Source organism: Myodes glareolus, chromosome 14 (genome assembly GCF_982192425.1).
Source record: "Myodes glareolus chromosome 14, mMyoGla1.1, whole genome shotgun sequence".
Taxonomy (NCBI): Eukaryota; Metazoa; Chordata; class Mammalia; order Rodentia; family Cricetidae; genus Myodes; species Myodes glareolus.
The window spans coordinates 48658662-48730309 of NC_142039.1; the positions used below are offsets into that span (position 1 = coordinate 48658662).

Sequence of the window (71648 nt, forward strand, 5' to 3'; positions counted from 1 at the left end):
TCGGAAGATATGCTCAGTGTTCTCTTGACTGGAAAAAGACAGGTTTGGATCCCAGACGTAAAAGGAAGGCAGCAAGCTGTTTTCTGAGCCTTCCCTGGCAGCCTGGAGCCTTTCTTTTTTCTGTTCTCAAGGGGCATGTAGCCTCGCCTGGGCAGCAGGCCACTGGAGCTAACAGGCAGATCTATAAGATTGCCAAGAGCCAATGTGATCACCTCCAACCAGTCCATGCCTCTCACCAGGAAAAAAATATCTGGGAAACCAAACCTGACGTGCAAATAGCAAAAGCATAAGGAAGGAAGAGTATTCACAGCAGAAATGAAGGACACAGTTCAAGTCCTTGTGGGAGAAGACTCACCAAAGAGTGGCAAGAAACTCTCAATGCTATCAGAGGAAGGGCAAGCCCTTCAACTCCATAAATACTGTCAACTAATCTGAGAAGAAAAAAAGCAAGCAGAAGAAAAAAAGCAAGCAGAAGAAAAATTGTGTCCTTTCTAACTAATAAAGTCTGGTAACAAATTAGTTTTGATGACTAATTTTAAATAAGTAAAAAGCCAGAAATGGACAAGGGCATAGTTTGACTTATAAAAAGCAAACAAACAAACAAACAAAATAGAAACAGTTCGGCAACTAAGCAATAAACATGCGAAACAAGGTTTATTTTGTAATTAAAATGCAAATTTAAATGATAATGACCTGCCATCTGTGCCTATTGGCAAATACTTAAAAGTTAGACAGAACAGAGAGCTGGTGAGGCTTTGAGGAAACAGGCAGTTCACACAATGTTAATGGGGTTGTAAATTGGAGCAACCTTTTCGCAGGGCAATTTGGCAATATCTATTAAAATGTAAAATGCACATAGCCTTTGACCCAACAATTCCACTGCTAGGAATTTACCCTCGGGATATGATCTCTCAACTGGGCACCAGCACGCTTAATACCAAGGTGTGTGCCCTCAGTGTTTGTGATCTCCCCAAATGGAAAAGGATTTAATGCCAGTTTAAGAAGCTGGTTAAATCCCTTTGGGTATAACCACACAGTAGGCTGCCAAGCAGCAATGAAGTGCCTGGGAGAATCTCCAGGCTGCTGTGGAAATGTGTCTAAGAAACATGGTCGTAGCCAGGTGGTGGTGGTGCACGCCTTTAATCCCCGCACTCGGGATGCAGAGGCAGGTGAATCTCTGTGAGTTCAAGGACAGCCTGGATTACAGAGCAAGTTCCAGGGCAGGCTTCAAAGCTACACAGAGAAACACTGTCTCTAAAACCAAAATTAATAATAATAATAATAATAAAGGAAACATTGTCATATGGGAAAAACAAGTGGCAGAATAACATATTAGCATTGAATGGAACAATGAATTACATGAAGATCTTTAACTGTAGACCCACAGATACAGCATGTGTGGGAATGTTTGCACACAAAGGAAAATGTAAGAAACTTCTGAGAAAGGTTTAAGTTGAAGGTGCCTTTGAATAATGGTACGGCTAGAGAGATCTGGGGTGTAGAGGATTGTTTTCACCTTTACCTTCTTATTCTAAGCTTTTTGTTTTTTTAAATTGTTTTTAGCATGAGTACATGGTGATCTATCATTTAAATCAGGAAATTAAAGAAAACCCAAAGGGTAGTAAGAATGAGAGAGAGGGAGTGAAGGCCTAAGAAAGTGAAGGAGGGAGAAAGGGTAGGAGAAATAAAAGGGAAAGAAGTGGCCTTTTAAAACTCCACCATCTTGCCGAGCCTCCCAGACCCTGGCTTGGCTTCTCTCATAAACCAAAACAAGGAAGGGCTCCTTGGTCGGCTGTGTCCATGCTCTTCCTTCATCTCTGCAAGTCACACAGGGATAAAGTCTCCTCCAGCTTAGGCCCAGGCTGACTCCAGGAAGCCAGTGTGTTTCCTCCCCTAATGCACAAATGTGTGTTTGGCCTGATGTTTTTGTCTCTGTGCCCAGATCCCACAGTGATAGGCGCCACTGGAACACCCAGACAGAGGACTGGCCTGCTTCTGAAGAGAGGGGTCAGGCACTCGGGGGGTCAAAAGGCTAACCTTCCAAAGGTCATGGAATGAGACCTGAGCTTGCAGCCCTGGGCCAGGGTAAAGTCAGGCTTTCTCGTGTGTGTGTGTGTGTGTGTGTGTGTGTGTGTGTGTGTGTGTGTGTCTGCCCAGAGGGGATGGTTGAACAAATTACTTTCTTCCCTTAATATTCTAGTAGTTGACCAGAAGCTAAAGGAAACATTTATTTGAGGTAGGTTTTATAAAATGCAGCATTGTCCAGCATTTTTTTTTTAAAGAAGTGATTTTTTTTTTTAAATTGAGAATTTGAGGGCAGAGATACGGCTCTCAACAGCACACTTGCCCAACAAACATGAGGCCCTGGGATCCATCCCTAGTGCCACAGAAAGAAAAAATCATAAAAATTGAAGTCCCCAACCATGAAGGGGACTGGTGATGTTTAATTTCTTTTCTATGGCAAAGTGAGGGAGTTTAGAGCCCCTTCAGGGCCAAGATTTGTAAAAGAACCAAAGACTCCAAGGAAAGTCCACCAGAACGCTGCCCCTTGCCCTCTTCTAACCAGATTGTCCTGGGTCTTAGGCTGGCACTAAGTCCTGGGGCCATTCCTGAAGCTTACAGAATATTCTGCTGCTGCTGCTCGGCGGTTTAAATATTAACAAGCATGTAAAGTAAAGCTACTGGGGGTAAAGCCTGGAGCCTGTAATAAGAAGCAAGCCTCGGCTGGATTCTGTAATTACTTCTTGCGCAACTTGGAGACCCAGTCACGGCTTCTGAGGATTACACACTTCCAACTTCTCTGGCAGGAGGGCGGCAACTCCACCAGGGTTGCATAAGCATTTCATAGCATGATAATTAGTCATTAAGAAGCAGAACAAAGGGCCATTGGACCAAGGTGCCACTCTAACAGGGTCTGTATTTGCTTGTGGCAAAGGAGAATTTTCTTTCTTTCTTTCTTTCTTTTTTTTTTTCTTGCACACTATGCCCTACAGTGCTACAGTGGGCGTTGTTGGAAAGGAAAAGGTGGTGCAGAAAAAATGAGGTGAACTCAAGACGGAAGCGGAATCCAGACCCTAGGAATGGGGACACTGTAACTATCTTTCATCTGGATACAACTGTTTAAATCTGATCAAGCCAGCATGCTCCCCTGATCCCTATTCCTGGGCTGCTGAGTGGGAGGATTCCACTTTGGGACCTCTGTGCTCCTAGGTTCTGGTGTGCAGCAGCCTTCCCTGGTCAGCAAGAGAACTGTCCTGTGTATCCATACAGTTGTCATCCATCGAAGAAAATAGCCAAAAGGCAAGCACTAAACTCCCATTGCCTCAATTCTTTTTACTGAAATCATTACACCCATAGATCAGCCTTTATCACTGAGGCGTCTTTGGGCAGTAGAAGCGGTTAATGCACAGACTCGAAACTGGTCAGTGTGCAGAGAGTAAGAGACGGTGGACATCTTTATCACAGTCCTTCTTCCAAAGGCTCCGCCTGCAGGAGCCAGAGGTGATGGACGACTCTAGTGAAACCGTGCTCTCCAGAGCCAAGAAAGCAGTCACACGCATGAACTGACTGTGTCCGTGACTACATGCACAAGACCGTCACACGATCAAGTCAAACAAAGAGCCCAGCATAAAGTGGGGAGATGGCCAGGAAACTCCACCACTAGCTGAGAAACTTCTGGTAACTGACAGCTGTCGGTAAAGGTAGAGTTAGCTCTCTTCAAGGTGTGGCCATGAAAGGATACCCATGATCCAATAGGTGGCCCTACATGCATACACACATACTAGCAGCACTCAGTGGACTCCTGGGTTTAAGAAAAGCAATATGGAGTTGAGAGGGGTTAGTGGCGAGAAGGCTGGGGGAGGAAGTGGAGTGGAGGGGGGCAAAGGGGGCGGACCTGACCAGAGCACATTGTACGCCTGTAACAACATTCTCTAACAATAAACAAACAAAATGAACTTCAAGAACCTCAAGTTTAGGCGCCCACTCACTCCAAAAAAAAACTGGGGCCCAAGTCACCAGGCGGAGCACTTTCTCACCAAAACACAGGGACCCCCGTAGAGACACTTATCTCTCCTTGCTTCTCAGAGTTGCAGCCTTTCTCTCGGCTTGCAACCTTTGACAGCTTTGGCTGCGTGGATCGTTGCCTACCTGCAGCCTCAACCTGTTCCCACACTTGGAAAAGCCGGCCCTGCCCTGCGAGGCCGGGAGATAACCACGGCAACAGTGCAGCCTGCAGGCCAGTGTGAGGATCACAGGGCACACCTGGAGAGACACCTAGCAGGTAGAGAGAGATTGGCCCTAGGTAGCGTGGTCCTGAGGATGTGATGCCCCGAAGGGAGATAGTTGAGTAGCATTGGGCTGATTCAATGGAGCCAAAAGACAGGTTTGCCATTCAGTCACCCCTGTCCACATTTACCAGGGGAGAGGATGTCAGTAACCAAAGGATGGAGTCTTTTACTTTCTGGACCAAGTCTGTGAGGATGGAAAGTGAGGATGGGCAGATATAGGAACAGGGAAGAAGATACCTACAGTAAGGGATTCATTTTAGGGTTGGCAAGAGACTTGGCTCTAGAGGGGATCCCAGGTGTCCACGGGGATGTTTCCAGCTAGGTCCTTGGACAGCAGAGGAGAGGGTGCCTGAACTGTCCTTGCCCCACTATCACGCTGATGATTATCTCGAATATTACCATAGAATCTTAGTCTGGTGACGGATGGAGATAGAGACAGAGACCTTCATCAGAGCAATGGACTGAGCTCCCAAGGTCCAGTTGAAAGGCAGAAGGAGGGAGAAGATGAGCAAGGAAGTCAGGACCGCAAGGGGTTGGTTCACCAACTGAGGCAGTGTGCCTGTTCTAATGGGAGCTCACCAAATCCAGCTGGACCTGGTCTGAATGAGCATGTGATCAAACTGGACTCTCTAATTGTGGCTGACAATGGGGGCTGACCGAGAAGCCATTGATACAGGCACTGGGACTCGTTTTTACGGCATGTTCTGGCTTTTTGGGACCCTGGTCTATATGGATACACAGCTCCCTAGGTCTGGATGTGGCCGGGGGGGCAGGGAGAGGGCCTTGGACTTCTCACTAGGCAGGATTCCTGACCCTCTCTCAAGCAGGGTGGGAGAGGAAGGAGGGGGTGTGGGGGAGCGGGAGGTAATTGGGAGGAGGGAAGAAAGTGTAAATAATTGAATGGAAAAATAAATATTTAAAAAGAAAAAAAAAGAAAGGGGCCTGGGTCACATCTCTTCCTTTGCACCAAGAAGCCAACACTTCACAGTGTGCCACTCGGTGAGAGCAACCGCAAGCTAAGAAACAGAGAGCATCTTCTCACATTAAATTCACTTCTGAGTGTTTTAGAAGATGATGTCAGGGAGACACCACCAATGCAGACATTTTAATATATCTCAAAATATTCCTAAGAACCTACACAGAGACAGGATAATTAAACAGCAGGGGAATCCGGTGGGTGAATCAACCATGTCCCAGTGAATGGACCAGCATCAACCTATAGGGAGGGCTCTAATAACGAATCAAAGAATCGTTTTCCACCGTGGTTTCCAATGAATTGTACAGAAGCATCTTCAGAAGCGTCTCTGCTCACATCATATCTCAAAACGTTGTTTGGTTTGGTTTGGTTTTTGTCGTTGTTTTTCCCCCCCCTTCTACTCTAAAGTTGCAAAAGTCTCTTTTCACTTCCTGCCCCCCCCCCCCGGCTTGTTTTTCTCCTTGGCACTTGGAACCATCGATGTCACACACGACTTCCTACTTCTGTCTGGTGTCTGAGTCCTCACTTGAAGACTCTAGGAAGACAAGGGTGCCTTTCTGTGTTCATTGCTACATTCTCAGCACTGCGGCCCCTACCTGGCACATCCAAGGGCACCCAGTGAATCTTAGTCCCTGAATAAGCACGTGGATGGAGACAGGGCATTCATCAACTTGAAGACAACATAAACCCAGGAGGCCAGGCGATGCACTAGATGAGAAAGTCAACAACCGAAGCTATCCTGGCGGGTAGTAACAATAGGCTAAAGCTAACGTGATGGAATTTAACAGGCTCTGTAAATCAATCCCACACTGAAGAGTTCAGAAAACAATTGCATAAGAACAAGATAAGGAAGATAATAGGCCTGAATAACAGCCTGGGCAGAAATGACAGGGTCTTGGGTGACGGCCAGCTCAATCTGAGTCCAAAAGAAATCAGCCTCTCATGAAAGTGCAATTCCTGGTGTCATCACTAATGAAAATAACCACAGTCTCGGTGTGCAAGTGTGCTTGGATGCACGCCCTCTCTGGAAGGCACATCTTTGTGTGTAGCAAGGTTGTCCTCTCTGACCTGCTTTGGAGGAGCAAAGATGAGAAATCCTGTAAATGTCCATTAACAAGGAACAGACTGAATTCATACACAAGCTCTGCCATGGGATCTGTTTTCATGGGAGAACAGGAAGACTCCTACTGACTCGCTATTTAGGCTGACCAGGGAAGGAGAGACCTAAGGAGAAGAAAAGAGGTGCCCTTGAGTGGAGGTGGTGGGCTCACTCTTGGGAGGCAGAAGTTGAGGGATCTCTGTGATTGAGGACAGTATGGTCTACAGAGGGAGTTCCAAGACAGTCAGCTACACAGAGAACCCCTGTCTCAAAAAAAAAAATTAACTTAAATTTAGAAAGGCGGAAAAAAGATGCCAACCTATCTTTACACTTTGAATTTTGCTAACGAGGAGACCTCTGTCTATTGGTGTGGACAGTCCTGGAAGTGTGTGGGAAACACAGGGAAGGGTCCTCCACCAGAACCCACAAACCTACTCCATCAGAACTGATTTTGTTCTGAGGTTCTCAAATGATTCCTATGTACATTAAAATCTAAAAATGTACTGTTTTATTTTCCTATTCATAAATATTTCTATGATGATAACTCTACCTAGAATAAGATTTATCACTTTAACACACACACACATAAAATTCTGCTTTCTTCAATAGAGTGCCACTGGGTGTATCAACCACAATCCAGGGCCCCATACCCAGGAGTAATTGCCCAGCACAAAACAGATGTCATTATTTTTTGTGTGTGCTTTTGGTTTTGAATAATTTTTGTCTTCTTGTGGCATTTTGGATGTTTGTTTTGACCTTTGTTTTTATGATTGTTTGAGAGCAATAGAGTGAGAATATTAAGTTTAGTGGGTAGGGAGATGGGAAGAGTTGGAAGAAAAAGAATATAATCAAGATATATTGTATGAAAAAATAATTTTAAAGAAGATTCGCTACTTTAGCCCTTTTTAATGGTACAGTTCAGTGGTGCTTCCTGCCTTCCCAATGCTGTACAGTGCTGCCATTATTCACTTTAGAACATTTGTTAATTATTTAAAACAGTTAATTTACTATTTTATCTCTTTCATTGGGCCTTTACACACAACCCTGATTTTCTAGGTCACACATTCACCTGGTGTAAAGCTAACGAATGTTTATGCTCCTAAAGGTACGGTAGTATTAGGCACAGATAACATGGTGATAACCAGAGACAAGAAGTTCATAGTCAATGAGTTGGCTGGGCATCATTCACTCATCAACTTTTTCCAGATTTATTTAAGTATGCATGGACACGTGTGTGTGTGTGTGTGTGTGTGTGTGTGGTTGTTATGAAAAAAAACATATGGATATTTTTCCACTTACGGGTATATATAAAAGAAGTAAATCAGCAATGTCAAAGAGAGATCTTTGTGCCTGTGTTTACTGAGCCACTATTAACAATCGTCAGATAAGGTAAGAACCTCAAGGCCAATTAACAGATAAGTAAAGAAAACCTGGTAGGGCAATGCAATACTATGCATTCTTTCAAAAGAAGGAAACCCTGCTGTTAGCAACAGGAAGGGTGAGCCTGGAGGACACCATGTTAAGTGAAATAGATCAGACATATACAGATATTTGTGAAGCGTAAAGCCAGTGAGCTGGTCCAGAGACACAGTGGGGTGGACAGGCCCAGCAGAGAGGAGCAGAGAGCGTCTGATCTGAGAAGAGGTGACTGACTGGAAGTGAGACTGTACTGGCAGCCACTGGAGAGGAAGAAGCCAGGTTGGAACTAGACATTAACTACACTTCCTTGGCGTAGAAGAAGGAGAATTCATTTTAAAGACACAGAAAACATTTTTGACAAATTTCTAAAGGAAAAATTCCCAAAAATAAGGGAAAAGATTAATCTCCAATAGAATGGAAGCTCTATGGAAGAAAAGAGTCTTGTCGGGGTGACGTTGTAGAATGTGAATTAATTCAACAAGAAAAATGTTCAATATGGCAAGCTTTGTGCTTCTGTATATTTTACCACGATTAAGTACTTTAAATCAAATTTGTTCATGTACAAATCATTCTCAGAAGAAAACCCAACTGATGATGTGGTGTTTTGTTTTTGTTTTTTGTTGTTTTGTTTTTGCTTTTTTTAAAAGATTTATTTATTTATTTCTTATGTATACAACATTCTGCCTCCATGTATGCCCGCGCTCCAGAAGAGGGCTCCAGATTTCATTACAGATGGTTGTGAGCCACCATGTGGTTGCTGGGAATTGAACTCAGGACCTCTGGAAGAGCAGCCAGTGCTCTTAACCACTGAGCCATCTCTCCAGCCCTGATGTGGTGCTTTGAAATAGAACATTTAAGAGCTATGATGGTTGACTGTGGGATTTGCTACCCCGAGTTATATTTCCCTGCCTCCATTTGAGGTGCTTATCTGCAAAGAATCTTAACTTCCCTCTGCTCCTGGAGTTGGATGAGGAAGTTTGAGTGCACGTGATTATTCCTTGATCCCTGCTGGGGTCAGGTGATAGTCCCTACTGGGGACAGGTGAAGGTGGAGTGCATGTGATCAGTCCTTGACCCCTACTGGGGTCAGGTAAGAGTTCCTCCTTGGGTCAGGTGACAGTCCCTTCGCAGCCCCCTCCCCATTTGGTGCCATGGTATAAAAGCTAGCCCCAGCAGAACAATAAACGAGCTGCTGTTTCACCTCAACCTCGTGCTCTGTGGATTTCATTGAACCTGGACACCCTCTGCCGAGACTCGTGGTTCCAGACCGTGCTGGCGTGGTAGTTGACAATCATTGTACCAGGCTTTTTCCTTTGAACCACCAACCAGCTCCCAAATCATAACAGAGAGAGGAATACTCGGCCTAGCTTAGGCACTCTGGCTAGCTCTTTTAACTTGACCTGTTTTTCTTTATCTACTTTTTGCCTCAAGGCTGGTTTTTTACCTTTCTTACTTCTGTATATCTTACTTTCTGTTGCCTGCCTTCTTTCCCCAGGCACGTCCCTTTGTCCCTTTTTCTCTCCTCTTTCTCTCCTCCTTCTCTCGTTCTTCTCTTCTTCCTTGTGAACCTAGATTGCTCCTCCTATTTATTCTCTCTGCCTGCTAGCCCCACCTATCTTTTCTCTTGCTTGCTATTGGCTGTTGAGATCTTCTTTATTACACCAATTATGTGCTTTAGGCAGGCAAGGTGAAACAGGCAATGTACCTTGACATAGTTAAACATACATCCTTACATCATTAAACAAATGCAGCACAAATAAATGTAACATACATTTACACAGTTAAAGTAATATTCTACAACATAAACAAGTATAACACATCTTTGACTAGTTAAAATATTCCTCTACACCTCATTGTCAACTGAACCAAACCTGGGATCACCTAAGAGACATACCTCTGTCTGGGTACATCTGAGAGGCCATTTCCAGAGAGGTGTAACTGAACAGGAGAGTCTTACCCTGAATAGGGACACACAGTATCATATGACTGAGTAAGAATGGGAAAATGAGAATGTAAACTGAGAACTGGTGTTCCCGCCCCTGTCCCCGCTCCCCTGCACTTTCTCCATGACTGTAGAAACAATATGACCGCCTCCTCATTCTCTGGCTGTCATCATTTCTCCACCATGATGAGCTGCATCTCCCAAACTGTGAACCAAAAGCAAATCCTCCTTTCCTTTGCAACGCTTTTCTTAAGAGGATTTGTCCCAGCAGAAAGCAGAGGAACTAACACAGAGGTCCTGAGGAGCAGGAGGCTGCCGTAAACCCGACCATGTACTTCACAGGGCTTTGGGACTTGTTTTTAGGAGGAATGTAGGAAGAGTTTGCAATTCTAAGCTGATGAAGCCCTAAACTTCTCCAAACAGAGGTGAATGGACTGTCTCGGTGAATGTTTGAGACAACAGAACATCAACAGAAATGAGGATCGCGCAGTCCTAGATCATGAGGTTTCAGAAGAAAGCAGTTCCCATGGAACAGCTAACCAGAGAAGGTCACACAGCACTGGCAACAAAGGTCACAGATCCCACTTCAGACGGCGTCCATCCCTCTGGTGATCCACCAGACTCTCTGGGTGCCCACTCACAGCCCTGATACACCTACAACCTCTAGGTGACTATGGGCTGAGCCACTTCCCGATATACAGGTAACACTTGGCATCTGCTAGTTCTGTCCAGACGGGCTCAACCAAGCGTGGACCAAAAACTCTCAGGAAAAACTGTGGTCTGCACTCGTATCTATAGATCTTACCCTCGCTCTCTAAGCAGTATGCACGACAACCGTTTCCACTGTATTTGCATTCTGTTAGCTACTCTAAGCATCCAGAGATGAGATGTTGTGCATAAATTCTACACACATATCAGCCATTTACACAAGTGAATATCCATGAAATCGTGGTGTTTTAGAGATAAAGAGGAGATTGGGAAGTATATTTGCTCATACTGCCTACTGAACCATAGAAAAGAGAAGCTAGTCAAGGAGGAGACTCTGTCAGACTTTCCAGGAAGCCCATCTGGACCAGGCTCTCAGTACTGTTCCCTCAGGCACACTCTTTGAACTCGGAACACACCCTGTACAAGCTAGAATCAGGTGAGAAGTAACTTGGACTTTCTCCTGCAACAATTTTCCTTTTAGAAATAGTGTTTCTCCTTATTTTTATTGAAAAATTTTTTCATATAATATATTCTGACCATGGTTCCCCACCTCCAACCCCTCCCAAATCCTCCCACCCACTCATCTCCATGCACCTTCTTTCTGTTTCTCTTTAAAAATAGTCAAAAACAACAACAAAAGCAAATTTTTCAAAAGGGAAAAACACAAGAAACACACACGTAAAACAAAAAACCCACAAAATCTGAAACCATAAAATATACATGCAAAAGACAAGAGATGCCTAAACAAAACAATATGAGGCAAAAAAAAATCTACAAAAAAAGCCATTGAGCTCATGTTGTGTTAGCCACATCCTGCTGGAAATGAGTAGGGGTGGGGTTACTAAAGACAAAAAAAAGAATATTTTTACAATGATAAAAGGGTCAATTCACACACACAAAAGATAATGGCAAAGATATAGGCATCTAACACATGTACTGAATAACCAAGACTTCAAAATACAAAAAGCAAAAACTAACAAAATTGAAAGGTGAAATGAACAACTAAGCAGTAACAGGGCACTCGACCTCCTCAATTCAACAACAGATAGGACCCCAAGGCTGAAGGAAACAGAAATACACAACACTGTAAGAAACAAGACCTAACTGAAGACTTTAGAGAATTCCATCAGCAGTCAGTGACACATTTCTTATCTAAAGGATACGGACCAATTTCCTTTATGTACTACTCAAAAAAAAATGCAAAGATATTGAAATATACAAAGATTTTTTTGTGAGCAAAATGTAGATTGATATAAAAAAAATGTCGTTGGACAGATTAGGGCCTGCCGTGATTCCATCACTAGTGAGGCTGTGGCAAGATAATTATGAGTTTGAGGTCAAAACTGAGAGAAGGAAGTTTGAACATTTACAAATACATAGAAAATAAATGATGTATGTCTAACTAACCAACGACTCAATGAAAAAAACCAAGAATCCAAAAGAGAAATCAAAAACTACAGAGAGGTAGAGAAACAAAATATACCAACACTTGATGGCACACAGGGAAAGTAAATTTATACCCATTTGTACATCTATCCCAAAAAGTGAAAAACTTTTCAAATAGATGGACGGGCTCATTTTGGGCCTTGTTTGCATTCCCTCTGAGTTTGAGGGCACACAGCCATCCTGGCCAGGAAGGCACAGCAATGAGAGCAGCAGGCAGGGCACACACTGCATCAGGAAGCAGGGAGCGACGAATGCAGGATGAGGTTCACCCTCACGTTCGCTGTCTTCCCTTTCTCCTCACTCTGAAGTCCCATCCTGCGGGATAATGCCACCTATTTCCAGGGGAGTCTTTCCTCCTCAATTAAGCCTGTGTAGAAACTCTGCCAAAGACACCTCAGAGGTGTGTCTCTTAGTTGATTCCAAATCTAGTCCAGTTGACAATTGACATTAACCAACTAGTGTTTTAAGAAACTAGGAAAGCGCTGGGTGGTGGTGGTGCATACCTTTAGTTCCAGCACTCAGGAGACAGAGGCGGGTGAATCTCTGGGTTCAAGGTCAGACTAGGCTACTGAGAGAGTTCTAGGATAGCCAAGGCTACATATAAGAACCCTGTCTTGAAACAAACAGAGAATCAGAAGGCAGTGGCAGGCAGATCTCTGTGAGTTCGAGGCCAGTCTGGTCTACAGAGTAGAGTTCCAGGACAGCCAGAGATACACAGAGAAACCCTGTCTCACAAAAACAAAAACAAACAAACAAAAGACAGAAACTAGGAAAAGAAGGGCAATTTGAAAAGCAAGCCAAGGTTGTAATGAATTAAAGTGGGATTTAATGAAATAAAACTTAGAAAAAGAATAGAATAAAAAGTGGTTTCTTTGAACAGTCAACAAAATTAATAAAGCTTTAGCCAGACTTATGAAGAAACCAAGGGATGACTCTAATTATTAAAATTAGGAACTTCAGAGGGAACATTCTGGGCTCTCTCCTCACATCAGGACCTGGGAACATTAAGAGTCCATGATCATTGACCTGGATGTCAGAGTTCACACCATAAAATTATAAATGAGTAACAACCCTCACGACATTGAAGATGAAGAATCCCCTCAACGTGGGAAAAGAAAAGCATAAATGGGACTTAATCAGAGAAGAAAAAACTTAACGGTTTTAGAGGACACATCAAAAAAGTGAAAAAAATAAACCACAGCCTGGGAGAAAATATGTGAACTACGTCTCTGATAAATGTGTGAAATGGCAGATGACTATGCAGTGTATAATGAGAGACATACATGAATCCTGTCTTTCATATGGGATTGTAACCAGAAAACATAGCTAAGCTTTACTGCTCGCTAGTAATGTATCTATACCTTAAATGTGCAACGTATTTGGGCAGAAATTTCTCAAAATATATGCAAACAGTGAAGGTATTTAGGAACACCCACTCTCCCTAGCCATTAGGTAAACACACATCAAAGAGACATCTCATACTCCCCAGAAAAGAACTAAAAGTACAGACACAAGGCTAATGAGGGAGTGAAGTGAAGGAGTTAGAGCCTGCATTCACTGCTGATGAGCGTAGAAAATGATGGAGTCGCTATGCAACGTCGTTTGCACAATTCCTTATTATCAACATAAAATGACCATGTCACTGAGCAGTTCTGTGTGCCTGAGCGGTTCCGCTTCCTGGTATGCACCCATGAGAAATGAAAGTGCATGTCTACACAAAAACCTGCACGTGAATGTCCATATTGGCATTGTTCATAACAGCCGGTACATAACAGTAGAAACAACCCAAACAGCCGTCCACTGATGAATTTAAAATGTAGTAACTCCATAAAATGGAATTTTATTTGTCTATAAAAAGAAAGAAAACACTGACACATGCTACAGCACGGAAGAGCCACATGCACCACGCTAACTGAAAGAAGCCAGACATGAAATGTCACACGTTGTTTGCGTCTGTGCCTATGAAGGGTTTCACGTAAGCCAGTCCACGGACACAGGGTAGTGGTCTTCAGAGCCTGGAGGGAGGAGAGAGGAAGAAATGGTGACTAACATGCACTGTTGCCCACTGCTGCTCTTCTTAGGGTGTCTGTGCCCTGGAATTTTAGAGCCAAGACGGTTATACAATTTGGAGAAAATGATAAAACCCGGTGAAACGTGCTTTAAATGTGTTGATTATGAATGTGACTCTCTATAAAAATTAAGAGTTCAGCAGTGAACATCTTTGCACATACATTGTTACACACTGGGGCCCTCTGTCTCAAGGACAGACCCCAAATGTGAGGTTGCTGGATCAAAGGAACATCAGGTTTCCCCCCTAATTTTACACATCGCCAGGTTATGTTCTAAAAGCAGTGCACGGATTCACACTCAACACCACTGCTAAGGTTTCCTCTTCTGAGTTCGATGTGTCTTCATCTTTCTAGTTTTTTTGCCAAGCAAAGGGTAACAAAAGTATCATAATTCTAACTGCGTTCCTTTTCCATTATACTTCTTTTTCATTTATGCTGGAATTCTCTATGAATGACCAAACTGCATTCTCTGTCTGATTTCCTACTATGTTGCTCATCTTTTCTTAACAGTTTATGAAAGCTCTCTACACACGGAATATCTTACCTTTTCTCTTGTACACTAAACATCTAGCTCCCTTTTGCAAATGACCCCTAAACCTCCCAATAGGTGGACACAGGAGAGACGATTTGAAAAGGGAGGGATAACAAGAACTACTGTGTATCATCTCTGTCTTTATAAAACTCTACTTCCTCCCCCCCATCCAGCTCCTTATTTAGCAGCCCTCCAATAAGAAAGTCTTTTTCTTCCCACTCCCCCCCCCCAAAAAAAATTCTGGCCAGCCTGAATCTACAGCCCCTTGAGTCTCCTGCTAATTTTTATTTATTTATTTGTTTGTTTGTTTGTTTATTGGTTTTTTTGAGACAGGGTTTCTCTGTATAGCAGTTCTGGCTCTCCTTGAACTCACTCTGTAGATCAGGTTGACCTTGAACTCACAGTGATCCCCCTGCCTCTGCCTCTTGAGTGCTAGTATTAAAGGCATGAGCCACCATGCTCGACTGTTAAAGGTTTTTGTTTTGTTTTGTTTTGTTTCTGGGATAATCAGCTGGGCACAGCTGCTTCTAGCTGAAGTCGAGCCTCTTGATTTGGGCCATCAGTCCAGTCACTGTGATCAGAAGTGAGAGGTGTCAAAAACACTGGTAGTGCTGACCTCACGGATCTGAATAGAGATTGGACACGGCAGTGATTCACAATTAACCCCATTTCCTGAAACAAAAGGGGACAGGCTGAATCTGTTCTGGTAGCACTGAAGAGCACAACTTTCTCACACTGGAAAAAAAAAATCTCAAACTCTAAAAACTGAGGACCCTAGAGAAGTTTTATGTAGCTAGTTTTTATATGTACTCATTTTTACTGTATTTGAAACTAAACCAAATTTTGTTATTCATTTATTTTAAAAGATCAACAATAAGTGTTTCATATTACTATGAATAAAATACTATATAGAAAATATCGGTTTTCTGAAGTAAAATGCTAGTGAGACAGGTGGCAGTGTCTTACATTTTCACAAACCCCTTCACTCTGACTTGATAGAAGATGGCTCCCTGTGGTGAACCCCTTGACCAGCAAGGAAGAAACGACCACGAGTTGAGGATTCTTCTTAAATCACACTTTATTGGAGCCTCTTGGTTGAAGGGAGAGCAGGAAGAGAGAGAGAGAGAGAGAGAGAGAGAGAGAGAGAGAGAGAGAGAGAGAGAAGGCCAAGCAGCATCTGCTTATATAGGTTGAAGGAACTCGGGCACTGTCCTGATTGGTGAATACCAGTCTGCTGATGCCCAGGGCCTCGGGATTGGCCAGGGAACAAGGCTCAATTGTGCATGTACAAGCAAAGGGCGCTCAGCCCCTCACGGCAATACCAAAGAAGGATTTTGTTTACCTCCAAGCTGCAGGACTGCCAGCGCCATCTTGTAATGACGATATCCGGACGGCCCCTTACAGCTTCCCATCTTCTCTTTCATAACAGTCATGTGTCTAATTTCCTGGAAGATGGTATTTTCCTTGCAGTTCATGAAAATCATCCAGCCTCACACAGCCTGCTGGTACAGGACAGCACTCACCAGACTTCTCAGATAACATTGACTACTTACCTTTGGTGTAAATCAGAACTTGAAAAATAAGTTTCTGGATGGTCAGTTGCAATCTAGTACCTGGGTTGTTTATGTACACTTGCAGTGGAATTTGAAACCACACCAACGAACTTGTTAACACTGTCCATAAGAATCGATGGGTCAGGACTGGACAGATGGCTCAGTGGTTAAGAGCACTGGCTGCTCTTCCAGAAGACCTAGGTTCAACTTGCAGCACCCACATACAGCAGCTCACAACCACCTGTAACTCAAGTTCCAAGAGATCTGACACCATCACACAAACACCAATGCACATAAAGTAAAAAAAGGTGAAGAAGAAATATGGAAATATTGGTTCACCGCAGCATGTAGATTTTTTCCATATCTGCTACATTTCAGGGCACAATTTTTAAAAAATAACATTTGGTAATATCATCATTGACTTCAGCTGAGAATTACTTCATTTTCAGGAGTCTATCACGCTGACAATAGTCATCACACATTTTCCAAAATTCTAGTTTGTATTAGAATGTCAAAATTCAGCTGTCCTTGGCATAGAAGCTCAGGACTGATTTGTTTGTTTGGGATTTTGTTTTGTTTTGTTTTGTTTTGTTTGGTTTGGTTTGGTTTGGTTTGGTTTTTTGAGACAGGGTTTCTCTGTAGCTTTTGAGCCTGTCCTGGAACTAGCTCTTGTAGCCCAGGCTGGCCTTGAACTCACAGAGATCCACCTGCCTCTGCCTCTCAAGAGCTACAATTAGAGGCGTGCGCCACCACCGCCCAGCTCACGGCTGCTTTCTAAGGAAAAGTCTGCCAAATCCTGAGTCAGAATAATCACAGTAAAATAGTGTGCCCTGTGAAAACAGCAGTTGTATCAGCCATGATTTAAGTTATGGCGCTCAGGCTGGAGATGGCAGGTAACTGGGCACAGAAAGAAGAGCCCAGTGGGAATTCCCACTCTGTAACTATGCAAAAAGGGCTGGATTTCAAAGAGCAACTTTCATTTCACTACCAAGACATTTTTAAGGAAAGCTGGCTTGGATTTCTTGTTTTATTTTCCACTTTTGCTATGAGCATGCAGTTACACAGAATCCAGCGTGGATTTGTCGGGAGGATGTGTGGGAAGGCATCAGCAGCGTGACCCTTCCTTTCTTCTGCACCCTCTGCACAAATGTCAACTCCATCCACCCAGAATAAACCGTGAGACTGAGAAACATTATTTACTGATCTGAATAGTTCAGTACTATATGTTTGCTCCTCAGAAGTCCCATAAAGGAAACTTCCTTCAGTGACTCATTAATTTGGTACCAGTTAAATATAAACAAAACTGTAAGTTCAGACTCCATTTATAATCTAAAAGTACACTTTTTCAGACAAACTGCTAACTCAGACTTACGTTCTTAGCTGGAGCACTAATCCCACAGATCCCGGCACTGGTGGAAAAGCCCAGTGTCCCATCTTGACTGGCTTTTCCGCCCAGAGACGTTCAGCCAGGCTGGCTGTGCCAGCTTCATTGTGTTCTAGGCTGCTGCATCCACTTAGCCAGCCCATGTGATTCGATGACAGCAACAACACACAACCATGTCGTCGCCGACCTATACAGTGCTCCCGAGGTTCTCCCGGTCTGGTCTATAAATCCATAACAAATAATTAGGGGGTGGGGAGAATGATGGAATTCATTATGTCTACATTTCAAATACTGAATTTCTTTTTTCTTGACACTCTGAACATGTGGTCCAAAAATAAAGTCACAATTCAACCTTCGTCACAATACAACTTGACTTTATTTTCTGTTAACATAAGACACAAGAAGGTAAAAATTTAAAATCTGTAGAACTGAGGGGGAAGTACCTTTGAGCATAATTTTTATTTCTTACCTACAGTTTGACCCAGCAGCCTCTTCAGACTGAATTTGTGCCTTCGTAAGTCACAGGATTCTCTGATTCATCACTTTATCCTTTTCAAAGTCTTTTTTAAAAGATTCATTTATCTTTATTTTACCATTAAGAGTGTTTATCTGTCTGTCTGTATGTATATTACATGCATGCCCAGGTTCCATGGAGGCCACAAAGTTAGGTCTACAGCTGGAATTAACAGATTCTTTTGAGCCTCCATGTGGGTTCTGAGAACCAAACATAAGGTCCTCTACAGGAGCAGCGCATGTTCTTAATTGCTGAGCCATCTATCTCTCTGGTCCCTTGTTTTCAGCATCCTAGTGTACAAGTTAAGAAAGTAAATCTTTCACATCCCTCTTCAAAGCCAATCACACATCAATAAATATATCGGAAATATGCTGTGAACCTCATTTCATCTTAGAACAAAATGCTAGACTTTAAAACACTAAGTCACAGATGAAATTGTCAGTTAGAAAAGTTTTTCAGTATAAACAGTATACTAAAACAAAAAATTTTTTTCCTTTTTGTAAAATGTTTACAAAATACCCAAAATTACATTTTGTATTTCTGCATCAAAGCAAGGAAACTATTGGAATTTGAAAGCAACAGTTTATGAGAACTCTGGTGGGTGCAGGTGAGATGCCAGGAAAATGGGAGAATGTTGACAGCAAACCGAGATCTGACAGAGGGCACACATGGGCATTACAACCCCTACTAATTCCTGAACTTCTGAGGAATGTAAGAATTGCAAATGTTCGTTCAGCCATAGGAGTAATGACAATGCCACGAGCCAGGCAGCCTCAGGAAACATCTACTGCGCTGTCCTGTAAATGGGGAATGCTGTCTTAGCATTACTTTGAAAATAGTATCAACCTCAAACTCTATGAAAGGGCCAGAAAGGCCCCAGACAGCTTCAGGCTGCATTGTGAGACTGGCTCTCTTAGGTCATTTTCTTTCACCCTTGTGGCCCTGGATAAACTAGTCCTGAAGGCAGGATCCAGAAAAAGAAGAAAGAAAGTCTTGGGAGGGGCTGTGGGCTTTCCTGCACCCCTTGAGGCTTCTAAGCAGCCTCAGGAGCTTTGATTCTTTGAACAGGAAAAGTCTGCAACCATGCAAGTGCTATTGGGCCTTCTCCAGCAACCTCGGGCTGAAAAGACAGTCAACAACAGCCCCACTCTCGGGCCCTGCTTCCCCGCAGCTTTTCCCTCCACTCCCGGGGACGTGTGCAAACTGCACCATCAACCTCTCACATGTGCACACCATTCTGGAGATGGGTCATAAACACTTGAACTATCTTGGCTCAATAATGGGGACATTTTGGCTCCAGACTATGCTGAACTTTGCCCACTCCAGAAATAACCCGTAAGGCATTCCCAAGGCACCGAGTGATGCAAACCACATTTATTCACTCACCATAGACAGAACAGTGAGTGCAAAGCGGCTCACCCTAGAGAGAGGGGATGCAAACAGTGCTCATGACACAGAACCCCCTTTTCCTGGTGCTTGAGGAATGACTCCGATGGCAGAGCCTTTCCGTTGCAGGAGCTCTCTCTCTCTCTCGTGTAGTATGAGGATCTAGCATTCCTCTTTGCTCTTCCTCAAAACATGGAATTATGGGTAATGTCCGCCGATGGCTGTTTGCATCCCTCAGGGGTTCTGCTACTATTAACAACCGAGAGCAATAACCCAGGTCCGTCTCATTTGCTGTAGGTACAGCTGTGGGACACTTGCATTGGCTTTACACGGACTTTTCACATGGCACACTTCTTCAGGCCTGTAGTAAGATGACAGGGCCTGTGTCTGACCCAGTAGCCCTGAGCACCAGGCCCTCTCCCTGTCACTCTCACAGGAGTTTGCTCTCTGGATCAGCTAGCTCTCCCGGCTAGAACAACAGAGCACAGATGCCACAGTTTAAACATGTAACTTATTTAGTCCAAGATTAAGGGGCAGGCAGGGCGCTCCTCTTTGCTCACAGACAGAGTCTTCAGCCTGTGTCCTCACCTGGTCTCCCTCTGTCTGGGTCCCATCTCTTATTCCAAGGACATCAGTCACATTGTGGGTAGGAGCCAGCCCAGCCTGTCCTGACTGCCTATTACAAGACACAGTGTCCAGACTTAGGCATACTGAAGTGCTGGGTGTTATGGCTTCAACAGACAGATTCAGGGGGACTCAATTCAGCCCTCAGCACTAGCTAGTTTTTGGGTCCCATGAAATTCTTCCAGAGTGTGCCAGACAGCAGACCAATCTACCCTGTTTACCTTATTATTGATCCCATGTGGCCAAGATGGCTCGCACATGGCAAGGGCCTAGAAATATGTTTTTGAAAAATATGAACGTTTTATAAATGCGTACATGGTAGAAATAACCGAAGATTAAAACCCCAAAAGTTATTCTTAAGCCTTCAATCGCTTCCTGAGTGGTAACTCAAAACACCTGTAAGAATATTCCACTTAATGTCTTTACCCTTATTTTAAAGGGAAGAGAACTGAATAAACGTTCAAAATATCCTTTTCAGGGGGCGTCTCAGAACCACTTACCGTGCCTCCAAGCAAAGTTTATCTTGGCCTCTGCTGCGCACTGACTAACTCCTTCCACGTCGATAGGTTGCTCTGCGTGTGAACACAGACTCTCACAAACCACAGCATGTGCACATTAAAGGAGAATGCTGCTTCGGTCACAATTCCCCACACATGCTATCACCAGCCAATTTCATATGCAAATAAGCTCTTTAAAGCGCAAATGCTGAAGCAGGAAATTGAGCAAATCTGGGTCGATGAGGTTTTTTTTTTTTTTCCTTTCTCTCCTTCTCTCTAAATAGAAAAACGGATGCTTCCCAAGCATACAGGAAAGTGGGGACATTTATATCCTCTATTCTGTGAACTCATAAACATCTGTGTTTGCATCTGGCATTATATGGCTTGAGTATCTCCACTAAAAGGCTTCCCCACACCCTATCTAACTGCGAGAAGGAGGAGTATTTCAGAGTGTAGCCTGGTGAAGGTCAAAGAAAAATTCAGGGCAGAGGGGGAGGATTTGGTTCTCTGAATCCAACAGAATGAGTTGGAAAATTCCAAAGTTCAGGATTTGTCTCTGCCGGTTTTACTTCTTAAACAGCAAAGTTCTGAAATGACTTCACTGGGGCCAAGAGAGAGAAACAGAAATAGCGACATTGTGTTGGCCTCAGTGGGCCGTCCCGTGCACACGGCACAAACAATCCCTCCTACCACGTTTGGGGAGAGCACAATTTTAGGAAATCCAAACAACCTGTGAACCCACTGACTTCCAGATGACCTCGCTGGCAACAATGCAGCTTGAAAGGGATTTAAGTTGGAGGGGGAGAGAAAGGAAAAGGCAAAGAAAACATATGGAAGGGAAGGGTGACAAAGCTGCCCCCACTTGAGGAGACCCGAGTTTTCCCATCCCTGCCTTGGTGGATCTGGGGTGGCTCTAAAGCCTGGCTGTGGTCCCCAAATGCAGGCCACCCCATCCACCAGATGGCACACAGTGGTAATCTACATCACAATAGCCTTGGGTCAGATCCCACCTACAAGGCACAGGGGAGCACCCCTAATATGTTCTGCTCTGTCCCCAGCACTACTGGACACACTCACTGCGGAGTCCCTGGGCTTCTCTAAGAGAAGAGGCACCACTGGTCTTCAGGATGGATCTCACAGGTGAAGACCCAGTCAAAAGTTCTCATTGTGGGAAGTGCACATTCTGTTTCTGGATTCAAATTGTGGACACCTGGAAAAGCACAAAGCCTCTGACTTTATTTTTTTTTTTCTTTTTTCTTTTGGTTTAGCTGGATTCTGCTTCAAACTTTCATCAGCATTTCAAAACCCAAGTGAAGAAGGCTGGACTCACCACCCTAAAATGTGTGGTTCCCATCAAAATGGGGGAAAGAAGGGTTTTTGAAATAAGCCTTTTTACACTGAAGTGGTTGGTAGTGGGAGAAGGGAGAAGACCCTGGTGACAGTTGCTGACGGTGCTAGAGCCAAGCAACAGAGCGAGAGATGGTGTGGGTCCCTTCAGACTGCCCCTCTCTGCCCTCTCCCCGTGTGTCTAGCTCTCAAGGGACCAGGTGGAAGACAGTGACCCAGCCTGGGCGAACCAAAGAATAGTTCTACCCACAGGGGCCGGCGGTGGGCATTCACTTCTCCTCTTGCATGGCCCTGGGCTGATTCACCCTCTCGCAACACCTCAAGGTACCTTCCGATTTCAGTTCTTAAAAGGTGGCCTTTTGGGCAGCATTTTATAGTTCATGATAAAAAGATTATTTGTAATCTTAGAATTGCCAAACATAGACCTGGATACCATTTTAAATAAGATACACTTATTGGGCAGAAGAAAAGAGAGCGCAAGTTCATCCCACAGTTAATCAGTGTTTATACACTGGGCGGTTCGTCTGCATTTGTTGGACATTTTGTGACCGATGGCCCACCCTATGAAGTAGAATCATAAAACAATTCCCCTCATCCCCCTTAAATTATACAAATTAAACCAGATGGCTCCTAGGGCCTCAGAGGTACCAACAAGGCTCGTTTTCATGATCTCTGACCTATTGTTCCAGTTGTCTTCATCTGTGTGCCAGAGATGCTCAGGATGCAACAGTCAAAGGTAGGAGACTCAGCGTGTGTCGGTTCTCTGCATTCAGTGCCCCTGCACTACAGGTGGAGTGCTTCCTCCCCTCGTAGGAAACTAAATGTCATCTCCTCTCTCCCTCCCCCTTTCCCATCCCTGTTTCCTCTTTTTCTCTCTCTTTGTTTCACCCTGTGCATGCTAAGCATGTGCTCTGCCACTGAGCAATATCCCCAGCCTCGTTTGTCCCCTTTCTTTGAAACTTTTTCAACTTTGCACCCCGCAAAAGAAAACACTTGCCTGTTTCTCAAGCCATGTCTTACACTCATGTTTCAAATTACATTCTTTCACTCATTCAACAACAATTTCCAAATGTATTAAGATTTCCAAAGTTTCATGGCTCCCCAAGAGGACTAAATCCCAAGAGAGAAGGAGGACACTACCATTGTCAAAGAGACACAGGAAATAACTGGTTCCGTCACCCTCTTGGATGAGGACTACAGTTTCTCCTCAAATGCACTGTTCTTCCGCCAGAATTGAAGACATGTGTGTGACTCAGGGCTTGTGCAATGCGACGACACTGCATTCTAGCAGTCTTCAAGAAAGCATGGCGGAGGAAATTACTTGACCATGAAAAGTGACCTCACTGAAAACAGAGAGAAAATGGGGACGAATCCATCATAAGGTTTATAATAGGACGTCCAAGGAGGGCTAGGTCTGTTGCTCAGCTCTGGGGTACGTGGCTAATAAAAGCAAGTGCTGGCCGGCCCCTTCTGTTTGTAAGTGCCACGGGCCTATGATGTCACGATTCATTATGCTCACAGGGGCTATTTGCTGCCTTATAAACTTGTAGACAAGGAAATTGTTAGTGAAGAGAAAGCGGGGAGGGTTCCAAACCTAAAATACAATCACTCATTCAGCAGTTCCCCCCGAGGGCCACCAATCCATTGCTGAGGATGTTTCCAGCCAAAAGCGAAATCCTGTGTCCAGAGTAATAAACCTTCCTGCCCTAGTTCTATTTTGAAAACTTACATCGTGTTGGAGACAGGCCTAGGCTAGGGTGAAGAATATTCAGTGTGTATCTGGTTCCCTATTCTGGCTAACATGGGAGCAGGGGAGAAGAGATAGGGGAAGAAATAAAGGTACCAGAGCCAGAGATCTCCATCTTATTGGTTGCTTGGGTGAAAGGACGCGGGCAACCTTGAGGATGCGGGCAACCTTGAGCATGCAGGCTTCTCTTTTTTTTTGTAATGCTTTTTTTTAATCACATTTTTATTTTATTAATTTTTGAGGGGACCGGACACATGTGTCACAGCACACACGACAAGGACAGAAAACACCTCTGTAATCAGGTCTCACCTTCCACCATGTGCTGTCTCTGAGACTGACCCCAGCTCAGGCTTCCCAGCAAGCACCTTGACCTACTGAGCCATCTCACTGGCCCGAGGCCAACTCTTTAAAACTTGATTCAGTCTGGTGTTATGAACTGCCACCACATACTAAATGCTGTTCAAGACATGAAAGCCAAAAGCGGGCTTTGCACATGGTAGGCATTCCAAGTCCTTTACCGAGTGAGTGAGGGGCAAGAGTTCTATCATCCTTAGACTACAGTCCAGAATAGAGGCAACAAATCAGATATAAGCCCTCTAGAAAAAATATTACATGGATGTCCCACCCATTGCAGGAGCCGTCATCTTTCAAGGGTCTTCAGGAGTCTCGCTAAGCATCAGAAGGACTGTGTGGGGCTGAGGCATAGCTCTGTGCTGGAATACTCACCTAACATGCACATCTTCAAGCCACAAATGTACGCGTGCACACGTCTCTGTGTGACGTAACCGTATAGAGCCCATTTACTCAGTGATAGCGTACAGTTACATCGTCTCCTCTCCTTTGCTTGAGAAGCTAGCGCCTTATATTCAACATCCAACTGCAGCTTTTTAAGTCAAAATATTAGAAACAAAGGATTTTTATTTGGCATAATAAATGGTATCTGGATCTGTCTTAAACATAATAGTTAATGATGAAATGCTAGGAACAGTCTCATTAAACTAGGGGAACAATCAAACGACCACTATCACCAATATCGCTTTTTTCTGTCTAGACATTCTAACCAATGCAATAAAACATGAAACAAAAAGAAAAAAAAGGAGGAGGTACAGCCCTTGGCAGCGTTTCCCAGGGCTTACCCCTTTAGAACAGCACTTCTTAGCTGTGAGGCAACCCAAAGACTTGAATAACCTGATATTTGCTGTGACTCTCAAAGACCGGAAACATTACCAGGAATTTCTCAACTTTTTGAATATTGAATTGATTTAAGTTTTTTAAATTCTCATCCTCTGCTGAACCTGGTGATGCAAGCCTGTAATGGCAGCTACTCGAGAGGCTGAGAAAGGGGGATGGCAAGTTCAAGTCCTACCTGGGTTGCAGAGTTACTTTGCTGCCCGGTAACTGCACTATTTTTGACATTTAGACGTTTTAATTCTTTAGCTCCATAAATTTCTCTGTCTCCCACGACCTCAAACAACTGCTACGAACAAATTTCTAATCAGAAAACCCGGTGTGAATTCAGTATTCCTGCTAAAACTTCAAGGTCATTGGTTTGTCCTCCTAGAAATTCAGTCTTCTCATCTGTGAAATGGAGATTTACTTTACAATGTATTATAAATATTACATTAGCTAATGCATGAACATTGCTGAATGCTGGTTGGTTACTGCTATAGAGGCAGTGGGACCTGGGAGAAAGGAGCTGGTAAAGGAGGCAAACAAAAGTCTCATGCAACAGCTAACTTTATTCAGAGCATCAGACAGTTTATATTCTGAGAGTTAAGAAGAGTCAAGTGAATAAAGTTCTTATGAGCTCAAGCTGTGTATAATCACAAGGCAAGCCATATGTGGCACCAAAAAAAAAAAAAAGAAAGAAAAAGAAAAAAAAACGTGCTTTTCCATAGAGGCATATAAATATTTAATTGAATCCGCTACACCTGGGAGACGCATGAAAACACATTCCAAGAACAATTTTGTTTTGAAAAACTGAGGACACAAAGACTCCTGTGAAATACCACTTTTGCTATGAAGGTTGCTATAAGGTTGAAAAAGATGTCATAATTATAGGTTCTTCCTTAACCATAGTTGTGAAGCTGGAAACTCGCATTACCACCAAAAAAAGGGTTTTGACCACTTAATATAAATAAAATAGAATAATTCCTATCTCATGGTAAAACAATTTCACTTCTAGGAAATAGGAGCATGGTAAAGATGTTTATTAAAATTGACTTAGAGACATCAGAAACTGGATAGAATATAAGCTCCATCAATAGGATCCCAGTGATAACTCTAACTCCTGGTGTTGGACATGTGTCTTTGTGGGCTTTCCTCTGGAGGCATTCCCTACTGGGTCAGATCGTCTTGAGAGTTAGTGCTTTCCAACCAGAAACTGAAACGGGTGTAGGAATAGCTCAGGCAAACTCACTCAGCCACTGTTTCCATCCCAGCATGCTGACTTGGGTGAATAGAGAACAATAGTTTATAAAATAAATGATTGGACGAGTGGAAAGGTAGCTCTGTGTTTAAGAACACTTGCTGTTCTTGCAGAGAACCTGAGTCTTGTCCCTGCTCACACACATGGCTCACAACTGTCTGGAACGGAAGCTCCAATGAATGATGAACTGCTAGGAACATGCTCATTAAACCAGAGGAGCCAATTAATTATGCTCTATCACCAATATCATTTACTGCCATCTAGACATCCTAGACAATGCACTAAAACATGACCAGCATGGGCACCGCGATAAGGTATTGACGCCTATACACAGGCACATGTATACAGGCATACACAAAACTGAAAATAAATATTTTAAAAGTTTAATTCAAGGGACGGAGGGCAGCTTGATCGTAGAGTATATGCTTAGCATATATAAGGTCCTGGGTTCAAATCCCAAAATACCCTGATGTGTCTGTGTGTGTAACCTCCATGCTTTTCTAAATAAGAAGTCTATCTTGCAACTCTTTTCAAAGAAACGTTTCTTTTGTAAGTGACTGGATATTGTAGAAGGGGGTCTGCCATTATTTTCATTATCTCCTTCCTTCCTAAGTGTGGAAGCCATTTCTTATGCGCGCTTCTCCACCCCCATGTCCAGGGAATTTCCTGCTTAATGAGCTCTGTCTCGCAAGGTAGATGCTTAAAACTCACTTTCCCATGACCCTGCAGCTAGAGGCTTCACATGCAACCAGACTATGTCCATCAGACCAAGTCCTACCTAAATATGTATTGGCATATTTTGAGCAGCGTGTGCAACCAGGCAGTACATATGTCACTACAAGTTCCTTTCTGGCCAGGGTGATCTCAGGACACAAGCACAGCCTGTGGTAACGGTGCTGAACAATGGCGGGAGGAAGGGTGGCTCTGGGTCATATGGTACGGTTGGTTGCTGTTCCTGATGTTGCAGACTCTTCCGAATTTAACTGTTTGGCCCTCTCAGGGATGCAGAAAATCTAAAGGTGTCTTTTTGGTGAGTATCATTTCTGCAATCTAGAGAGTGAAGGTTGCTTCTATTAAGAATTCAGACTGGGAGTATAAATAAGGGGTAAAGAGATTGCCTTATATTTGAAGTAGTAGATTTATCCCTAGCATCAAACACACACACACATACACACAGAAGACAGAGAGAGAAAAAAAATTTTAAAAAAGATTTACCAGAATATCTTAATTTTTGACCATTGATTTTCAAGTCATAAAGTTCTCTTTAAGTAATATGTTAGCTGGAATTTTAGATAGTTCTCCCAAATGTGTCTTAAAGTATCTTGGTTTTTTTTCATGTCCTTGTTATAAATATGTAAATTTGGGGCTGGAGAGATGGCTCAGAGGTTAAGAGCATCCAGGTTCAGTTCCCAACACCCACATGTCAGTTGACCACTGTCTGCCTGTAACTCCAATTCCAGGGGTTCTGATAACATCACACAGACATCACACAGACACACATGCAGGTACGCCACTGCACATAAAATAAAAATTAAAAAATAAATCATTATAAGATAAATATGTAAATGTACTGCATTGTGCTGAGTGCCTGCCATTCATTTGATATTAATTTTTTGGAAATTATTGTGGCCTAGGATATGGTTGATCTTTATGAGTATTCCTAATATACTCAAAATAATATATCTATTCTAGCCAGGTGGTGGTGATGGCACGCCTTTAATCCCAGCACTTGGGAGACAGAGGCAGGCAGGTCTCTGTGAGTTCGAGGCCAGCCTGGTCTACAAGAGTTAGAGCTAATTCCAGGACAGGCTCCAAAACTACAGAGAAACCCTATGTCGAAAACCAATAATAATAATAATAATAATAAATTTAAAGAGAAGAATAAAAAAGAATATATCTGTTCTCTCTTCGTTATCAGTGTTTTCCACAGAGTTCAGCTGGCAAGCTCCATGTGACACACAACTACTGCTTCAAAGCAGGAATCCTGGCTCTCCCCATCTGCTGCCTTCATCCGTACAGGGAAGCTCTCGACCTGTCAGGATAAGGAACACCTCATGAGAGTCAAATGGAAAACTTAAGTGTCCCTCTCTCTTGCTCTTACTCTACCTTGTCCCAAGTTTAGACAGAATCAAGGGTATAATATGAGACAAAATTCTGTCATTAAAAGCAAAGAAACCTCATGTCTTCCATTTTGTTTTCTCAATATTATCCATAAGCTTATCATTTCCTGTATTTGCTTATTGTATAGCTGCTTCCTCAAACGTGAAGAATTCCCACATCAGGGAGGGCCAACAAATCCACAGTAAAATTCCAAGACTCATAAGGCTGGACGAACATATAGGATTATTCAGTATTTTATAAGCAGTGAACTGTTGCTAGGAAACAGACGGTCCTTTGGTGGGGTTGTGGCCTGTGCAAGAGAGAGGAGTGACGCCGCACTCAGGAGTGCTCCCCAGGCTCGGGTGGCCTTCTTAGTGACAAAGTCATCCAGTGAACTCGTGGTTCACTAAGCCGGAGTTGGATGGCCGTGTTTGACTGGTCAGTTTTTTCCCTCCCTACCTGAGGTGAGCAGAAACAGACTTTCCAGGAAAACTCACACAGCACTACTGCAGATGTGTCATGCTCAGTAAGACTCATTGTGCGTGCTGCATGTGTAAATGCATGCTCTATTCCCATGAGAGAGACTTAAAGGAGCTGGACCATTCCCACCTCCGGAAGGGAGTCCTGAGCCCTGCTCTTGCCCGTGATGGATTAGATGAACTGTAAACTAACTTCTCTTCAACACCAACACTGGTCCAGAGAGAAATGCACCTCAAAACCCTTCCCACACCCTAAAAAGAAGAGGGCCTTCATTCTACTGTCAGAAGGTAGAACTTTTTTCTTTCATTTTGAATACTTTAGATGCAAACAGGGAAACACAACTCTCACTGATCCTACTGTTCTCTTGCAGAGGACCCAGGTTCGATTCCCATCACCTACATAGTGGCTCACAGCTGTCCGCAATCCAGTTCCAGGGAATCCAGCAACCTCTTCTGGGCTCCATGGGCATCAGACAGACTTACGTGTAGGCAAAACACACAGATACAATCAAATAAATAAATCTAAAAAACAGTATTAGCTATTTGGAACAATTTCTAGACTGAAGCAGATTCTGTGGCTAACAAGGTAGAAGGAAAGAAAGAATATGGGTCCTTGATGCTATCCCTGAGCTACCAGCAGGATTTGATCCAGATGGCCTGTGATGCAAGCTGCATCCTTTTGGCCAGGGCTGCTTGAGTGAGGATTCCTATTGTTTGCAGCCTAAATCGCATCAAAGAAGAAGTTCTTGGGTTCTGTTTAACTGAACTGAAACTGGATACACCGTTTCAATTGGGGAAGCATTACTCTATATTCTACTTTAAGACCACAACAAAGTCCCACTTTTTTGGATGGCATGGTGTCACGGTGCAGCTCTGGTTGGCCTGGAATTCACTATGTAGACCACGCTGGCCCAAAACTCACGGGGACCTGGCTACTTCTACCTCCCAAGCTGAAACAGAAGGTGCGTACCACCATGCCTAACCTGAGAAGATCCCTGGTTAGCCTTATCCCACCCTTGATTTCTTTATGTCTTTAATGAGAGTTGTGATTCTTTCTGAACCTGCTCCAGGTCCTCCCCCAGCATCCTGAGCTCCAGGCCTGGGTGCACATATCAGCATAGTTTGAACAGTGCCAATCCAACTCTTCACTGTAATCATCCCGAGACTTGGCCTGGGTGCCTTCAGAGTATAGGAATACTGTGAGTTCGGCTGGATTAGAGAAAAGCAATTCTCACACAAACACATGCCACTAAAAAATGGGCTACCTCACAGGAATGACAATGGGAGCGTCGGTGACATCAAAGGATTTTAACTCAGTGTGCCACATTGAGGAAGTCAGTGGCAAGGTCACATGCTTGTCATAGGGTGGGTGCCCACATAGAAAAAGAAAAGCCTCCAAGAAGACCTTCTCCTTGTTTACTCCTTTTTCATTTAAGTGGCACCTAGAGAGGAGGAAGACAGTCCAAGCTCCCTCAATCGTTTGACATCCTTTGAACAATTCAAGATCATTCGTTTGAACCTCTGAATCCTTGGCTCTATCTGCATCCTATCTCCCCATAGCTGGCTCCTCTTAGTCAGCAGCCCTCCTATCAGCATGACCTTAGGTCCAGGACCACCAGCAGCATCTAACTGTCTAGCACACCTCTGCCCTGTGCCACCACCATAGCACTTAACTTCTCACTGCTCTGAATCCATTTTATCTATCTGAAAGGTTGTACGTATTTCTTGGAGGACCCTCATCTTTCAAATTTAAGCTTTGAAGACAGAGTCCTTGACATCTTCCATGAGTATTTCCCCCACACCTAAAACACCGCCTATCTAAGGGCAAGCACTTAGGATGCATTTGTGGAACATAAGAGCTGGTGATTAATGAGACCTCATGGGCCTGGCAATTCTTCACCTCTAATAACACTGTCCCCAATGACTCTGAATCCTCAATCATGTGTGTGCACGTGCGCACACACACACACACACACACACACACACACGTGCTTGTTCGGGCCTCATTCTTTTCTGTTACAAGGGCTTCCTTCCTCTGAGAAGCCAGAAAAGTCTCGTGATAGCCACTAAAAGTACCCTTAATGCCACATTCCAGAAAAGAAAGGTGAAAGGCAGAGGAAGACCCTCCCATACTGCCTTTGCTAAGAAGCCCTGAGAATTACTCTGAGTGGTAGATGCTATTCTGTGTCTGTACTTGGTCAACCACTAAGGCAGTAGAGTAGGCAGGGTTTATATGACCAGCCACTCCAGGTCTCATGGCTGGGTGATAGCACACAAAGCAGGATGGAGTTCTCCTTATGAATATAGAAATGCTGATACATGGAGAAGAAGAAAGAAATATCAGGCAAACCCAAGGAACATGGGTTCTGTCTCTAGGGGCTTCAGACCCTCAAACTCAACCAAATTTGAGTGGTGAACGTTCAGAAAATATGACTACATCTGTACTGAACATATTCACACACTCTTCTCATCTTTACTCCTAAAAGTACATTGTAGCAATGATTTACAGTGTTTATGTTGCATTAGGTTCAGCAAGTCATCTGGATATGAGTTATAGTTGGGAGGGTTGCATAGGCTAAATGCAAATACCACACCTTCGAAGAGCTTATGTATCATAATTACGCATACTTATGACACAATGTTACACTGTAATACAGGAATACATTGCGTGATAATCAAATCCAGATAGGGTTTCCAACACCTCGTGTCTTATCATTTCCTTGTGGGGAAACCAAACTTCTCTTCAGCTGGGTGGGGTGACGCACACCTTTAATTCCAGCACTCAGAAGGCAGGGGCAGGTGTATCTCTGAGTTTAAGGTCCACCTGGTTTACAGAACGAGTTCCAGGGCAGCCAGGGTTACACAGAGAAACACTGTCTCAAAAAAAAAGAAAAAATCAAAACAAAAATCTTCTCTTCTGTTTAAAGCATAGGCTACATCATTGTCAGCTGTAGTCACTTTACTATGCATCAGGTCACCAAAACTTATTTCTCTTATCCAACTGCAACTTGGCATCTACTGAGCAGCCTGTTTCCCTCCCCCTCTTTCTCCTCTCTCTCTCCACCCAGAGTCTCTAATAATCACTGTCCCATTCTTCACTCCTGAGAGGTCCCCTTTTCTAGATGCCTCTTGTGAATGAGTTCCTGTGATGTATCTGCTTCTTTGACTTATTGCACCTAGCATAATGTCTTCCAGATCTATCCATATGGTCACAAATGAAAGAACTTCATCCTGTAGGGATGCACAGTGTTTCCCCATCTATTTGTCCAGTGTCATGCACTTACACTTAAGTCAACTCTACATCTTAGCCTTTAGGAATAATGCCGCAGTGGATGTGGGAATGCAAGTATCTCTTCCACATACCGAGTTTATTTCCTTTGGAAAGGACCTAGACATGAGATGACTGTGTTCTACAGCGGCAACTGTTTTTAGCTTTCCGAAGAATTGTCGTAGTGTTTTTCATAATTGCTATACTAAAATTCTCACCAACAGTGCGCACTGGTTACTGGACAGCAGTTTGTGTCTTTGTCTTTTTGGTGATTGCTGTTGTAGTAGAGTAAGGTGGGATCCCTTGTGGTTTGGACATACTCCCCTGATGGTTCATGAGGTTGAGCATTGCTTCCTACATGTGTTGGCCATTTGTATGTCCTCTTTTGCAAAGTATTTATTAAAGTAATTTACCCACTTTTAACATAGCTGTTTACTATGGCTTTTGTTGCTACTTGAGTTCTTTATCAGACATACAGTTCGAAAACATTTTCTCCCATTTTTTTCAAGTTGCCTCTTTGCCCCATTGATTATTTCCTTTGCATTTCAAAAGCTTTTGAGTTTGATATGATCCCATCGCTCTCTTTTTGCTTTTGTTGCCCATTCTTTAGGTATATATGAGACACGAGCATTTAAGACGCCAGGTTTCTCCAGGATGTGCTGAAACTGTACTTTATGAATACCAGCATGTCTAGAAAATTCTCTAGGCATGAAAGGGCAGTGAAATTTCTGTCCTACCTTCAACCATCCTGCTCTCTTTCAAAATTTCTGATTAATAGCAGTATCGAACTCTATTGACGTAAAAGTTCATTTTGAATCTTCCATGACTCTGCTTTTTCTAGTTTCAGAGGCAAGAAAGGTATGGCCCTCTCCCTTTTTGAGAGGTTAATGTAGAGGTTACTAGATCTGACAAGTCTTTCTAGGTCCCCAGAAAAGGGAAAGTGAATCTCATCATGAGAAAAGCATTGCAGGTTGTCACAAAAAATCAACAACGGACTGGTGGGTGAGGGGCGTCTCAACTTGTTTCGTGTAGTAGAACGTTCTCCAGAACACCAACTACCCTCCCCACCCGTTGGCTTACTTCTCTTTCTGACTCCAGGCAAAGACCCAAATGTATTCTCTCTCCCTACGCTCTATTCCAAACCCCATGCTTTTGCTCAAATTGGCCTGCTTACGCGCCCACACTCCTGCCCAGCACAAGCTGTGCAGAGTTACTTTGTTTTCAGGTTATCAGACATGATTTCTTTGGGGGAGGGGTAGCAGTATCCCTCTCCTTGATATGAAAAGATGACAAGGAAACAACTCATAGTTTCCCAGATTCTTAACATACTTTGAACCCAAAGATTTGAAAAGAGGTCGGTGAACGTCTGTCTTTAAAGCCATGCCTGAGCAGTTAGGCATGAAGACTTTGGCCTCCATCCTAAAGAGGAAACCCAAGCTTGCACAACCAAAAGGGAAAAAAAGGGGTGGGGGGCTGAGATAAAGAAGGCTATCCCGAGCAGGAGTTAAGTGAATAGTTTATTTAAGAGGCTATTAAAGGACAAATTAAAATATGCATATGAATGGAAGTTAAATGATAGTTTAACCTTCCCTAGGGAAAATCCAAAGTCAATTACCAGCAGTTGGCCTACCAGGAGAAGGCAGCAATCCTGGGGGCCCCCGGAAGTCTTGAAAAAGGCCATTGAAGCTTCAGGTGGACTCTCAGCTCCACAGTCCCCAGCGCTTCCGCCTTTCTTTCCCTAAAACATTTGATTGTGGGCGCCTAAAATGAAATCAAGAGGTCGCCTTCTCTCTCCCTCTCTGCCCCTGCCGTCCGGCCTGAACAACTCTTACTGAGGTTCCCTCCTGGTGCCCCGGGAGTCCTGCGACTGCTCTGGCAGTAGGGGCGCGCTGGGGGCCACTGCCCTTCGCCGCCATCAGCAGAGGCGCAGCGGCTTACTATCTGTCTAGTCCCAGCTGTGTTCTGCCACCATAGGTCCAAGTCTGAGACAAACTACTAGCCAAGGTCAGCCTCGGCAGAGAAGGAAACTACCAAAGGACCATCCTCCACGTCTAGCTTCTAGGTTGTACCCTGATGCTCCTTGAATTTCGATCGCACTGGCAACCGCCAAGGTCACTCTCCTGTGTTAGGGTTAGCCCTAGTCTGCTGCCCTTGTCCGCTGCCCGGAGCACGTTGGAGTACGTCGTAACCCTAAGTATTTGGATAGTGAGCGGGAGGCTTGTGTCTCCGTATCTCCTAACCTACTGCAAACGACACTGGACCACCACGGGTCACCCGGTCCCTTTTCCAAGACCTTGTCTGGCCGCGCACCTGCTCAGCTCGTCACCTTCCCGCCTTAGCGGACTTTCTTCCCATGCTTGTCTACTTCTTAGACCCTAAAACAAGGTGCAGGAGTCTGGTTAGGGAGTGGCACCGGAGACAGAACCCAGTACTCCCCTAAGCGCGTCGGGCTTCGGGAAAACCCCGCGAGGACAGTCACAGGGATCCGCCCAGATTCGACGGAATCTGCTCCAGTCAAGGCCGACCTTCATCCAGCGCTGCCCACTGGCCGCGGGAGGGAGGAAGCACTAAGCTTGCACAAATTCGTTTAATAGTCCTACAATAACTCTATCTCCACGTTTAGAAAAGTGACCTCCCCCCCCCCAGAAAAAATATCTGTTCAAGGGCAAGCAACTAGCGAAATGTCCTGTGCGCAGAAAACGAAAAGGGAGAAGCAAAACAAAACCTATTCACCTGCGTCTTAAGTCTTCAAGGTTGCAGAATGTTAAGGCCTGGGGTGAAAAGGTGGGTGAGTAGAATGGTGGGAGATAGATGGCTTTTTATATCCTGGCTGGGGCTGGAGACCCATTAGGTCCACAAGGACTTGAGGGGCTCCTTGGAGCTTGTGGACCTTGGGGACACCTTGCTACTCTGTTGCCTTCCACTAGATGACCCAGGGGCTGTCTCTTGCTTAAACGGGAAAACTTTCCACGTCAAGTAGAAAAGACTGTTTTGCAAGTGCCCGAAGGGGCCCACAACCCCCGCAGGGTTCCTTGAGTGTCTCCCACTTCGGAACAACTGTGGACACATTTTCTTTCCCGGGCGCTTTCGCGCTTTCTGGTATGGGCCTCAGGAGCAAAGGACCCCTATACCGCAGGCCTGCTGTGCGTGACTTCACCCGCTTAAACCATCCTAAGACCCACAGACCAAGATAGGGCAAAACCCAATGCAACTGAAGTTGCTGCGCAGGTTTTTCTAACGGGGAAATTTTTGCTTTGGAGCCGCTGTCCTCCTTAATCCAGCACAGCTGACACAACCACCACCACTCCCGCTGGACTTTGCACCCCTTTACCCGACGTGCGCACGCGCATTTGCACACGCACACAGATAGCACACAGATACACGCGGAGGCACTGTGCCCTGATGCACGGTGCCAGTACACACCACCCACTTGAGGTCTCTTCCCGGGTGCAACGAAGGAATCAGAGCCTTCTGGGGTGTTTCTTGGTCCCAGCCTTAAGGACAGCCATCATGCCTCTCCGAGACTGATCTGAGCATTGAGTCCCACTCACAGCCTAGAAAGTCCATTCTTTGATGAGGGAGCTCCTTAGAACACACCGATAAACTCAAACGTGCACTTGAGAGGTTGCTAGGATGGGGGCAATCCCGTGTAAGAATGAAACAGGGTGACTTAAAATAAACAGAGTTTTTATTGGATTGGGCCAAAAGTAACAGTATGGAGGTGTATATATTTTTTACAGCCATTGTTTCCTTTTTATAGTCATCGTGGGAGGGTGCATCGTCATTATCCCTTAATTTTTATTATTTCTATTTTACGGAAAAGGGGGTTAAGAACAGAAGTTTGGAGATATTTAGCAACGGATTCCAAATCAGTAAGATCAGGGGCAATTGGCAAGTTGTAAACGTAGGGCTTCCTGTTACCATCCCAGAGTCATTTGCCCGCCAAGGGTTTCACTGAACAGGAAGGAACGTGCTGTTAGTGGTACTGAAAGAAAGACCCAGCACGTCAACAAGTAAGCATTAAATGTATGTTCAGAGTCTTGACCTGGGCCAAGGGGTCAAGGGGCAAAGCCAATAAACACCTTCTCCCTGCACTGCTCATGTCCCCTTAGCCTCTCTAGCCAACCTTCTCCAACGTTCTTTCAAACGATGGGAAATGTCCTTTGGGGTGAGTCACTGCTTAGAGGTGTATTTGAAAACACTGTACAGCAAGAAGGATGATTCCAAACAACAACAACACACACATATAGATATGTTCTCTAGAACAGATCTGACCAGTGCTAAAGAAAGCAATGGTGATGGGGGAGGAGGATCAGGGCAGGACAGACTGGGAAGGTGATAGGCACACACCCAACTTTCAGTAAAGCACTCTCCCCGACTCAATAGCCGGGCAAAGCCAAACAACTTGCGCTTCCTTTAGATGGAGCACCACAATGGAGAATTCTGTTTGTGTAAGACACACACAATGGTGTCCTACTCTGATTTTGAACTGGAAGTAGAGAGGGTGCGCTACTCATTTACACCCAAAATGAAGCATTTAGTCTTGAAAGGGTCAGTTCTGGAGGTGTGATGTGTAACAAGAAGGGTGTTTTCATACGCAGACCCTCCAGAGATGTTTAAACTATTTCAGCAAGAAGTGAAAATAGAGAGAAATAATTAAGGCAAAAGAGATTTAAAAACAAAACAAAACAAAACTTGATTCTTAAGTGCAAGTGATATGTATGTGGTGCTGGTAGGGGGGAGTCGGTATCTTTGCCTACTCCTATACCTCACTGTGAATTCTTCAAAATATTGAACACAAAGGTACCAAAGTAAAACTCCGAGCTCTTCACAAAAGGATTTATTGTATGTGAAGTTTGCCGCCGGCCTTCCTTCTTCCCTTCCTTCCTTTTAAGAAAGTGTCATTGAGGAGCAAAGCCAGGTTCATTCTCAGACACCAGGACTCAGAGAACAGCCAGTGGGATACCTGGGTCAGTGGGATGCTTGGGTCTCTGGTTCAAGTCCAGCATGCTGGCAGAGTCTACTCCCACCTGCCTGGAGCCTCCACTTTGGGTTCAGCCCGCCCCAAAGGACCCTTCACGTTCCATATCACCTTGCAGAATTTCAACAGGACAAAGTTAGGGAGCCAAAAAGTTTTCCTCCGTCAAAAAGAGTGACTTGGTCACTCAGGTCACTAAGGCCAACGGGAGATCAGATGGCTGAGGTCCAGAAAGGAAAAGGAAAAGGACTGTGAAAAGGAAAAGTCGCTGTGAAACCCACCGCAACAGGTTTGGGGGTGATTAGTTCGTTCTTCCTTAGTTAGAGTTGGCTGGTTGGTCGTCCATTTGTTTTTGGTTCACTGGTTTGTTTACAGTAAGACCAGAGAAAAGTTCCAGGAGCTCCCCTTGAAATTTGAAAACGAAGAAACAAAGCCCTAACCACTCCCGCCCCCTCCACACACACCGCTTCTGCGAACCAAAAACTAAGGCAACTGAATGAACTCTTCTACAATAGTATATTTTCCTCTGAAAATGGAACTGGAGAATGCGCGTTAAGGGGGCGAACTGAACGCGAGATAAGCTAGTATCTGACGGCACGTGTCCACCTAGGGATAGAACTAGCGCACCTCAGACTTGTGCGCGGGCCTGGAGCTCCCCACCACCACCCACCACCTTGCTCCAGCACCCCACAGGTGAAGCAAAGCAGTTGGCAGATCACTGCGTGCTGTCCCTCAGGATGCTATTTCCAAGAGCCTGGCGCCACCCAGCGGAATCAAGATGAACTCCGAGCGCCTCTCAGCCCCTAAGATTTTAAAGCACACAAAAGCCAGCAGACACTCACTCCTCGAAGAACTCCAAAAGCCCACGCCCAGAATTTGCAGCTCACTCCCTCTACCAGCAAGGACACTGTGATCAGACGCTATAAGTATGTCAGCCAGGCTATACTCTCCTCTTGGACCCCCAAGAAGCAAAGTGTGTTCTCCCAAAATACAAACAAAGGAGCATTCGGAGTTGATATCACTCGGAGCAGGGGTATAGGTTGGCAGGGGGCAAGACAGAGTTGTGGGGAAGGTGGGAAAGAGGAGGAGGAGGTCAATAAATCATTTGGAGGGATTTTTGGCTTTGGTCCTTGTTTCCGAAAGTTCCGGAGCGGCTTTGACGTTGGGTACATAGTTACTCTCTTTTCAAGCTCGTCTCTCCCCATTGCAGGATCCCTGGTGTCCAAGGATTGTGTTTGAAAGAGAGGAAGCATTCTTGAAGTGGTGGGTGACGGATTGTCTAAACCCTTCTAAGATATTCTGGACGGGGTGGGGGGATTTTGAGGCAACTCAGCCTCGAAGATCCCCTGGGAAGAAGGGGTGAGGGAACAACGCCCACACGCAATCCAATCCGGAGCCAGGTGCAACAGAATACAGGAGGTGGGCAAGGCCTGTCTGGAGAGGGAGGACTAGGGACAGGTGGAAACCCCTGTACCCTTGGTATTCGAGATTCCCAGTCTTTCAGGCTGGAGTCGTGGGCGCAGCGGTGTGGTTTGGTAGGGGGAGGAGGCCCTCAACACCCTGGTGTCAGGAGAGAGCGATGGAAGGGGCACGGAGTTATGGGGCACCCTCAAACCACTCTTCGGATCTCATTGGTTTCTCTGTCACTTTGCTACCTGTGGTTTGCCTTACTGTTGTTGATTTTCCTAAGCCCCAGTGGGAAACCTAGCCAAAGTAGAAGACTAATACTGACGGGGGAAGGGCTTAAGGATGCCCGAATCCATGCCAAACACATAGGTCTATCAGGAGGAACCCCAGAATGCCCAACATCAGGCCGAGAGGACCACTCTGGGGTCCTCCTGGTAGTACTGGAACCGGAGGCCACTAAGCATCAGGAGCCTCTTTCAGGAAGGGTTAGATGCAAGCCCAATGTGGACTGAAAAACGGAAGGCTAGGTTGGGGGCTGCTTAGGTCCAGCTCTCCCAGACTCCATTCTTTCCCAGCATTCCTTTCCCCTTGGGCCAGTCGCGCTAGTCCTTAGCACTCTAAGACTCCTAGGACCAAGGGGCAAGTCGAAGAGGGACCCATGGCCGGGTGAGGGTGGCAATGGAGGAGGGAGAGTCCCCAGAAGCAGCACTTCAGAGGTGGCGTCTGGGCTCCCCGAGGTTCCTAGTCGGCCTCTGGGCGCCAAGCACGTTTTATTTATCCCTACAGAGGATGCTGGAGGACAAAAGAAATATTTGGACGTCAGAACTGATTTATATTTTTGGAAGAGCTACGTTTCCTTTTCTGAAGAGAGGCGAGCGCGCCCCATATCCTGCGCTCGGCGGGAGGACTGCACCGAGTTTTGATGCGCCAGGAAGTTCATTTGCGCGGAGGCTCTGGGCCCGGCGTCCTGCCGTGATCGCTGCCCTCCCAGATATTTATTTATTTGGGGGGGGGGAGGGAAGGCAGAGGGTGAGAAGACCCAGCCAGACTAGAGAAGAAAACCCGGCCCCTGAGTTGGGACCTCCAGGGCGCTTCCGCGAGAGCCCGCCCGCCCACAGCCGGCCGACCTCCCCGCTCCATCGGGGGCGTCTGGGGCCAGTCTGCAGTCTCGGGGTGTTCGGTGGGTGCTCCTGTAGCAACCCTTCGTCCAATGGCCAGTGTTCTCCCGGAGGGACCAATCTGGGCTGTGCAGTGCCTCCCGCGTGAGCCCTAGTGGCAGGCCTAGCCACCTTCCTCCCTAAAGGCGGACAGAAAGAGGAGTAGGGGGGTGAGAAAACTCCCAAAAGAGACCGAAGAAGGGTGGGCGAGAATTCCCAAAGGAAGAGACACCCAAGGGCAGGGTGGTCACCCTGGAGCAGGACCTGGAAAGAGTGCAGTGGCCCAGGGCTCTTGAGAGCGCCTGCGCTGTACACTCATGCACAAGAAGCCATCAGGCTCCCACAGATTTCCAGATAATTTCAAAGTTAGATCTTGCACCCTAAAATCGGTCGACTTTTCTTCCAGCTGCACTAGCGGGCGCAGAATCAACGTGCCTACAGGCACTGCACTCACACTTGATTCCAGGGTGCGAAGTGCAGGCCCCCCAGCTTCTTTTCCATCTCTCCTCGGGTGATGATCTGGCCTTTGCCGGTGCCCCTAAACACAGCCGGCAGTGGAAACCTAAATGGCGTTTGTTCCTGGGGCGGGGGTAGGAGGATGTGGGCCGGAGGACTGGCTCCTGAGGACATTTCCTCATTTCGGAGTGCTTCTGGCCATCTAGAAAGGGATAGAAAGCGGCCTCTCTTTTTTTGCATAGGGGTCTGGTAGATTAGCCCTTCCGTCTCCCAGCATCTCTGACCTGGCCAGCTAGGTCATGCCTACAATCAGGCCCAGGAGCTGTGGAGCTGTGGAGCTGTGGGCTGATCTTTCAGGAAGGTGGGCTATAAAAGAGTCCTGCCCTGAGCACACGCGCTTGGAGAGCTAAAGGATGGATCCAAATAAAATATGTCTCTGGGTTTTTGCGACGAGGTAGCTGGGAGTTCTGATCTAAGGAAAGAGAGCGGACTCAAGAGGGAGTGTAAAATGATTAGCTTCACCTCTCTTCAATCCCTGCTTTCGCAGCAATCACCTAATACCAAAAAGATCAACTCTGTTCCTGACCGATCCTTTAAAGACGTCTCCTCGTCTTTAAAGCGGTGGCGTGCAAGATCCTGCTCTCTGCTCCACCACACGGCAATGAGAAAGCTATCTTGGGCGCTCAGAAACCTTCTGCCCACGGTAACCTAGTACCTAAACACACGGTGAAAATGGTGGGGCATCTTCCAATGATCATCTGCACGAGTCTTTCCCCACTCGGGTTCAGGCTGAAGGAAAGGGGGGTGCAGAACAAGCCGGCTCCCCCACGACAGATCCTAAATGCCCCTAAACACCACTTGTGTAGATGGGTCTCTCCCATCTCTACTGGTTTAGTCTAAACCAATTCATATAAAACCCACGAAACAAAGGAAGCGTGCTAAGAAAAGATGTAAACCGCAATAATGAAGAGATTTCCTAGAATAAAATGTAGATTACAGAACAAAATCAGAGAAACCCAATTTTCGCTGAGTTTACATTCCCTTGCTCTGGGGCAGGGGTGGGACTCTATGGGCTTGGAACGGGAAAGGAACCCGCAGCCCAGATGGAGACAGTTGACCAAACCCAAAAGCCATGGACTGGGGACTGTTCTGAGCTGTATACTTCTTGGTTAGCGAAGCACATGGGCTGATCTAGAATCATTAAATGAATCATACCTGTACTTCCCCATTTTTTTTAAAAAAATAAGATCTTGTTGTTTACAGGAAATTAAAATCTATGAAGGGCTCACAAGAGACAGGGACCTCCAAGGGAGTGGTACCAATCTAAACAAAACAAGGGTTCAGCAATGAGACTTCTAACCCTCCTGGCGGCTAGGGCTGGGGCTCAGGTAGAGCATCACCCTAGTCTGTGCCAATCCCCAACCTAGCAAAAAAATAAACAGGGAGAAAGAATTCGACCTCTTTGTTACCAGATGGGTTCTTACCCAATAGATTTGGATACATCCATGGTTGAAACACAGAAGTTTCCAGCAATAAACTGAAAAAAGCACTAAATTCGGAGTCTTCCCACTGCTCCATCCCTGGGCAAGCTGCATCACATGCCCCTAGGCAGGCCCTTTTGGAGAAGACCTCTTCCTGCCCAACAGCTTTCCCACTAAAGCTCCCCACCTTTCTGGACTTGGGAAGGGGCAGTGTGTAGATCCCCAGAAAGAAGAAGGCTTTGAGTTTGAGTTTGCAGGCTCCCTCATTGACCACTGCCTAGGATCTGCTGTTTCTGACAGATTTAGGGAAACTTGAGACCCTGATTGATACCTGGATAATAAAAAGAATTCTTCCAAAGCCCCTTGTAACTTAACCAGTTGAATCAGTAGAAACTAAAAATACATCAAGGGTGGGTTTTTAATTTTTTTAAAAAAATAGGAGTTACATATAGGAGTATCTGTAACATTCCTAAAGTCTCAAATATCCATTATCGAAGGACCCTATTGGCTCCCAAACTGGGAGCTAATGGCAGGGAAGGTTATTAAACTATGCCATGGTTTTAAAAGGTTTCCCAAAACCCTTTTTAGGCCAATTTAAAGCAAGTCCCGTGGGGTCTGAGATACACAGAATCTCCAGGTACAGAAAACAGAACAGGTGCACAGCCGAGTGACCACAATACTAATTTCATAAAAGGTCCCCCAACCTGTTGCCCGCCTATAAAGTGACCGTCCCCTTCCCAAACTCGATACACACTCACACACAAACACAGAACACTAAAGCGGGCCCATGGAGCTCCTTTAGGCCAATACCATCCTCTACACCCAATTTTTCCTTCATTTAAATAGTTATTTTCAGACACTGAAAATTTCGGTTTAATGAGCACATATTTACTTTCATATTAAATCTCATCATAAAATTAGTTCGGGCAAAATGACGAAAGAGAATGAAGGGGGACCAGCATGAAATAAATGGGGACTTGCACCCCAAATGTTCAGTCGTCAGTCAAAAAGAAATTCTTAGGAAGTCGAAACAACTTCAACCCCCAACCCAATCAAAACATCCCTTCCGGAAAAGAGCGACTTGTTTCTTTTTTTCTCTTGCAAATGAGCGGTCCACTCAGTTCTGCTTGGCGGTGTTTTCTTAGCTGACTCCGGGCTACAATCGGGCCATTTTCGGACACATTCCCATGTAGGTACCAGGGGTGCTCTGGAGGAAGCTGTCGACGCCTGTTCAGCTAATTTAGGTTTTCTTTGTCTAATTACTGTGGAGCTTAGGGAAAAGGAGCCGGGCTCAGGGCAGTAAACTGACACTCGGGCTCTGTGTGTGGTATCCAGGCAGGGTTTGATGGAAAAAGCCTGCTTCCACTCAACTTCAGGTCACTGTCTGGGGCCAGCCCCCTCCCCCCGCACCCGCCCTTTCCTCTGTTCCTCAGACCCACCAGCGCTCTGCGTCGTGAGCAGTTCCTACGTACTAGGACACTGAGAGTTGGTGCACCCCCACCCCCACCCCGGGGGACCAGACTCCACTGAGCTCCACAAGACTCTTTGTTGCATCTATACTGGGGTCCCTACAGCATCCTCCTTGCCCTCCCACCTTCCTAGCCTCTCCAGAACACAGCAACCCAGTCCTCTCTGGGCAGCTGCAGAAGTTTGCACCTCTCCTTTGCTCCCCAGGTGGGCATCTCTCCCTCTGGGCCTAGCCACCAGCTCTTGTGTGGCCAGGCCTGCTTCAGCCTCCAGCTCTCTTTGCAGCCCCTGTCCGGGGTCAGACTACATTTCCCCGCACGTGTAATCCAATAACTAACTGTCGGGTCTCGTTGGAATGATTTCTCCCGAGGGCCATCTCTCTCTGAGCCTACTCTTACCGAGATGAATAAGCCACATCTAGGGGAGTGTTCTCGGCTGAAGTGAGCTTGGCCGTGGCACGGGAGTGGGGAGGGGGGAAGACTGACGCTGTAAGCCCACTGGCAGCTTTGTGAACCTTCAGTGTTGACGATAAATACAGCTATCTCCTAACCTCGGAGTCTCTCGCTCTCGCTCTCGCTCTCGCTCTCTCTCTCTGTCTCTCCCTCCTTGAGGTGGAAACGACAAGTCAGTGGAAGGTGGAAGCAAACTAAAACGAATCCATTCGACTCAAGTATCCTGAGTGTCTAAAAGTTGGCCCAGGTTTCTCACCCAAACCCCAGTGCTCAGCTTACAATATGTTCTTAACTGCCCCGGGGCCATAGCTCAAGGGCGCCCAGTGCTTGCCCTCTATGAACTCTCAGAAGCCTGCACGTCCAGCCAGAGAGAGAGAGACCCAGGATTGGCACGTTACCTTGGGACGTCTGGCACCCTGGCGTGTGGCTGAGGGCGGCACTGTCTAAACGAAGTTGACAGATGGTGTCAGTTCGGGCACTGGGAATCTTGGCTAAGGAGGCTCTTCCAGGGCACCGTTGCCCCAAGACTCAGCCCCCACAGGGTCCTGAAGAGGTGGAGGGGGGGCGGGGTGGGTCCATTCCCGGCGCGGGTGGGTGGGGGTTTTTGGGATAGGAAATGGGCTGCTGGAAGTGACAGAGAATGAGTTGCTGAATCAAGGGATAGTCGAGCCTTGCCAAGGTTGGGAGTTCTCCTCCCAGCAGAAGAGGAAAGGAAAAGAGACTAGAGAAGAATTAGTACAGCGAGTAGGACCCGGGAGAGTCAGGGAGGCGATAAGAGCAAGAGCCCGCCGCCAGGTCCGGAGGGGGGGAGGAGTGACGCGGGCCCAGTGCGCCCTCCCCGGGGCGGGCGGCGCGGAGCGAGGAGGGGGCAGGGCGGGGTGGGGTGAAGGGAGGGAGCGAGGGAGGGAGCCAGGCGGCCGCAGGGAGGGCGCGCCAGGGAGGAAGTCCAAGAGACGGAGAGAGGAGCACTCCTGAAAGAAGACGACAGGCTAGTCCCCGGGGTCCGGGCTGAAGTCTCGGCTCGAGGGCGCAGCTGTCCCGCTACGGACAGCGTCGCCTTGGTGGCCTAGGAGGTAGTTGCGCAAGGCGCCGGCCGGAGGCTCGGAAGAGGGATGCGCGGGGCGTTGCCTCCGACCCGCCGCCGCCGCCGCCCGAAGCCCCAGAGGAGCTGAGAGAGGCTACTCCGAAGCGCTGGCCCGGAGTGGCCCCGGCTGCGGCGCGGCCGGCGTACTAGGGCGCTCGCCCGGCTTGTGGGCCAACCCGGCTCCGGCGCCGCTGGTCCCGGTCCGGGGTCCGCCCCCCAGGCCCGGCCTCGCTCCAAGCTCCCAGATGACCACCGAGGGCGGGCCCCCGCCACCCCCTCCGCGCCCGCCGCCTGCCCCACTCCGCCGTGAGTGCAGCCCGGCGCCCGGCGCGCTCCAGGCCGCCTTGATGAGCCCGCCGCCCGCCGCCACCCTGGAGACCACCTCGTCGTCGTCATCTTCATCTTCTGCCTCCTGTGCCTCGTCCTCTTCCAACTCGGTCAGCGCCTCGGCGGGTGCCTGCAAGAGTGCGGCGGGTGGCGGCGGCGCGGGATCCGGGAGCGGGGGCACCAAGAAGGCGACCTCAGGGCTGCGGCGACCCGAGAAGCCGCCCTACTCGTACATCGCGCTCATCGTCATGGCCATCCAGAGCTCGCCCAGCAAGCGCCTGACGCTCAGCGAGATCTACCAGTTCCTGCAGGCGCGCTTTCCCTTCTTTCGTGGCGCCTATCAGGGCTGGAAGAACTCCGTGCGCCACAATCTCTCACTCAACGAGTGTTTCATCAAGCTACCCAAGGGCCTCGGGCGGCCCGGCAAGGGCCACTACTGGACCATCGACCCGGCCAGTGAGTTCATGTTCGAGGAGGGCTCGTTCCGCCGGCGGCCGCGCGGCTTCAGGCGGAAGTGCCAGGCGCTCAAGCCCATGTACCATCGTGTGGTGAGTGGCTTGGGCTTCGGGGCCTCACTGCTGCCCCAGGGCTTCGACTTCCAAGCGCCCCCTTCAGCGCCTCTGGGCTGCCACGGTCAGGGTGGCTATGGTGGCCTCGACATGATGCCCGCAGGCTATGATACAGGCGCGGGTGCTCCGGGCCACGCGCATCCACACCACCTCCACCACCATCACGTCCCCCATATGTCGCCCAACCCGGGCTCCACCTATATGGCTAGCTGTCCGGTGCCTGCAGGTCCTGCGGGCGTCGGTGCGGGAGCGGGTGGCAGCGGTGGCGGTGGTGACTATGGGCCGGACAGCAGCAGCAGCCCAGTGCCTTCATCCCCGGCCATGGCGAGCGCAATAGAGTGTCACTCGCCCTACACTAGCCCTGCGGCACATTGGAGTTCGCCTGGCGCCTCACCTTACCTCAAGCAGCCTGCCCTGACGCCAAGCAGTAACCCTGCAGCCTCTGCTGGCCTGCACCCCAGCATGTCCTCCTACTCGCTGGAGCAGAGCTACTTGCACCAGAACGCCCGCGAGGATCTCTCAGGTAAAACAAAGCTCCCAGGCCTGCTGCAGCCTTGACCTAAGGGCCGGGGATACTGCGCCTTCCGTCCCCAACGCTGGGGTCTGTTTGAGTGGGGTGTTGGGGGGATTGTTCACCGTATTCTTGGCTGGGAGGATACGATTTGATCTTACAGCATTCTCTGATACTATGGGCCCGGCTGGTGGGCTCCAGAATTCGCCGACTGGAGAAGGGTGGTGCCAAGTCCTAACTTTCTTGGCCTACGGTACGACACTGCAGACTTTTCTCCCAATTAGGCCAGACTCCGCTCTGAAAGAAGGCATGTGACTTTTGGAGACCTTGGTGGAGGAGTTGGGTTTGGTTCATTTTGTTCTCCTTACTCTTCAAAGTTCATTTTGCCCTGCTTTAATTACAAAAGTAAATGGCAGAGAGGAAGAGTTCTTACCTGAGCAAGGAATGAAAGGAGAAGGCAGGGAAAGGGAAAGAAAGAGAAAAGCTGAGAGTCCCAAGGACATTGTCAGTGCATGCCAGTGACAATGGGGCACCAACGAGAAGTCATTGAGCTCACACAACACAGTGGATCTAGTTAAGGACACCAGTTTGTCCTGTGCCTCAGGGCATGGGTGCCCTGGTGTGATACCCCCAGGAAATGTGCCTAGAGGCCACTTGTAGTGTGGCTGGTTTATGCTGTGTGGGTTGCAAATTATGAAAATTTATTGACTTGTGAAAAGTGGTGAAGGGTGGGAGGAGAGGAGGGAGTGGAGAAGAGAATTTTGTGTTTGGCTAACTTTATCTAGAGGATAGCACTAGACCCTTATTAAATCCCCTGAGACTCCCACGGGTGCAGATTGAAATCTGGGAGCTTGTCTGTCAAGGGCAAAACCCAAAGGTGCTGTCTCCCACACACTTCCCATCCCAGTCAGAACAGTCACAGGGTGATGCTTACCTTCATATGTTTGTGCCTGCATAGGCAACAGGAGCTTGGGGGAATGGGGACGCCAAGAAACAGCAAAAGATCTTGGAGAAATTTCCCAAATAAGCCTTTTAACTGGGGGTCCCAGAGGTTAACCAAACAAAGACAGTCTAGGCAGGACCACACGGGAGAGGATTTTAGGCTGACTTAACCCACAGAGAACAGAGTCTTGTTCAATTTTATGGGAATTTCAACAAGTAACCAATACAGATGACCCTCTCTCAGATTCCCCACCCCACCCCCACCTCCTGCCCCTCGGGCTAGCTGTCAGTCTCCCTCCAACACACTGAGCTGGAACCTATTCCTCCCTCCCACCTTCACTAGGCCTGCTGCTCCAGGTCCATCCTCTGTCCTTCCCTTTGGGTAGACCTAGCTTACCTTGAACTCAGGTTTCCCAGCTTTCAGCAATTAATAAATAAATCTAGAAACAAACAAGCAAATGCCCAGGAAAGAGATTTCTGGCCCTTCTATTAGATCCATATCCTATACCACCCACTCTAGGCCATGCACAAAACTCCCAGAAGCCCCCGGATGTGGCAGCTTAGCTCTTTAGCTTGGACAGAATGAGAACTGTCCAGCTAATAAGGCAGACCACCTATCTGTTTTCCCCGTGCCTTGTCGTGAGCAGTCTTTCCCGCAAGCGATAGCGTAGGCCGACCTGGCCCTGCTGCCCTTTTTTCATCGAAATTTGTCCTCCTCTCTTCCTAGAATAGTCTCCTGATTTTGTCACCTTTATTAAAGACCTCATGAGGGTGGTTTCAAAGAGCCCCCCCCCCGCCCCCGCCGCCGCCGCATTGTAAATGGGGAGCCTGCAGGGTCTGGTTCTGAGTGCTGCCCACACGACTGTGGCCCATTGAAACTGGAAGGTCCCGCAAGGCCAGTCACTGCTGAGGCGGTGGCCCAGGGACAGCTGGCAGCCCCCAGCATCACATCGCCACGCACACAGAGCGACCCTCCTTCCGCCACACACCCGCACGCGCCTCGCCCTCCACTTTCAAGACCGTGGAGGAGGCGTCGTTCTCAGGGAGGCAGTGGCAGCTCGATCCGCCAGGGCCGAGAGTAGTCAGCGCGCACCGCGAAGCCCTGCGTGCCCCACAAGCCCGGTGTCTGCGGGTCAGTCGCGGTCCATCAGAGCGCCAGCGGCGACCTGGGGTGCTCGCTGGCTGCAGCAGTGGTGGCGAAGGATCCGGCCGTTTCCCGCGCGCACCTGGGCCGCTTCTCCGGAGCCGAGCAGCGCTGAGTGGTCCCTCGTCGCCGCCGAGGCCGAGCCACACCCGCCGCTGAGCGGCCTGGTCGATCAGCGGCGGGTGGCGGGTGCCAACCATAAGACTAACGCGTCGCCGGCCGCACTTAACGCTTTTCTTCTGCTTACAGCCGCAACGGGGAGCAGCATCGGGGGTCACACAGGCGTGTGGCTGGTGCCGATCACACCAACCGGGTGCTTGGGGATGGCCTCCCTCGCAAACGCGGCGAGATGGGCACTGAAGCCCCAAGCCCACAGCTCCCTACTCCCATCCCCGGGGTCAAGAAAGCAAAAGCAAAAGTGGGCGGCAGGTTGGCGCTGCGAGGGACCGGCTCAAGCTCTGGGCAGCCTGACACAGGCCGTCCCCCGGCTCCGCCGCCAGTTCCCTCGGGGAGTCCTAGGGCAGTTAGATACTCCGGTCAAAGAACACTTCTCAGCTTCCTAAACTTCAGGTTTATAAAAGGGTGGACGAAGGGGTCGGGGCGGGGCGGGGGGGGGCTGCGGACTGGGGATGGGTAGTGGGCTGCTCCCCCCGCCCCCACTTCTCGGGCTCCTAGTCCTCCAGCGTATTGTCTCTGTCATCCTTTGTGGATGATGGGGACAGCCCTCTTTTTCCAGCATCTTGATCTGAGATAGGAAAAAAAGGCACAAAAATAGAGGTGAAGGTTGCAGAGGTGTTGGCAGAGTGCTTGTGCCCAGCGCAGCCTGGATCTAGGCCTGGCAGAGAGGTCTCTGGAGCCCGAGAGGGAAGTGGGGATTCATGCACAGATTACCTCTAAAAGAAGGGTGGGGGGGGGGGAATGCTTAAAACCGGGACAAGAATCTTGGGACTTCAGGGAGCTCTGAGAGCTGGGTTTTTGTTTGTTTGTTTTTGTCTTGTTGTGATTGTTCGGTTATTTCCTTTCCTACCGGTTTTATAGTCATATACCCAAAGGCACCACCAGTCAAAATACCACAAATTAAGTTGAAATTTTAAAAGTAATACACCTCACCGCCATCTGGGTGACTTTTACTGAAAAGATTTTTTTTCCTCTCCTTTCTTCTTCCAGTGGGACTGCCCCGTTATCAGCATCACTCCACCCCAGTGTGTGACAGAAAAGATTTCGTCCTCAATTTCAATGGCATTTCTTCTTTCCATCCCTCCGCTAGTGGCTCTTATTATCACCATCACCACCAGAGCGTGTGCCAAGATATTAAGCCCTGTGTTATGTGAATGGACAGAGAGGTCTTGAAGGCTGCTCTTCCTCTTCTCCCTTTTCTCCTCTCCCCTCTGAGAGGGGCAGCTAGGAACTGCAACGGACTCACATTCTGTGCACACGGACAGATAGCAGTAAGTAACACACCCGTCACTCACACAAATGCCCAGGGGAGCCCTGCTCGCCGATATTTGCCCACCCGTGGAAGAGGAAACTGTTGGCAAGGCAATACCCCAGAGGAGGGACAGAGAGCGGACGTGATGGTAAAATGTTACTATGTGTAAGACGGAAACTTTCAGTTCTGGGTGGTCATTGCGTTCACTGATCAGGGTCTGAAAAGGTGTGTGTGTGTGTGTGTGTGTGTGTGTGTGTGTGTGTGTTGTGGTGTGCTTTTCAAACGGGCAGTGCTAAAAGCACAGTATTTCAAAAAAAAAGCCTTGTTTAGTTGACTGGCCCAGTAGGAGATTTTGCCCACCCCACCCCCAACACTCCCTTCGGATACAGGTGCCAAAGAACATTGTGAAGAAATGAAGAACCGACGAGCCTAGTTTAAGAAAGTGGCTCTCAGTATTGTGACAATACAATATTTTTACAAGGTTGTTTTTCTACCACCATATTCTTAAAAGTATTTTTATGATCTTCGTATACTCACACTTCGCTTGTATTTTAAAAGGAGGGTATATTTGCACTTATGTATACTTTTACAGTTTGCCAAACTATTTTGATGTAAGATTTTTTTTCAATAAAATGTGTTTAACAAATAGTTGCTTTAGGAACCCTTTCCTCTGCAGTCACCCTGTCATGGCCACACACCCCCAGGCAGCCTTGCAATTCTAGACTGCCCAGCCTCAAGTTGTATAACTGACACGAAGCGAAGCGGGAGGCCTCTGCTTTGAATAAGCCTGGCCAGTCCTGACTGTGGGTCTTCTCAGGGAGACACTTCTGTCATTCCTTTCTCTACCCCACTCTCACTTTTTCTAGCCAAACAAAAACCAGAAGGTGAAAGAAACTTAAAAACCACACACAAACACACATACACACACACACACACACACCAAAATTTTTTAAAAAAAGGCCAAAACAACAAAAGCTGGCAAGATACTGAAAGCCAAGGATTGGATCTGAGGAAGCCAAGTTTTGTGCCCCTTTGGTTTCCTTTCCTGTGCCCAAGAGTTCTGCCCCTTTGCTCCTTTCTCTCGCTGGAAGAAGTGAGGGCAGAGCCCTGAGCCACCACGCGGAGCCCCACGGCCTCCCACCTCCCTTCCTTCTAGGCTGCAGTTTGCTTTGGGTGGTGGTCAGATCAAAGGGATCCAGAGAGAACAGAATGCAGTTTGGGTGTTTTTAACTGGCACCCTCCACAAAGGCTCCCACAGGATTGCACAGCTTCTCCATCCTTTCTTGCTGGGTTTCCCAACCCTGAATGCTACCCACAGAACTGGCAGGACACCGGATAAAATGGGAAAATAGTCCAGCGAGGCAGGCAGATTTATTTCCCACCCAGAATACCCTTCTGTTGGAAACAGAGCAACGTTCACCTTTAATCATGTTGCAGCCATTTTCTCAACCCCGGGCTGTATTTTTGTTTTTGCTTTTGCTTTTCGAGTGGGAAACTCTTTCTTTCAAATTTACCACCAGGTACTTATTAGTATCTAGGGAGACTGATAATTTTTTTTTAAAGTATTTCAGTGCATCTCAACCTGAGGTGGTTTCCTGAGTAAAACATCTCTTGTTTCAAAACTCTTAGCCATATTCCTAACACTTAAGTCTCTTTCTTGTATTAAAAAAAAATCATCACGGAGTTAAACACGTTTCTACATTATCATATTTGCATTTAAATAGAGTATTTTCTCCACCCCACCCCCCCTTTTTGTCCTTTATTCTGAGTTACTCGGGGGGCCTGCTATAAATTATGAAGTCAGTCTCAGAGTTTGCTCCGACCACAGTGCTGTGTTTACATTCCTTCCAAGGCAGCCGGCATGGTCGTAATTTATATCCTAAACACTTGAACGTAACTTGTTTATACAGAGAATGACGGGACCTCAAACTCCAGGCCGGCCTGGCCAACCGCATCCGGAGGATCAGCGCGCCCCCTGGTGGAGCAGGAGACAGGTGCATGAGGATCTGGGCTCAAAAAGCGCTAAGAAGCCTTCAGTTGTTCATCAGTATACACATTTAGAACACAACACCGTCGGGATCCGCTTTTAGGGAACACTTCTGATTCTCTCGGTTGTGTATTTTTTATCTACAGTTTCATCCTGAAAGCTGATGGAGACTCATTAACCCTCCTGACCTTATTTACTATCTGCTAAGATCTTGACACCTCTAAGCTGCTAGAATTCTCGATTAAGGTCACTGTTTCCATTTGAGCCACAATTGCTTCTCAGCCGCCCCTCCCTCCTAGATACAAGCACACAGACCTGTTGGTAGTCATTTCTTCCCGTCTTTTCAAGTTAAAAGAGTGTTTAAATGTTTCTGAAATATTGGGTAAGACATCCTAAAATCAGTGCTATAGTACTTTTAAGAGTTAAAATAAATAGTAACTCAATGAGGAGGGTCGGACTCCCTCAATTCTTTGTACGCGTTAGGGACCGAACCCACATGCTAAACCCTTGCTCTGCTCCTGAACTACCAACCCACACTGGAAACTGTGTTTCCAGTCTTTAGAACTTCTGCTCATTGGCAAATTATAATGATACCCAAGCAGATACCTGACTATTTTGTGAACGAATGATGATTGGCTTCTTATGTGTCTGTTTTCAGTCAGAACTGTGTAAACGAGGAAGGAAGGTGTAACACCCGATTCTGTGTTACCCCCTCGGTACAGTTCGCGCGCCACTGTACCGCATGCGCGTCGGGCAGGGCCTAGAGTTTGAAAGAACACACAAGAAACCTAGATCATTCAAAAGGAGATCAGCCGAATGCCATTTATTCAACTTTGGGGAAATCCTTATATACCTAGCTTCTGCACAAGGAATTCCCCCCAGGCAGGTGGGAAATCGCCACACCCAAGATGGAGTAAACAATGCCCTACAGCTAATCACCAGGTGGGGCAGAGGGAGCACAAACTTAAACAGGATGTTTTAGCTGACTGACCAGAAACTGTCCTCAAGTAACCCCAGGAGCAGAGGTAGACCTGGGCCCTACAGGAAGGCAGCAGGTGAAGGTGCCCCTGCAGGGGCTGGGCAGTGGTTGTCAGTAAGCCCCACACAGTTACCTAGCTAATCCTTTCTACTTCCCCAGGAGGTGGGAGGGGGCAGTGCGTTTCCATCAGCACAGCAAATGCCCCAGATGAGCAAGCAGTTTGCAGAGAACAAAGGGTGATTTGACTCACGCTTTGGAAATCTCCGTCCATGGGTTTGGCAGGTGTTTTTTTTAGGCCTAACTGGTGTGGTGCATTATGATGGAGGCATGTGGTAGAGCAAACTGTTCACCTCAGGTCTGGGGAATTAGAAAGGAAAGGATGGAGTCCCACAACCTGCCTAGTTAAGCCCCAGTGAAGGAAAGATCTCCCACTTCGGCCCAGTGCCTAAAGGCTGCACACCTCAACCATCACCAGAGACAGCTCATGGGCCTTTGGGGGCTGTTCCAGATGCTAACTATAGCATGTGGATCCTGGTCCAGTTTACAGATAATCCTTAGGCCATGGACTTGAGGGGACAGCCCAAACCCATCTATTTTCCAGAACCTCCCAGGAAAGCTTTTTGCAAATTTGACACTGCAGATAACAGGCAGGGCAGAGGTCTTCTTTCAGAAGCTTTGACTCTCATCCTATGGAACCTCAGAATGGCCTGGAGGATTTGTAAATAAGGGGCTGCTGGAATCCAGTGGGTTCAGACAGAGCTCAAGAGCTGATATTTCTCATAAGCTCTTAGAGATGCTGAAGGTTTCCAGGGACCCCACTCTGAAACCCATGGCTCTGGAGAAACACTTTGGATGAGATTTGCCTGGTCCACGTTAAGGCTAAGTTAGTATACATCTAAAAAGCTGGGTTTTTAAAAATAGTTTTTCTTCTCCCAAAGTATCTCCCTCATTGATTACTAGGAAACACAAGATCAAATTTTGGAACCTATTCCAAAAAATAAGATCTCATTTTTATCCAAATATATAAGAGTACTTATTTTAGTCTAGGGGAGGATACAAAAAATAAAATAAAAGAGTCAAGTGACATCCTTTCAGCCCCATCCCTTCTTTAAAACAGAAAAATCCCAGAAGTCAACACAGAAGACAGTGTTGGACAAACTTCTCCAACAGAAGTTAAGGAAAGAACTCCTCTACTTTTTGTATAAAGTTCTGAGAATGTAATAGAGAGAAGGAAAAGCAGGGGGGCTCTCTGAAAGAAAGCAGTGAGGAGCCCTAGGCCCAGGGGTCAGGCAAGAGCAGGAGGGGGCAGGGAAAGGGAAAGGGGGGGAGAAAAGAGGAAAGAAGGGGAGAGATGGAAAAAATGAGACTAGAAAAGGAGAAGTAAAAGAAAGAGGGAAGGCAAATCAGATCAACGGGAAGGGGGAGGAGAGAGACAGGAACAGAGGGAGGAGGACGTAAAGGGAGAGCCTGGAGGAACTGGGAACTCCCAGCTCCAGCCCATAGGAAGTGCAGCCCTGGGTTCCGACTCCTGTCTCCCAAGGCCCCTGCTGTGTCAGGTCTCCAGCACCAACTCATTGACTGGAAGGGCAGCACACTTGTTTCTGTGGGCTTCTTCCTGGATTCTGGCAACGGAGTCTTCTAGCTGGGTGTGCTCAGATTCTCTACAGCTGCTGCAGGTTCTAGAAATTTAAGAAGAACATTTCCTTTAGGAAGTGGGAGTCTGGTTTTATGAGGAGTTCGGTCTATCTGGATGGAAGGCTAGATGGCATGAAATGGAGCAGGATGCTTTCTTAAAAGAAAACCTGCAGATTCAAGGTGTATTAATTACTGTGCATCATGGGGATTAATTCAGAAAGACATCAGCTTATTTAGGATGGAAATACATTTTTTTTTTTCAGAACGGAAATACATTTTACCTAACCTGCTTCTGTGAAATACGGTCTTACTTAGTAAGGGATAAGTAAGTATACCCCACCTACATGGGGCCAGGGAAGGCCACAACACACAGACTACAAGATCCCTGGGGAGAAAAGAAAAGAAAGCCCTGGAAGTTCTTTTGGGGTTTAGAGAGCTTCAAGGCCACAGCAAGCCAACCATTAAATATTCAGCTTGTCACCCCCTTGAGGCCTTGTGTGATAGATGGATGTTATAGATCCTGTCCATCCAGGACTGGGTCACCAGGCCTCTTGCCATACATGCTTATGACATAATAACTGAGTTCTGAGGGGCAGTTGAGAGCTAATGCCCTGGACTGCTCTACTCCCTTAAAGGCCCTACCACAGGCTTAAAATTGCTTTTAAATGGGCCAAGTCTGGCCAGAATGGAGGGTGAAGAACAGCTGCTTCCTCTCTTTTGCTCTTTCCTGCTGGTCATTAGCCATTCTGTTCCCTCCTGCTAATCACTCTTAAGTAGGTCCACCCAGCAGCAATCATGCTGGGGCCATCAGGAGACAGTGTGGATGGACCAGCTGAGCCAGGGGACCCAGTGATGGTCAACCTGCGCATCCTTTCTTCCAGAAGAAGGAAAGCAGAGTCCTTTGCTCTGAGAACAGAATTGTTCATAGGGTTGAAGTAAGAGCTTTTTAGATTCCAAAGACATCAAGGAACCTAACAGACGTTTACCCTCAAGGATAACAGCGTTCTAAAGACACATCTGTACTCACAGGTGGCTAGCAGGCTGAGTAAGCCTCATGAAACTGGGGGCAGTAAAAATGGCACCCATAGCTGTGGCACCCTGAGGGTAAGGGTCATCTCATCTGGTACGGATTCACACACACACACACACACACACACACACACACACACACACACACACACATATATAAACTCTTTGGCATGATAAGAATCTTAATGATATTTTTCTAAGTCCTTCAAGGATGGCCATTGACAGATGAGGAAACCTCATATGCTAAGAGTCCCAGGAAGTCTCCTGATTATGAGATAGCCTTGTATAGGTGTATACCTACCTGGCAAGAGCTTTCATGATTGGGTACCCATCAATATCCAATCCATGACATCTATGCAGCCAAGGCTGAGATTGGCTTCTGCACAGCCATAGCCAGCAGTTCATAGACATTTTTGTTGTTGTTGTTTTAGGGTAAATTCTGCAGAAAAGAAAGGGCCATCCTAGCAGGCAGCTATCTGTGACTTTGTAAAGGCCTTGTATGTGGGGGGGGGGGTGTCAAGAAAATACACTAATTTGCATCCAGGACATATGATAGTTGGACAATGGGCTCAATGACCTGGCCTCACCTTCTTCTGGGCCTGCCAGGTATCAACATGCCAATTGGTATGAGACCCTAAAGTGAATAAGAGATGTAAAGTCTACAACCTCAATTCACTAAGATATACCTCATCTGCCCTGGGAACCAGAGGACAACAAAGGTAACCAGGCAGGACATTCCAGACCGAGCAAGCCAAAGCTACCACTAAGAGAAAATACACCCAGTCAGGCACACATGTACATGCTAACACACAGATATAAGCATACTGGGATGCTCATACACGTAAATACACTCATACATACACTCAGATGAAGATGTGTAGAAACTTAAAACACACAGAGACTTATACATATACAAAGATGCACCTATACACACAGACGTATAGACATACCTGAACATGTGTATATATGAACACACTCCTATACAGACATATACACATACCTGGATGTTTGTGCACAGCCATACATGCACATATTCTAAGAGGTACAGACGTGCACATTCAGAGTTGTAGCTGTACATACACCCACACCTTGGCTCCTGTGCACATGCAGATCCACTCACACGAGGACATGTAGACACACTGAAACATTTATGCACTTACAGAGACACACCCACACATATTACTCAGAGGAAGGTAAACAGATAAACCTTTTTTTCTGGTTCTTGGCCCACCACAGTGGACCGAATCCCCTGAAACTATGTGCCAAAAAATAAATAATAATAAAGTCCTTTCTCTCTTCAAAACAAAATGAAATTCGGGAATTTGCTGGAGGCCAGAAGTATAATAACAACAGGTATATTGAGCAAAGCAACTCCTGGGTAAGTGTGGGATAATGCTTTTGAACACTGTAAAGATTTATCAGTTGTATTGGTTTAATAAAATGTTGATTGGCCTGTAGTCAGACAGGAATTATAGTTGGGGCAACCAGACTAGGAGAATTATGGAAAGAGGAAAGGCAGAGATGCAGTCGCAAGTCAGATGCAGAGGAAGCAAGGTGAGAATGCCTTACTGAGAAAAAGTACCAAATGATGTGGCTAAACATAGATAAGAATTACGGGTTAATTGAAGATATAAGAGCTAGTTAGTAATGAGCCTAAACAATTGGCCAAATAGTTTATAATTAATATGTCTCTGTGTGTTTACTTGGGACTGAATGGCTGCAGGACCAGGTAGAACAGAAACTTCTGTCTACAGATGGGTTCTCCAGTCCCAGAGATGGAGGCTAGAGAAGCCACATGCCCGAACTAAAGCAGGGAGATGCTATAGGTTGTAGGGGAGGGCAGATGATGTGTCTGCCACAAGCTGGGTTTGTGCCCAAGTATGGTCAAAAGCGAAGTGGCTAGGTGGGAACTTGAGCAACTGGCTTCAGGAGGGGAAGCTTCAGTAGCCACCAAGAAATGTGGAGCTGGGAGTTTTGGTGCCTTTCCTTTGTTCAGAGACTCTCTGAGTGGTCTGGATTTGGAAAGAGAGAGAGACAGAGACAGAGACAGAGAGAGATAGAGAGAAGGAGAGAAATGGGGCTTTCTGGACAGTGCAGGGACAAACCAGAGGCTCCAACCAAACACAAAGTTCCCTCAAGCTGCAGCATCAGCCTGAGTGGTAGCAAAGCTTGTGTAGGCTTGGGCTGGCTAGTTTATGTCAACTTGACAAGTCATAGTCGTGAGAGAAGGGAACCGCAACTGACAAAATGTTCTCCTTAAGATTGTCTGTGGACAAGCCTGTAGAGCATTTTCTTAATTAGTAATTGATGTGGAAGAGCCCAGTCCCTTGTGGGTGGTGCCACCTTGGACTGGTGGTACTGTGTTCTGTAAGGAAGCAGACTGAGTAAGCTGTGAGGAACAAGCCAGTAAGCCCTGCTCCTCCATAGCCTCTGCATTAGCTCCTACCTCCAGCTGCCCTTCTGGGTTGAGCTCCTGCCTTGGCTTCCTCCAGGGGATTATGACTCCAGGTATGTAAGCCAAACACTTTCCAGGTTGCTTTTGATCGTTTTGTTTAATCACAGAAATAGTAACCCTACCTAAGACAAGGTCTAGCCTTCGCTCCTAGGGGTAGAGGCTAGTGGATTGGGGCTCCCAGTGAGCAGAAGCCGAATTTACAGTTAGGACACAGGCCAGAACAACCTGAGGGAAAGCAAGCAACCTGACTTGGCCCAGAGGACTCAATATGGATTCCTGGGTATGGAGGACAGGGGCAGAAGCAGAACATCAACCGGTATCCAGCATGAGAGCATGGCCCCCGTCCCTGCATCCCTAGGAGAATTCCATAGCTCCAGTGATTGAATGGATCCCCACAAGCCACTCTCCAGCTTCTTTGTTTCTCAGATCAGATCAGAGGGTGAGTCACTGAGGGTTTTTAATTTGGAAAACAAGGTCACATAAGAAAGAAAGAAACCACAATTCTATTAACAATTATGTGCACACCAAGAGCAGAGTTACAACTTTCCTTTTTCTTCCCCCAAATCAGCACTAACATTAGAGGAGGCTTTTTAAAACTTCTGAGCAGGCTCAAGTGTCCTGAACAAATAAGAGGTGACTTTGGAGTTGGGGAGGAGGAGGGGATAGGGCATGAATAGTTTGACTCCAATATTGTATTTGTTGTCGTCTCGTCGGGCACAGGTGAAAACACTAAACCTGGCTGAACTTACCAGGATTTTCGGATAAGTTGGAGTACAAAGACTCTCTCTGGGCAACAGGCACTAAGAACCCAAGTCAAGCATCCCACTTCTCTTGGGCCCAATCCTGCTCCCTGTTGTATTGTATTGTGCTCCCACCCTCAGCACTGCAAAAAGCCCACAGAGCCCAGAAGTGCCCGCATACACCTATATGCCTGTGACTCGGCTCGGCAGTGGTTGTCAGGAATCCGCTGTGAGTACAGAAGCCCTTCTCTGTCCCTGGAAAAATCACCAGCGCGTTATTAACTTCCGAGGCCAGACACATGTTTCCCATAGATTCCTCCAAGTGCGAGTGGCCACCGCAGAGGAACATGGCCTTTGAGGATGAAGAGCGTGTAATTAAGACATAATCTCTCCCGCTTTGTAATATATGAAGCAGTAAATGGCTGCCGAGGTTGAGTCGGAACGTCAGCCTCCCTGGGTACAGAAATATCGGCAAGCTGCGTGCACCGTCCGCTTCGGGCTTTCTTTGAAGGTTGGTGCCGCTTTGCAACATAGAGCAGCTGCAGACACACAGTCAAAAGCTTTCCTTCTGGGCCCCTGGGCTTGGTGTTGGTTGATGGAGATTTACACGGAGGCCCACCTGGGAGCCCAGCTGCACTGACAGCAGACACAGGGCAAAGCAGACTGCAGTGCTCGCTCACAGATAGCATGGGGGCTTTGCTTTGACTGGAGCAGGGGCTGGTGGTCAGGGAGTTTTGATTGTGTAAACATACAGCTTTCCATCAGAGCTTCCTGAATTAGGTGCAAGCCAGAAAAAGGCTTCATGGCGGGTTTTCACATTTTCAGAACCCTGCCTTTGATAGGTCAAAAGCCCTAAGCTTCTTGGATCTTTACATGCGAGAAAGGTTCCAATTTTACATTTTACAATAATTTTACATTTATCGTTGCGGAGCTAACAAGGGGCTGTGGCTGACCACCCAAGAATATGAGCTGCGGTCAGTCATCCAAGAATATGGATTTACATATCTTTGGCAATTTGGAGTTTCTATACTGAGATTCTTGCTAGATAACATAATTTTAAACTCTGGGGCAAAAGCAAGTTTTGAAAACTTTTTAAATTGTTTTGTGTTTGAGATGACTCTTAACTATATTAGCCAAGCTGGCCTTAAACTCAGGGCCCAAACCATCCTCAAGCCTCGGACTTCCCACTGGATGAGTCTGAAGGCATTTGGCTGTATGTATCTAAAGCTAATGTCTGGGGAAGAATGTCACAACCCCCAAGACATCATTAACTCAGCCTTCCATCACACCTCGCTGACCAACCCACAAAGGATGGCTCAGTACAGCGCTGTGCTCCGAGTGGCACATGGGCAGAAATCTGAGGCCACAATGAAGGGACAGTACATAAGACAGTGATTTGCTGTTCACTGCTCCATGGACACAGAAGAGGCTTCCCCAGGTCATGTTTGTTCCACTCAGAGCATAGCCTAGGTATTTGCTGTCTTCCGGCTAATGGAGTTCAGATCAGTAAGTCTTTGTCACAGGTCAATTGTAGCTGTGATCCAGGACATTCTGAACCAAATCCCCTCCAGTTCAGCTCCAGAAACTAGAAACGTACAACTTGTTAAACAGCTCACATGTTCCTTGTGTTACGTCTCTTCAGCTCCCCTGGTCCTCCAACTTCTTTTGTCTTGTGAAGTACATCACCATAGCTACCCTGGCCTCCCTTCCTTTTCCTTCATCTGAGAGAGCTTCGATGTTGATCTTTAGAGTTATACATTTGTCGCTTTTTAGGCGGTGGGGGTGGGGAGGGAAGTGTGAACTTACGTATGGAAGTCAGAGATCAACATCAGATGCCTTCCTGGACTGCTCCCCACCTTGTTTTTGAGACAGGGTGTCTTACTGAACCTGGAGCTCCCTAACCCTGCCAGTCTGGTGGACCAGCACGCCCCCGCATCAGCCTGTCTCTGCCTCCCCAGCACTAGGGTTACATGGGTCACTACAGGGGCAGAACTGACTCAAAGACAGCTAGCTGCCTGGCTTGTTATGTGGGCGTTGAGGATCTGAACCCAGGTCCTCATGCTTGCAGGGCAAGCACCTTACCAACTGATCTGTCTCTCTAGCCCTCTTGGATGTATTTTTGTTGTTGTTTTTGTTTTTCGAGACAGAGTTTCTCTGTAGCTTTGGAGCCTGTCCTGGAACTAGCTCTTGTAGACGAGGCTGGCCTTGAACTTACAGAGATCTGCCTGCCTCTGCCATCTGAGTGCTGGGATTAAAGGTGTGTGCCACCACCGCCCAAAGAATGTATTCTATTTTTAATGGACACATAATGCCACACAGTAGATAGATAATGTCTGATACACAAAAATACTTATTGTGCAACTAAGTAAACCTACCTACAAAATGATCCTGTGCCTGTGTGTGCTTCATTTCTTTTTGAGATAATGCATGGAGAAGCCAGCATTGAGATGTGCTCCTAGACTCACAGTCAGGTTGCGCCCTGTCCGGGTCATCATAACTTGCAAATGTCCTAAGCTGAAAATGTGTTCAGCGCACCAGACTCACTGCAGAGCCTGGCTGGCAGCACAGCTGCAGTGGAGACTGGGTGGTTTCCTCTCCAGATCCTGGAGCCCACAGAAAGCTGTCACTCATCGCCACTGCCTGGCATCAAGAGAGAGAGATAGAAAGGCAAACCTGCAACTATGGTTTCTCCCGAATGCGTCTCACTTATGCCACATTGAAGTCAAAGCACAGACAGTCCAACCACTCTGGGAATCGTCTACAAGTAACTAAAGTTAACTTTTTTGTGTCCAAAAAGAAAGTGTAGCTCCCTCCAGCTTTGCAGTCAATTTTCTGGATTCTCATTCAACCGCCCGGGAAGACCCTAAAGCTCTCGTTGAGTAAGTGGTGATGTTCCTCGAACGCAAGTCACTTTCTTCCAGGTTAGGAAGGGGTGACACGTCTATCTCAGCTATGACCTGTATCTGTGTTGGGACACTATTCCTAGGGGACTGTGCACAAATGTCTGAGCTCCCCAGAGAAGAGACCAATGACTGGCCAAAGAAAGCATACACTGAAATTCAACTGACTTGCTGAGCCAATGAATTTTATTAGGACTGCTTACAGAGGCATGGCAAGGGTTGGCTTAGAGGAACAAAGATGACTTAAAGACAGCTGTGATAACAAAGCCCACACAAACATGGGTCACAGTTCATGAAGACTGGAAACGTGGAACATCCTGCACAGCCCAGAACAGCTCAACACGGTAGAAGGTGTCTCCCCCAGATACCCTTGTTCCAGACAGACCCACTGGTCTGAGCCTCTTCAGGTAGTTTAGCTAGTCTTGGTGTGTGTCACTGCAACTCTCACAGTTTATATATGCTTGAGGGGGGGAGGGTGGACTAGCAAATCTGGTCAGTTTCAGGGACCTCCTGAAACTGCTAAGTTGTTTACTTCCTGACCTTAATGAGCCTCCTGGCAGGATGGAATGTTTCACCTTCCTTGAAACAAATACCCTCTGTCCCACAGAGCTTCCCTCCAAGGTAGAAGTTTTTATCCCGGAGACTGTTACACAACAGATTTGAGGAAGAAAGAAACACAAATCAGAGAAATTCTGGTGCCAGGGCGCTTGCCATGGGGAAGAGGTTGCCAGCGGCTGCCTTTTGGAAAGTTTGGCTGGCCTTTCAGAGAGTGGAGGAAGTCTGTGTACAGAGACCCTTGCAGCCTGCCTTGTTTCTCAGCTGCCTTCGGGCGTCCCAGGCCAACCAGAGCAGAGTGGTGTCTTGTGCAGCCACTGTGCCCTGTGGTGGAAGGGGAGTTGTATGCTGAAGGGAAAACCTCAAGCCATGGTTTAAAGCTTCAAACACAGTTCTGTGGCTTTGGGTTTTCTTACAAGAATCAGAAAAAAAAATACACTTTATTTATGTGGACACTCAGAAGCCATTGGATTTCAGTATAAAATGACAATCTGGGGAGGGAGGGTGAAAGAACAAACTCCATCTATGAGACTAGTAGATGAGCCTTCAATCATGGTGGTACCATTCAGATGGACTGGGGCACATCTCTGGCTTTGCCCTTTTAGGGTTGGGAGAGCACTGAGTTCAGCCCTCCTTGTTTGAGTGCCCAGCATCCAAGGCCCCGGGCCAGTTGACTGCCTGGAAGTGGAGACAGAAATGCTGCTAACACAATCTGACCTGTTAACCTTACCACAGACCCTTCAGGGGCAGGAGCTGACTGGGAAGTGGGAAGGGAACAGCAAGAAGAACCCAGGCCCACTAGCAGGACAGCCTGTTCATGTGTGTGATCTTACCCAGGCCTCTCTTAACTTTTAGCAGAGAGGCCTCAGGCATGGTATAAAAAGAAAGGAGTTGAAGCTGAGAAAAATGAAGTGACTTACCTAGCAGGAGGAAGCTACTAAAGGTCCAGGGAAGGTCAGGGTTTACTTATCCAGGGATTAGATTTCCAAGGTGAGTCCATTGCCTCAAGGATCCAGAGAGGAAGAAGGTTTTCCTGGTGTCTGAATCCCATTTGCAGTCTAAGGAGCCATTCTCAGCAAAGTCAAGAGTTCTTAGAAAGGACCCAGGAGATGGCTTAGTAACTAAAGTGCACTTGCCTTATAATCTCGATGGCTTAGAATCTATCTCCAGACCCCATGTGAAAAAAAAACAAAACAAAACAAATCGGGCAGTGGTGGTGCACTTTTAATCCCAGCACTCAGAGGGTAGCGGCAGGTGGATCTCATTGAGGTCAAGGCCAGCCTGGTCTACAAAGCAAGTTTCTGGACAGCCAGGACTATTACATGGAGAAACCCTGTCTCAGAAACACCCCTCCCCACAAAAACCCAAACAAAGAAACAAAAGCACAAGTATGGCAATGTGTGTTTGTAATTCAAGCCTTGGGGGAGGAAGAGGTGAGGTGGATCCCTAGGACTTACTGACTACCCTGTCCCAAGCACAGCCTACTTGGTAAGTTCCAGGCTAGTGAGAGACCCTTTTTAAAACAGTGGATGACTCCAATGTTGTCTTTTGGCCTACACACACACACACACACGTGTACACTTATAAACACATATGAAAGCCTAGTGGTTCTCCACCAGGCGTATTATTGTGTTCAAGGAATATCTTTCAGTGTTGATAAGATTTTGGTTTTAACACCATAGGAAGGATTTTAAGGTCCAGAGAGGCCCCCATAATACATCAAGCAGCTCTCTATAACAAAGGGCCACTTGTCCCCACGTGTCTTTTGATAGAAGCTGAGACACCCTGGTCTACTGGGGTAAAACAAGCAAACCTTATAAGTCCTTTTAAGGAGTGTCATAGGGGCTGGAGAGATGGCTCAGCATTTAAGAGCATTGCCTGCTCTACCAAAGGTCCTGAGTTTAATTCCCAGCAACCACATGGTGGCTCACAACCATCTGTAATGAGGTCTGGTGCCCTCTTCTGGCCTGCAGGCATACACGCAGACAGAATATTATATACATAATAAATTTAAAAAAAATAAATTAATTAAAAAAAAGAAGTGTCATAAACCAGGTGTGGTGGCACAGACCTTTAATCCCAGAACTGGGGAAGCAGGGCAGGAGAATATCTGAGTTCAAGATCAGCCTGGTCTACATAGTAAATTCCAGGTCAGCTAAGGCTACCCAGTAAAACCCTGTCTCAAGACAAACACAAAGAGTCATACATCTTTAAGGGAACCATGGCCTTCAGGACTAAGCTATGTCCTCCATCTGGTTCTCTTGGTAAAAGTTGTACTGTTATTGGTGCCTACCCTTGGAGAACATACTGCCTGACTACATGTGCCATGGCTCTTCCAGCCAGGGCTTTGCTTCTCATGGTTTTAGTTATCCACAGTCAACCACAATCTGAAAATACTACATGGAAAATTCCAGAAATAAATAATTCATGTCTTAAATTGCACAGTGTTTCTGAATAGCAGGATGAAATCTCCCACAGTCCTCTCTCCTGCTGCCTGGGATTTGAATGATTCCTTTGTCCATCATATCCACGCTGTGGACACTACCCACTCGGAAGTCACCTAACAGCTTGGTTACCAGATGGGCTGTGGTGGCTCCACAATGATTTTATGCAGGCGACTTCATCTTATTTAACAAGAGATGTGAGAAAGAAGTGATACTGGCGACTTTATCACTAACACATTTTCCTAATTTCTAGTAGTGGCCATTGTTGTTATCGTCTTGTTGTGCCTAATTGATAGATTTATCTTAAACATGCCTATTTAGGAAAAACAATATGCAATACTCAGTACTGTCTGCACTTTTGGAAACCCATAGAGGCTCATCCCCTGAGCACGGGGAGAGTGGATTCTCAATAGCATCTCCCTAAAGCATCCTGTATCTCACTACAAGTTGATACACCATGACCTGAACTGTCACATGAACATAAACAAAGAATCTGTATGTTTCAGAAAGAAAAGAGACAGGGTACACATACAGGGCACTTCCTGTGCCCTGAGCACAATGACTTTGAAAACACTGAACCCTCCAGGGGCAACAGTTGTGGGCAGCTACTGATGAAGTGATGTTCCCAGAATTCCCTGGGTTTATGATGGCATGTTAGCATCCCTTCTCAGTGGCAGCTAGTTCATCGTCATCCCATCCCATCCCAGATGGAGACAGCTCTAGTTGCACAAGCCCATAGGGAACGTAAGAGCAGTCCCAGCCCAGGGACAGCTCTTCCTCCCCAGATGAAAAAGGAGATGCTTGTGACAAGGCGGTTTCCAGCTCCACTGCTCTGGGGCATTCCTACATCTGGCAACCCCAGAAACCACAAGGCAAACACAGAATAATTCAAGTCCTAACAAAGGAACAGTCCAGAAGGCCTCTATCCCAGGAACCTACTATCATTTCATTTCTCTTCCTTAGACTATCCCATTCTAAAATCTTCAATTATGGACAGACAATTTAACTACCTACCATATAGACATATTATTCCCTTATACCAATAGGTTAAGTTTCTCCACAGCTATTTTTCTTCATTAAACAAAAGTTCTGAAACCTCAGTTATAATTTGAAAAAAAAAAGCAAAACAAAACAAAACCAGGAAATGGATGAACCATAATGCCACTCTTCCAGAAACCTGAACAATAGACACGAGAGGTGCGATGAGCCAGCAAGTCTGCCAGGCTCAGCTAATGGAGGCCGCAGTCACAGCAGCTGTGCGCATGTGGAAAGAAGCAGGCTGCTTTCCCAGAACCCCCAACTTCATGTAGAATCTCCTGACTTTCAAATGCTGGTTCATTCATTAAGCTCTGCCCCGGCTATGTAAAAACCCATCTGCAGGTTCAGAACAAACGACAGGCCGCCTCTTTGAAAACTGGTCTGTGGAGTTTAGCCTCAAACCAAGATGAACGGGAGAAATTGCCACAGGTTTGGATGTTTGATGCTTTGAATGATCTGAAAAAAAATGTCCTAAATACCATTTATTAATTGCCCCGTCTCTGAACTTACTAAGAGACCAGCAAAGGGATAACGCCCCAGAAGGAAAGATGTTAGTGAATCGGAACTCCTCATGGTGTACTTCACCAGGGAGACATCTCCGCTGCTGGAGATGCATGGATGCAATTAAAACTGTTAACGAGAGGATCTGAAGATTAGACCACTCTCAGGCAAGTCATGACGTCACTATGATGCCATAGGATCAGGACTTCTGGTGCCAATTCAAGTGGAAGAAGCATCTTGAAAGGATTAGAGAATTATTAAGAATAGCAGGACCCTCTTTTCAATGCTCAGGCTATAGGGGTTGGAGTTTCCCTTCTCAGAAGTGGCTGCTGGGTGCCTGCTACATCACATCCTCGTTCTGCAAGAGCTTCCCAGCTTCACCAGACAGCACCCGCCAGACACTAACTTTATTGTTCATCAATCAAGCTTGCTCATGGGCTAAAGTTTAGCTATGCCTTATCATAATGTCTTATTATGAAGCCCAGGCTGGCTTCGAACTCATGACCCTCCTGCCACAGCCTACTGAGTGTGAGAGCATAGCTCTGACCACGTGCCCAGCCAGTTTATCTGCTTTTCACTTTGGGTATCTATGCCACAGACCCCAGAAAGAGATGAGATCAGCACTCACTAGTTGCGTGGATTCCTAGGAAAATGGCGAAATTAGCGTGGGCACCCAAAGATCTATGGAGCTGTCAAACAGTAAAGAGTTCAGTGAAGGCCCCAAGCAGCCTGCAGTAGCATGCACATGGGGTGGGGGATCAAGGCAATCAATGCTTGGAGCCGTGGGGTGCCCGACTCTGGAAAACCATGCAGTTTCCCAGGGAGACCTCCAAAATGGTACAGTGTGGCAGCTGTAAGATACCTAGATGCTGTTGGCAGAGCTGTGTCTGTGAAAACAGTCACCTGTTTCCACACTGGGGCAGATTAGGAGACCTGATTGACAGGGTATCAGGGACAGTCACCTTCTCCATTGAGAACAGACTGAGGGTGAAGGGAGAGAATGACAGGCACTCATGGTGCTGGCCCTGGTGAGCCCTAGCAAAGATCTACACCCACAGCCCAGACCATAGACGGCAGGTGGTTGGGAAAGTCCTGTCACCAGCCAGAGGAGTGGGTCCTCACCCCCTTCTGAACGCTTTCAATGTACTTGTCCTTCCACAAAGCTGGGGACCAGAGCTCCAGTGAGATGCTTTGGCCAGGGGCTTTTCCGATCACGTGGCCAACATTCAATGTGTTTAGTCCAGAGTGCACTGTGTTGCCAAAGACCAACTGCCTGGTCCCACTCCTGTCCTGGTTCTTCCTCAAAAGCAGAGTGGGTTACGTCGCTTCTGAATTCTTCCCGATTGCCATACTATAGGACAGAGCTCATTCCCAGAGCCTTCAGAGAAGGAATCTCTTTTATAAGGATAGCCACAGGACTGGAGGTTAGCTCAGTAGCAGAGTATTTGCCTAGCACAGGAGAAGGCCTGGATTCCATGTTGTCCCCAGTACTATAGAGAGAAGACAGGAAGTGGGGAAGAAGAGGAGGGAGAGCAGCAAGGAAGAAGGCACAATCGGTGTGGGGTGGGGGAGGTAGGAAGGGAAGGAAGAAGAGGAGAAGGGAAAAGGAGATTATAGGGTCTCAACCCTCTGCTGGAATCTCAATCCCCGAGTGAAGTGGTGTGTGATTAAAAGTCTCATTTGATAGTGAGATTTGAGGCTGCTCCAGACTCCCTGGGATCCTTGGCAAATGCGACTGCAGGAAGTATCCACCTATTCCATGTTCAGTTTGTCTCCTGTCACATATATGTCAAGAACCTACCCTGTCTGAAGGTTATAGTTAGCAAATACTTGCATGTGCTAGGCAGTACAGTGAAGATTTGATCCCCCACTTAACCTCTCCAACGATTACCTGGTGGGTTTTCATAGAAAAGGAAACATGGTTTAGCAAGAGCAAGGAACTTGCCCAGAATCACAGAACTATTTCCATACCAAGTGGCTGCTCGGTCTACATCAGGGCAGCCGGGTCTGCAAAGCTCCGACGCCGCTCTGTCCACCTGCCACGTGCCTTGGGGTTTGTTGAATGCTTATATAACAGGAACCTCTCATGGTCCAACACAAAACAAGCCACACAGTCGTTTTGCTGGCTGAGAGCGGGTGAGGGTGCGGAGCCATACCCCATAGTGTGCGTGGGCGCCTCTGGATGCCTGTGTCCCTCCCAGAGAGGTAGCCAGGTCAGCCAACCGCGGCCTCCAGAGGTAACCAAAGAGGCCCTAGATGTTGAGTGTACCGTGGAGAAAAGCCACTCTCCAATTTCTGCTCCATGTGGCTTCTCCTGGTTGGAAAAACCAAGGCTGTTGGTGTCACCCACTGCCAAAGAGCAGAGCTGGAGCCCTGGGGGAGGGACCACCCGCAGGAGGCCTAATCAGCGGCAGGCTTCCCAGCAATAAGGACACGGGGGCACCATGATGAGACAGTCACCACCGTGAAATGCCTCCCACCCTCCTCTAGGAGACCACAAGAGCAGCAAGGGCTTAGGCAGATTCTGCGGCTGCAGTTCCGTGGTACAGAGGTAACTCCAGGAGGCCTGGTTCCCTACCAGGAGGCCTGGGTCCCTTACAGAGCCCAGCTGAGGCCACTGCCAGCCACACACACAGACTCCAGGTTTCCTGACACAGCTCAAATTCCCTCTTCCAGAACCACATTAAGGGCCACGTCCTTTGGAGGACCTATTCCTTAGGGGCGGTATCTTCGGCTGCTTTTTACTTACAAAGAGTCGGAGAAGGGGTGAATTTATCTGTGCCACAGGGCATAATTGGTAGAATTTGGCTCCCATCCTGGTCCGTCACATACAAACAGATAGCAAGAGGCAGAGAACCACACTGTCAAAGAAAAGGGCTTCTGGGGTAGGGCTCAGGGGCATATGGCTGCTTGGCAACCGTGTCTCAGATCGTAAGCATCTCAAACAAAAGCAGGTCAGCTCCACAGCAGCCATGTGCTGTGGGCTTGGTTGTTGCTTCTGCACAATCCTGGGCATTAGGCAGCAGAGGGGATTTGGAGGTGGGGGATGGGAGTCTGGGTATTGGTTGTGTTTTAAGAATCTTTGTCTTGATCTTTCCCTCTTTTCACGCCCCCCTCCCATCCGGCTCATGCGGGGGGGGGGGGGGACGACTTCACAGGTGAGTCCTCTCCTGGGCGTGCTGGACCTGGGCCAGGCTTCATACACAGCTCCTGGTTTTCCCAGGGCCCATTTGTTGCTCTTTTTCTGCAGTGATGCCTTCCATTGTATGGCCGTTAAGAGCCTCTGGCTTCTCTGGGGACTCCACAATCTGAACCTTATTATCAATGTCCGTCCTCACCGGGGCCCTCACTACTCAGCCTCCCTCTACCCAGGTGCCACACCTCACCTTCATCATCTTGGGACTGTCCCCCGGGCTCTCGGTCCAGTCGGCACCAGAGTGGGGCACTGTGTGCTGTCCTGTGTCATACAGTTCTCGATGTCTTGTATGCCTCTGGTCTCAGCTGGACTGGCATACCTTACAATCTGGGCTGCAGGAAGGTATCGGGCCCTCAAGTTCCCACTGGCTAGTAAGGTAGACACAGGTGTCTAACTACCCAAGTTGGTCCCCCACACAAATGTTTCTTTGCAACTTTTTTTTTTTTTTTGGATTTTTTTTTCCAGTTTGATGAGGCTTTCCCTTCTCTTTTTTTCTGCCCCGTAGGCATGCCACAAGGCTGAGGCTAAATGACGTGTCAGCTTACCTTTTAGAGGCAAAGGAAGCCTCCACGAAGATGCAGGGTGAACCAGAAAACGCCGAGGCTGTCCCCAAGGTGTCAGTCATTCAGTCCACAGTGGTGTCAAAGCCCTTTCCTGCTCCCTCGGGACACTGCCCTCTGACACATACCTGGGGCATCCCTCATGTAAACTGGAGACATTCTCCAACATCCTGTCTGCTAAATAACAAGCTCCCCCATGCAGTTCAGACGAGGGTGGCTGGAGGGCTTGCCCTGCAAGGATTGGCAAATTTTTCTTTGTAGGAGTAGATGGTAGTTTCATGTTGCAAAAAAGTGGTCTTTGAGAATACATAAATAAGTGGCCTGGTTGTGTTCCAGTAAATTTTGTTTACAACTGTGGGCTGGCCAACCCCTGCTCTAGGGTGTTGATTTTTGATTGGATCCTTCAAGTGAACCAGAGAAAATTGCTGGCTAGAGGACTTCTGATGCCCAGAGGGTGTGGTTTTGGGGTACACATATCTCCATATTACAATGCAAATACCACAGGGTACGAAGTAAGCAACAGGTAACATAACAGTAATGCTTCTGCTTTCAACAGGTAGCATTCATTGAACACTCACCGGATGCTGGGTGCTGTGGTTTGAATGTCCCTGTCCTTCCTCTTCCTCCTCTCCAGTCAAGCTCATAGACAGTCCCATCACAACTGAGTTGAGAAGTGGGGCCTTTAAGAAGTGATTAGGCTGTGAAGGCTCCGAGCTCATACAAGAACTAACAAACAACACACACACACACACACACACACACACACACACACACACACCCTACACCTGCCTCCCACCGACTGTCCTTCTCTGCCTCTCTGTCTTTCTTCCTGCCGTGATGTCTTCTGTGGTGCTTACGTGCCAGATGCAGCCCCTGGATCTTGGACTTCCGAAGCTTCTGAAATAACCAAATGAACCCTCCCAATGGCAGGTGCCACGGTATAGCACCTCAAAACAAATGAACACTCTAACAAAGGACTCAGGAGGAAGGTTGTCCTTTAAGTTACATAACACCCATCTGAAATGCCCATGATAGTCATCACCCCAGTTACAGACAAAACTGGAATTCAAGAGAGGACAGCTGGGGCTTCCCAGCATGCATGAGGCCCTGGGTTCAATCCCTAGCACCTCATAAACCAGGCATGGTGGTTCAGGCCTGTAATCCCAGCACTCAGGAGGTAGAGGCAGAGAGATCAGAAGTTCAAGGTCATTTTAGGCTAGAAGAGTCTGAAGCCAGTCTGGGCTAGAGACTCTGTCTTAAAACAACAACAAACAAGAAAGAAATTAGAGAGGGTGTGTTGGGGGGCACAAAGAAAACAAAGGGAAAAGAAGGGGCTGGCTTGTTCAGCGTAAGGAGTGGTGGCTGCAGGCAGGTTAGCGAAGCGCCCTCCCTTAGGCTGTCCTGGAGTCGGACAGAAATCAGGTGGGACTCCTGCCCTGCCCTTCTCCCTCAGCATCCAGAGCCTTCTGAGGGTTCCAAGTTCATGGAAACTTAGCTCCCGTATATAAAACAGCAAAGTACCACTCATGTGCTCATCTTTCCATATCCCGGAAAGCTTCTTTGGGTGGCTCATACCACCTACTGCCAAGGGAATACTTCCACCTTTAGAGATAACGATGTTTATCTTGATAAACATCTCTGTATGCTTCATTTTGGAGTATTTTGGCTGACTCTGGGGGTGTGAGGTTGGCTGACCCTGGGGATATGAAGGTTGGCTGTGTGTACTTCCTCACGGCTTCCTAGGATTTGCCAGGGGTCCAGGTCGGTTGGCTGGAACCAAGTCGGTCTCAAGGGGTTTTGCCTTTAGTCCTGGAGTCAGTTGGCAGGAGAGCCTACGAAGACAGACAGAGGGATGGACATTCAAGGCACCCAGGGTCCAGACGTTGAAATTGTTGTGATTCTACTTGCAAAGCGCTACAATTTACAACTGAATAAGGGCTGCAGGGCACTGTGGCCGGGGTCAGTCTACAGCGTGAGGCTGATATTTGGAAGCCGTGGATTGACTCTTAGAAATCTTCCTTTGCTACAAGTGTGCTCTGGCTCTGTGACCCCAAAGCCCAGTCTGCTACTCTCTCCGCTTAACACCTTGCAGTTGCCACATGCCCTCCCACGCGAATGCTGCCCAGGTCATGTCCTTAGCCATCAGCCAACCCCAAGATCTCTTGGGCCAGAAATCTGAAGAGTTGTTGTCCTTTAACTGACTTTACTTTGGAGGTTCTGGCAGCTTGCATTTTGCTGTTTTGCGGGGATGCTGTGGTCTGCAATGTACCACAGAATTGTGTTGACACTTGTATTGCATTTGGTTGAGTCCCTGCTATGTAGGCAAACTTGGCTCTGGATTTCGGTTGCCTCTTCAGACTCTCGGAAAATTCGGCTCTTTTCCTCAGCCAGCTGAAAAATAGAGCAGGTATCTTTACTG

The 71648-nt window shown here is 47.0% G+C and overlaps 1 protein-coding gene and 1 long non-coding RNA gene across 3 annotated transcripts; one reads left to right on the forward strand and one right to left on the reverse strand.

The window, feature by feature from the left end:
- Nucleotides 1-15226: 15226 nt before the first annotated feature.
- Nucleotides 15227-44019, reverse strand: LOC146892022 (uncharacterized). Of its 2 annotated transcripts, none has more exons than XR_015005118.2 (3): nt 43603-44019; nt 17405-17637; nt 15227-15978 (listed from the first exon to the last, which is right to left on the reverse strand). It is a non-coding gene; the product is annotated as an uncharacterized LOC146892022 (long non-coding RNA). The 2 variants fall into 2 exon arrangements; XR_015005116.2 differs by lacking the exon at nt 43603-44019 and adding an exon at nt 20441-23687.
- A 98-nt stretch (nt 44020-44117) lies between these two features.
- On the forward strand, nt 44118-49858 carry Foxf2 (forkhead box F2). The gene is made up of 2 exons (XM_048428147.3): nt 44118-45707; nt 48949-49858. The coding sequence occupies exons 1-2, from the start codon at nt 44534-44536 to the stop codon at nt 49110-49112; spliced, it is 1338 nt and encodes a 445-aa protein (XP_048284104.3). The 5' UTR covers nt 44118-44533; the 3' UTR covers nt 49113-49858.
- Nucleotides 49859-71648: the final 21790 nt, after the last annotated feature.

Excerpts from the sequence above, each read along its gene's own strand:
- Foxf2 (XM_048428147.3), top strand. The coding sequence starts at position 44,534 with ATGACCACCGAGGGCGGGCCCCCGCCACCCCCTCCGCGCCCGCCGCCT. Across the intron at positions 45,708-48,948 it reads CGCCCGCGAGGATCTCTCAG|TGGGACTGCCCCGTTATCAG; the intron begins GTAAAACAAAGC and ends TTCTTCTTCCAG.